The sequence below is a fragment of the Dreissena polymorpha genome, chromosome 4 (assembly GCF_020536995.1).
Source record: "Dreissena polymorpha isolate Duluth1 chromosome 4, UMN_Dpol_1.0, whole genome shotgun sequence".
In the NCBI taxonomy this organism is placed as follows: domain Eukaryota; kingdom Metazoa; phylum Mollusca; class Bivalvia; order Myida; family Dreissenidae; genus Dreissena; species Dreissena polymorpha.
In genome coordinates, this window is record NC_068358.1 from 125,142,681 (window position 1) to 125,203,628 (window position 60,948).

Sequence of the window (60,948 nt, forward strand, 5' to 3'; positions counted from 1 at the left end):
GCGCAGAGGCACAAGCCAAAATGAAACTTAACATCCATAGGAAGATAGCGGCAACAAAGTGGGTAGCTTATGATAACATCATCACGTGTGTGTACTAATGCCCAGTATAGTCACACCCGGAATACGGCTTAAAATCCTGTGTGGCGAATGCCCATTACTATCATCAGACTCTAGACGGAGTCCAATAGCTTTGCGCATCAGCACCGGTCCGTGAGGTCCACACCACTAAGATGGATGAAACACGTCTCGGGCATTCCTTAACTACAGAAAAGATGAAAGGGTGAACTGATTCCCAGTCTCAGAGTAGAAAGATTAAAAATATCTAGATTTTTCCTTGAAAACAAAGACATGCTGAGAAAGACATATGGAAACAACCAACAGGAATACAGGGTCCACTAATATGCGAGGAAAAAATATGGTCGAAACCTTTAAGCCTAAAGGAGAAGCGGTTACGACAAGTCGAGGCTCTACAAAAGACCACATATTTTCGTTCTTGCTCCACTACCCTAAGTGAAGCAGCGATCGAGAAGAAAAACAAAAAGTATAGACTTAATATTTTACGAAAACAGGACTTGCACCGATATTTCAAGCACACTGAGTCACGAATCCGCTTCATTGCATAAACAGGTCTGCTTAAATCGTTAAAAGTAGTTGGTGCTATGTTAATGCACATGGGTATATTGTAAAATAGCATAATTCCCCTTTGTTACGCTGAATATCAAAATGAGAGTACCTATATTTTTTATATAAACTGAATCAGGGGCTGATTTCAAGATTGTTTTGAAACAGTTTTAAATAGTTTTTGTCATTTTATAATATAAAACATAACACGGTTTTAAACAGTGTTACATTTATCCATTATATTTTAAAGCAATATTTTGTTAGTTCATTGTTCATATTGATGTGAAGTCACTATTTCGTTTTACCACTTTGTCAATACCGGACCGCACATGACATTGTTGGTAAAATGAACATACACCAAGATGCAATGGGCGATATAGTGAAATTATTTCCGAATTGTCGATGTATTGGTATATTATTATTTAAATATGCTGTATCAGTTTATACATGTACATCGACTAGCATGTACGTTTTGACGAGGTAAATAAAGAATTCGAAAACAAATATGTATATCGATTACTAACTGCATTTATGTACGGAACAAAGCTCCCGGCGCGTTTGCCCCTATGTTAAAAGTAGCGCGTCGCACAGCGAAATGTTGCACAGATCAGTTGAGAGGTTGTCGATAATAAGCACATTGTACCCGTTCGCTCATATTCAAATCAGTCGCATCACGTTTCCGCCTTTAATTTCTTCGTGTCCTCACATTATACTCGTTTTATCACTCGTTTCCCACGTGCCCACATGTCCGTCTTCGTATATTGGAAAAATAGAATTGGTTTAATTATTGAATAAACGTTTGATGTCAGCCTGTCACTGTGCTTTAAGCAATCAATTTTACACCAGCTACGTTCAACTCATCTCTGTTGTCGGCTCAGATAATGGTCCTAATAATAACTGCAAATGTATTATTGGACGCTAACAATTGGTTTAAAGAAATTGCTTTTCACATATAAAATTCGAAGACGTCTTTTAAAATGTCAATGATATTAATTTGTTTTACACCTCAAATTCTACATGCAAGTACATATGAATACGGATTCTAGTAATGCTGTAGAATATGAATGGTTCAACTCATCGCGGCGGTTACCTAACTAGCGCACAACGCTGCAATCACAGGTATAATTCTTCAACATCTTTTCATAGTTTTTCTATAGTTAAATGACAATCTGTGCAATTTTATTAAAACAAATTACATATGTTTTACAGGAAAAAATATGATAGAAAATAAAGAACATAAATCATATATTTAATAAGTTTAATAATTTGATCAAGCAATGTTCGTAACTGGTCAAATAAATGCGCCGATGTCTCCTCTTTATATCCCCTGTAAACGCAAGATGCTGATTTGTCGAAGGTTTGCATATCTTTTCATTTTTTATTAAATATAAGCACGAATATTTTTATTTTTTTGGCAATGAGAGATCTTCAGATAAATAAAATTTCATATGTGACCATACGAAAAGGAATAACAGTGCGCTACTCATGTATTGTGCACCAAAAGAGATGTCTGTTTACGGACATCAGGCCAGTGTACAATTGCTTAAATATTGTACGGTCTTTTGAGGTAACAGTCTGTTAACTTCAGACCCAAATAAAAAAATGATATTTAAAGCAATTATATAATAAAACTTATGCAAATATTCGAGCATACACATTTGTAAACAATTAGCACACATGTTAAAAGATTAACAATTAAGTGACGTACATAAGTTGATCCATACATTAAAGGATGCTAGCTGGTCCTAAAAGTTTTGAGCAACCAGGCCGTGCTATACAATAGCTATAAGCTTTTAAACAACAAGTAACATTTATTATGTATTTTAATGTTTGTATGAGGAAACGAAGTAAAATAGTATTATTATAAAGGTATTGTTCCTTGCGGACTAAGTTAACCCTTTGCAGGCTGGGAAATTTGTCGTCTGCAAAAATGTCGTCTGCAGAATTTCTAAAATTAGCATTTTCTTTGATTTTTTTCAAAGAATACTATCAGAATAGCAAACAGTTTGGATCCTGATGAGACGCCACGTTCTGTGGCGTCTCATCTGGATCCAAACTGTTTGCAAAGGCCTTTAAAATTCAGCTCCAGCGCTTTAAGGGTTAATCTATGTCGTAAAGATCCGTCGAACATACCGGGAGTGGATATGGCACTTTTTTATACACACAATTAAATGTTTGTTTTGGATGTTCTATATGTTGATGACCAATCACTGACTATAGGATATTTTAGTGTTTAACAAGTGAGAATGTTCGACCGCTTCAACTGCACGATTTCTGAAACACATACAAACATGAAAGTCGTGAAAAAATTGTGTTATATGGTCTATTATAAGAATTACAAACATAATTATTGTGTTTCATAATAAATTAATTTTACAAAAAGGAAGATACTATTCAGTTGATTAACATGCAATATGCGTTCCATTAAATAGCTTGTACGTTTTCTCGAGATGTTGCCGTCTATACATAAACTATCTTACTATTTTATTGACCGGAAAAGCTTACTATATATAAACTTGTTTATAGTCAATTACAAATGGGAATTTGGTAATTTGCTGATGAATACTGCAGTTATCTGTTGTTGTTTTTCATCAATATATTCAAAGTTTAGATGTCGGGAAAAATGCATCGTGGTGTATGATAAACGTGTATATGATCCCGACTAGAATTATTCAGCAAAATGTGCTCTGAGTATGAAACAGTTTTCATCTTAGTATAAAATATTGACAACAACAAAACTATGTGAAAAACCTACTTTACACATTTTTTTCCTCAGGTTCGAACTGCAGATAATTTGTAATAGTGACAAGATCATTGCTGTCACCAGCCCGCTAATAAGAATATGGAATACACCAGAGACGTTGCTCAGGTTTAGTGCATTTTTTCCCTTGTCCTGCAAAGTAAATAATAATAATAATAATAATAATAATTGTTTTCATGGTGGCGGCAGTGGCACTTGTATTTGTTAAAGTATTGTTGTTGGTGGAATTAGAGTATTATAATAAAAGAAGTAGTTCTATGAGAAGTGTGAATAGTGCTAGTATTTGAAGTTTTAGTAGTAGTAGTAGTAGTAGTAGTAGTAGTAGTAGTAGTAGTAGTAGTAGTAGTAGTAGTAGTAGTAGTAGTAGTAGTAGTAGTAGTAGTAGTAGTAGTAGAAGTAGCAGTAGTAGTAGTAGTTGTAGTATGAGTAGCAGCAGCAGCAGCAGTAGTAGAAGCAGCAGCAATATAAACAGAAGTTCGTGCAGCAGGAGTATTAGTAGAAATAGTTGTGATAGATGTAGTTGACGTAATAGATGGTGTTATATTGGTGAATCGTTTAAATCGTTGTAGTATTTCAAATGTTGTTGTCGTAATTATGTTATGGTCCACTTTTCTATTTCTTAATTTGAACGAACCATAAATTGAATAAAATAACATACCCCACCGTCAGCGTTTCCACATTCTCCTTTACTGTACCACCACTTTTGTTCTAGTTTCAACAAATCTCCCCTTTCCGCCATCTCTAGAACAGCTATATTTATGTCGTGACTAAAATATATTAAAGCTATTTGAAGTTTTGAATTTATAATTTTGCATCGAACTTCAAAAATTAACCAACTAATACCATCATGGTTGTTTTTAATTATATCACAAGTACAACAATAATGGAAAGGTTCATAGTTCAATGAATATGTCTTTGGAACTGTAACGAATATTTTTTCACTGACAATTCGTTCAATGTTTAAGTATTTAATAAAGCCATTTAAGACAAAACGCCCATCTTGGCATCTGACCTGATATTTGAAATCTTTGGCATCGCAATACCATAGCCTTTCTGGTCGAGGTTGCGACCAACCTTCATTGTTTTGCATGGTTTTCGCTGGTTATAGTAATTATTACTAGACGATTCAAGTAGAAACGCGTATTTTCCGCGTTCCTGTATAACACGTTTCCAACCTTTATCTGGGTCGTCCACGTACACCGATGAAACAGAATCTTCCATCATGCCATACATCGTCTGGTAAATTGGAACCTTGGAATCCTGAAAATATAGACAAGACTGAAAAAACGGTTGTTTTTTAAAGAGTAATGTTAGTAACTACTTGTGATTTAAATTTCTCCGTACGAATATTGTTATATCTGATGATATATTAAATCATAATTGTTATTTATATTTCAGATAGGATCCAAGCATACCTTAAAGAAATCTTTGGTGGCACCAGACGCTTGAATTCCGAACTTAATTGTCCTATGTTTGACAAGATCGTCGACGGAACTGATAGGTGTGATGAGTTTTTCAAAAGTCAAAAACGCTGCCAAATTTGCGGTGTATGATGATATTGTAATCAATGTGAAAAACCACCATGCGCTAGCTAAAATGCGACCAGATAGAGATCTGAAAATAACAAAAGATTTCATTCTAAATTTGAATGTTTGTTAAAAGACGAATCTGCCATCTGATTACATTTACTTAATACACGTAATGTATTACATACAGGTATGCCATGCACTCAAGGGCTGATACAAACCCAAAGTTAATACTTTTTTCAGCATGTAGCAACACACATTTAAATAAATGTGCAGTGCATCCATCAATACATTCACACCTTGGGAAAATATCAGGCCCCTGCTGCATCAAAGCACCCAGTGAAAACCACAAGGTATTAATGAACGAAAACGTATCCGATGACTTTCCGTCGTCCTGGTCTTGCTGTTCGAATGGACTGAAGTGGCCGATCACGTACAAAATAAAACTGACAACGAAGTATCCGGCTATGATGCAAGCCCAGATGTCGATTGACATAGGGTCCATAAACGAAAAAACACCAGGTTTGTCTCGTTCAGGCTTTTTTATCATTATACTTATTCCTGTGTTCATAAACGGTTTGGTAAAGTACACAGCCTGTTCTCGTTTATGTGTGATCGTGAGACTTGCGAGGGCAATATCGGCGTCCTGAAAATATATGAACACAATTTTCCTTTATTTGGGTTGTTTTGCTTAAAGCTTTTTTCATTTGTATCGTATTTTTTGGCAAAGCTTACTTAAAGTGAACATGCGAAGCTAAACAGCTCAACGAACAATTTATACACTGAAAGTCATCATCCTTATTTAGTATTTGCCTAAATAGTATATTATATTTTAACAAGATCCCCCACATGATGCTGTTGATTGCATCGTTTACCTGGTTCAATGTGAGAAAACACGATACACGAGTAGATCTTGGATATAAACATTTGTGTTAATCCCTTTAATTTGCATCGTATATGATTAAATTGGTATAAAAATAAAACAAGAGTTCCGCGGTCGGAGATGACCGCATTGAAGCCGGATTTTTGATTTAAATGACAGGAAAATACCTTTCGTGTTTTTGTCAATGCAATACTTAAATTACTGAAATATTGTTCAAAGGTCAAAATGAAATGTAAGTACTTTTCAAGGCATGAGCAAACCTTGTGTTATGTTTTGAATGCATATAACAATTTTAACATTTTAACATTGAAGGTCACAGTGACCTTGACCTTCAAATGAATGACATTGAAATGAGCAGTGGTGATCTTCTAGTACTGGCCAACCTTTATGTCAAGTTTGAAGACTCTAGGTACAAGCATACCAAAGTTATAACATGGAATAAGAACTTTAACATTTTTACCTACCAAAGTTATAAGAATTTTAACATTTTTACATTCAAGGTCACAGTGACCTTGACCTTAGAATGAATGACCTTGAAATGACCAGTGGTCATCTAAGTGTGCTTGCAAACCTTCATGTCAAGTTTGAAGACTCTATGTCCAAGCATACCAAAGTTATAACAATTTTAACATTTTAACATTTAAGGTCACAGTGACCTTGACCTTCAAATGAATGACATTGAAATGACCAGTGGTCATCTTCTAGTACTGGCCAATCTTTATTTCAAGTTTGAAGACTCTAGGTACAAGCATACCAAAGTTATAACATGAAATAAGAACTTTAACATTTTTACATTCAAGGTCACAGTGACCTTGACCTTCAAATGAATGACCTTGAAATGTCCAGTGGTTACTTACTAGTTCTGGCCAACCTTCATGTCAAGTTTCAAGACTCTAGGTCCAAGCATACCAAAGTTATAACAACTTTAACATTTTTACATTCAAGGTCACAGTGACCTTGACCTTCAAATGAATGACCTTGAAATGTCCAGTGGTTACTTACTAGTTCTGGCCAACCTTCATGTCAAGTTTCAAGACTCTAGGTCCAAGCATACCAAAGTTATAACAACTTTAACATTTTTATATTGAAGGTCACAGTGACCTTCACCTTCAAATGAATGACCTTGAAATGACCAGTGGTCATCTGTTAATCCTGGCCAACCTTCATGTCAAGTTTGAAGACTCTAGGTCCAAGCATACCAAAGTTATACCATGAAATAAGAACTTTAACATTTTTACATTCAAGGTCACAGTGACCTTGACCTTCAAATGAATGACCTTGAAATGACCAGTGGTTACTAACTAGTTATGGCCAACCTTCATGTCAAGTTTCAAGACTCTAGGTCCAAGCATACCAAAGTTATAACAACTTTAACATTTTTTATATTGAAGGTCACAGTGACCTTGACCTTCAAATGAATGACCTTGAAATGACCAGTGGTCATCTGTTAATCCTGGCCAACCTTCATGTCAAGTTTGAAGACTCTAGGTCCAAGCATACCAAAGTTATACCATGAAATAAGAACTTTAACATTTTCGAGCACGCCGCCACCCCGCCCGCCCCCCCGCCCGCCCGACAACATCAATCTATAAGCCGAGATTTTTTCGAAAAAAATCCGGCTAATTATCCTAAAGCAATTGGTGCGAGATGAATATATGCTAGAAAAGAGTTAATATGATCTGTTTTAATAAACGTTTATCTGTATGGGGAAAAAACCGTCGATTTTCCCTTTAATCTTGTTTAAGCTATTAATAACCAATTTTCCACCAATGATCAATTCGTTAAAGAATCAAGATGTAAGGAAAACCCCATCTGACAACAAGTTTTTAACTTTGAATTGATGATAGCAATGTTTCTTTGAGTGATAGAAATGCGTTAATTTACACCGTGTATTAGTTTTTTGAGACATAACCAATATTTCATTATAATTACAAGCTTTAATTTATAAGACTACGCAACGCAGATTTTCAACCAAATTTGATCTTTATTCAGTTTCAATCTAGAATAATATTCTGACGCAAATTTTAAAACTGGCCTGAAACGTTCGCTTCAATCCCATTTGACGACAGATCATGGCCTAAGCGAGCTATGTTTTGTTTCATATTCTTTGACATTTTGACCAATTTTCTTAATCAACCTTGCCTATACTTCACCTGCATGAATATTTTATTAAGGTTCTAAAGCCAGGTTTACTTTAAATAAATTGCGCGGATTAATTGATACATCTCAAGATGAAAGAACGGACGGATCAGGACAAAACAAAGTTCAATACTTCTTTGACTATACAATGTTATCAACACAGAAAATCGAACAGAATAACGGTATGCTTACCCCTCTTATAAGTTCTCCAATCATACCGTCCCAGGTTCCATCTGGAAGTTTTGTTCCATAATTTTTATCGTCCACTAGTTTGAGAATATATGTCATGTTTATTTTACTTGCAATGTTTTTCATCATGTCGATGCAGAATCCTTCAAACCGTTCATTACCAACGCTTGGTTGACCATTTTCGCCCCTAGCCAACTGTATAAATGGTGGGTTCTGAGAACAGGAAAGAAACGAATACTATAAACGTTTCCATGAATGTTACATGGTTGTTTGGTTGCATCAGAAGTCATGGATTTATAATTTTTATATCTTCAGATCACTTGTTAAAATCACTTCATTTGAAAGAACTTCGCCATAATGTTGACCCCCAGACAATCTTGACCCTACATCATTTAATTGTATAGTTACTTACATAACTAATGACAAAATCTAGAGATATACATGACGTTTTCTTACTATAATGGTAGTAACTATCTGAGAGCCGTTGTGAGTTTTGTTCGGATCAACGTTTAGTGGTGCCTGTATATTAATGTCGCGAAACCCTACCCCATCCTCCCACGTTCCAATCTGCAACACAATTAAACATATGTCTTGATATGATATCACATTGTTGAAATATTGTTCATTACCTGAACATTTACCATATCATAATCTGTATATTGATTAATTAATTTAGAATCCAATGGTAATAACGCCATGTGCATGGGTTGAATAATGAATATGTGGTGACCAAGTTTAACAAATATATATATATATATATATATGTACTTTTAATTGCTTCATAATCAATTAACAAACAAATGGTGTCACGTTAAAACCAAATGTCCACGAAGTATTGCTTTCCCCAAAATTATGGTCGTAACCTTTGAAGTCGGCAAACACAGATAAATTCTATACATTTATAGAAAACAGTAATTGTAATGCCCACCGTAGATATGTGAACTTACAATTAATGTCATACTTTGAGTTATACTTTGCACAAGAAAATGTAACAAAGGGTCATTACTTTGTAAACATCGAAGAAATAGTTGTAGTTCTTGTACTCCGAACTTCATCCAAAAGTCTTTTATAATTATATAGAGTTCAATATGAATTACCTTTAACACTATGTGGGTTATGAGCTTAAACATATAAGATACTTTTGGTTCGTGTTCGGTGCACGGTCTTTCAATGTCCTCTCTAAATTGTTTGTTAACCCATTTATGCCTAGCGTCTAGAAAAAAAGGCATTGGCAAACAGCGTAGGCCCAGATGAGACGCCACATCATGCGGCGTCTCATCAGGGTCTGCGCTGTTTGCTTATAGAAATTTCTGTAAAAAATATTCTAAATACAGAAATAAAAATAATAGACATCCCTAATTTAGGAAATAAATTGATCCAATTTAGAAGGATGGGAGAGTCCACTAGGCATAAATGGGTTAAATCGATGAAGCTCCAACAACTCTATCAAGGCAGAAATTATTGTTCTGATTCACTACTTTTATAACAGAACGACAACAATAAACATAAAATGATCATGCTATACGGATAGCAGTAATTCATGTGCATGCTCCCGATGGGAGGCATAAAGTAATAGCATCGTTCGTACATCTTATATCCATCATTCCGTCCGTAAGCATGTCCCGCTTCTTGTGCGAGGAATATCTTAAAAACGTTTTGAATGGATTCAAATGACACTTCATAAAATCATAGATGGCCTAATAGGACGCGCAGAAAATAAGAACCATAACTATATCTTTAACTCACTTTCCGCAATTTTTCCATATAACTCAAGTGATGTAAATCCAAGGTATAGTCTCGTCTATGACCAAATTTGTCGAACGCAATTTTTCCAGACAGACCATCTCGTGTTACCTACAAAATAAACGAAATGCATTTTACACATGTAATGATATAACCTTTCATTTTGTTCTATATAATTATATATACTTACAGTGCATATGTATCCAACATCTGATTGAATTAATTTTCCTTGTGGCGTTTATGTTTTGGTCCCCAGACATGCTAAATATTACCAAATTATTTTACTACTTTTACAATTACAGTATATTTTTTGGCATTTTCAGTAAATGCCCAGTTTTACTCAATAATTGTCTTGCTTATTTTCTTATCCACGACATACCGTTACAAACTTGCTTGGTATCCTCCCAACGCCCATGACAATGCACAAATATTAGCTTAGCCATTTATTTTGCTTTCTTTATAATACAACATTTCATTGTGTTCAATATGTCACTTTATTGTCTTTCCTAGTGTAAATATATACATCCACTAAAACTGTATTGTCCCCCACCTTTATTGAAATACTTTACACATCAGAAAGCACAAATGTCAGGATAACTGTAATGTAGTATACTTCAATCCGCTTATCTCAAACCAATCTCTTTCGTATTTTTGGTACGGACGAAAAATGAAACTGGTAACTCTTGCAAATTGGTGAAAGACATTTTGTCATAGCGTTACTTACCAGAAACCAATCAGCATTTGACAAAACGTTGCTTCAATTACAGTGGGATAAGAACAGGTATTTGTGTTAACAATATTCGTCAACAAGTTGACCCAGAGGATCATTATGCGCTCTACTGAGAAACTGTAGGGCAGTGGCATAATACTCGACACCCCTGGTTTAGGGCGTCTTTTTTTTAATTTTATTGTTTATTTCATGTAAACTATTATTAATTTTTGTGTGTAAACTACAACATTTTTAAGCTGTGTTCACTGAGGTTTTATAGTACGATTAAAAACAAATTTTGAATTTAATTCGATATAAGTTGTGTGAATCTCGTTGTGCCACCATTCAGTGGCATTCGAACAAACTTGGACGAGTACTACCATACGATGTTACATGCCAAACACAAAACCTCTAAACCTTGCAGTTTCAGAGAAACCTATCGTATATACTAGAAACAAGCAATATCTGTAAAAACATATTCGGCGTTCGTTGCAAACATGAGAGTTCAAAATAGACAAATATATAATTGCATGTAGTTAAATAAAAACTAGACGTGCATCACTTTAAAATGTTGTATCCATCGAAAATAACTTTATTTTTTTATTAAAAAAAATAAATTTTAACTTTAAAAGATTATTTCATAAACACCTTTTGAAGTTAATACGCTTTATTATGGTAAATCTCGCGATATTATCACGTATATATTTTATTGTATAATTTATGTAACCGTTCCTATGTCTATTTTTTAAATGAAGAAAATATTCGTCACTCACTCGTGCAACTAAAAATGATTGGCACATATGTGTGATTGAATAATTAAACGATTTTGCCCTTAACTATAGTATTTCGGTAGTTTTTTTATATAATCAAAATGCAAATAACTGGTAGTTAACCAGAGGTTTCGATTCAATTCTTTCCCTAGAATTCGTGTTATTTTACATATTGAAAACAATACTGTAAAATGATCGTAAGGCGCTTTTCGACAGTCCATTCTGTCTCCCCATGACGATTTACTGACACTGTACTGACCCTGAAATTCTGCGACAATGAATGTTAAGTGTAATGGTATCTGGCTAAAAAAAATATCTATGTGTCGTATGAAAATGCAGACAATAGTCAGGATTTCCCTACTCTGCGCTGCTTTTAATACTATACGCTGGACATATTCATATACAAATGGAAACAATGATTGGACAACTGTTCTGGGGGATTTCTTTTAAATCAGCCAATAAATATTCGGTTTTATTAATTTTGGTTAGTGGAGGGAAATTGTCCCAGCATCTCGAAAGCTGATGATAAGGTCATTAAAGATGAAAAGCTGGGTTAGACATCTACGCCGAAAAACAAAGTAACCATCAGGGCGTTGCCAAATAAAACTACAGGGTCATGATTTTATTAAATGTGGCAAAAGACAATCATTTACTGAATGTTATTCAAAAAATAATTAACCCCTGACACTACCGGTTGACGAGATGAACATGTTAACAGTTATTTACTATATAAGTCTACATAAATAATGTGACATTTGGATCGTTGACACATCGAGGGTGGTGGAATGATTTGAATCATATATGTTAATGACCGCTAAACGATGTTTCAAACAAAATATTGAACTGCTGACTCATGTGGCTTCAGAGAGAAATATTTCGAAAGTTATTTTATAAATAAGTTAATATGAATCATGTGATGCCCAGTTTTAACTCCAGGAGCATGATTTGAACATACCTCGTCGCTGACCTAAACATTTAATTTATTATATTCAAATATATATACAGTCCATGAGTATATATGATCAAAACATAGTTACATATATAAAGGCATGACATGTGATCAGTATCGAATTAAGTTGTTTAATAAAGTATCAATACATGAAAAGTTCTACGACATTGGATTACATCATTTAGAATCTATTTTATATGCTATAACGATAACATCAAAAACAACAAAGACGAATTTACAAGAGAGCGAGAAGTCAAGTTTGAGAAATGAATTTTATACAATTGATCATAATACTATTTATACAGGTTTTTTTGACTAAATGCTTTATATACATACATGTACATAGCTAAGTTTCTGTTGGTACTTGTATTATCAGATTGCATTAATTCAATAAATAATATCATGTGTGGTCTTTTACAGTAACATTTATTTATATACAATTTCTTAAAAATCATTTAAGATACATTCTAATATTATATTAACCCATTTATACCTAGTGGACTCTCCCATCCTTCAAATTGGATCAATTTATTTCCAAAATTAGGGATGTCTAGTATATCATTTTTTTACTTTTAGAATATTAACAGGGCAGACCCTGATGAGACGCCGCATTATGCGGCGTCTCATCTGGGTCTACGCTGTTTGCCAAGGCCTTTTTTCTAGACGCTAGGCATAAATGGGTTAATCCTCAAGAACATTGAAATGATGACCCTTTCTATCTTGAATAGGTATAGCTTCAGGTTTATGCCATCTGCCTGATTCGATTTCTAATCTATGAGATGAAACCCTTAATCTGCAAAGATTTGATCTAAACTTAGTTATACTAAGAATTGTTAAATTAAGGTTGCAATTAAAATTTACAAAACTGCCTAAAACTTATTTCTCTTGAAGAATCATTAAGTTCTGACATCCAATTTTGGATAAAATTATCATTTTATCTAGATTGTCAAAGGATAAAATACCCTTTTATCACCTACATATTGGTTTAGTTATCAAAGATGTTCTTCCAAGTTCCCCATATACAAAATTATTCTGTGTTTGAATTTTCACGCCTATTAATTTTTTGAAAATATTTACGTGAACTCTTTCAATTACCATTGACTCAGTTAAGCCCCAGATTTCTGACCCATATTTTAAAATTCGTAAAACAAGCTGACCATCCAATTCTAATTTGGTATGTATTGAAATTGTTGGATATTGGATAATTTACTAAATATGATAATATGCAATTTAATGCATTTATATACTCCATTTTCTTTTCATTATCCCATTTATAAATGTATGGTATTTTTGGCATCATTTTCTAAATATCGATTACTATTAGGATATGTCTCTATGTCACTTTTACATTCAATACGAAAATTTACCACACAGTGATCTGATGAAATGTTAGGATCTAAAACTTCAAACTTATGAATCAATGTAAAAATATTACTTTTACACAGAACGAGATCAATAGTGCTACAACCTTGTGATACTACATACAAAATAGCAAAACCGTAAGACATTTTGAAAATCTCTTTAAGCTCTCTCTCGAAAAAACAATGTGTAACAACTGAGGCTTGGCCAACTTAGACAAGAGGATCATCTGTTCAAACTGTGTACATGACCACTGTCTTATTTTACATACTAAATATTAAATCTCTGCGCCGGGTTTTTACAGGTAAGATTTTAAACGTTATGTTGCAATATGATCATGTTAAAACGTGGACCGTGGGCCATGGTCAGCATAGACCCCATTGACATGATTTTAGCAAACTTTGTATCTTACCTCTAGATAACACTACAAACCAAATATTAAAAACACTGGCTTTCAAGTTTAGACCGGGTAAAGGCCAATTTAGAGCCAAAGAGAATAATATGACGAAACTTTAAGCGGCCCTCTAGATGAGACTACATATCAAATAAAATAGACACGGTATGTCAAAAAAAAATATTTGAAGGTTTTCCTAATACTTATTAGTCAATGATTAAATGGTAAAACTCTGGGCGATGCCACTTCTGAAGGTTCATGATTTCAACAAACTTTGTAGAGGACGATCATGATTACAAGTATGTATAACGAGTATGAAACTAATTTGCTGTAATGTTTTAGACTCGAAGATTTTAAAGTTTTCCATATCATAGAATCATAAGTTCATGTTAAACTGGTGACCCCAGAAGTGTGGCTTGTTTTGATCCCAGAAGCATGATTTGAACAAACGTTGTAGCGTACTTCTACATGATGATGCATACCAAATACGAAATCTTTATGCCTTTCGGTTTTATGCAAGTAGTCTTGGCAAAACTGATGACACCTGAGACGTGGACAGTTTTGACTACAGAGGAATGATTTGAACAAACTTTTTGGAGTTCTAACCTCTACACGATGCTTCATACCAAATATGAAAGCCTTGGGCTTTGCGATTTAAGTTAAGAAGATTTTTTTTCAAATACGTATGAGAAGGTTTCATGGCTTCATTTAGTTAACTAAGTCATAAGGCAAATGATTGAAAACAAGTTACATTACATTTAGCACGTGTTACTTACATTTAGCACGTGTTCTAGTATCACATGCCCTTTCTGCAGCGGTCTAATTGGATCTGCGCTACAGTTCATGAACAAATACAGCTCGCCTCTCCGGAAGCCGAGTATGTCTTGCTTATCCGGCCGCTGCATTATTTGAACAAGGGCCGTTGTAAGAATAGCCACCGAGTCAACGGTCAAGGCCACTTCTACCTGCATGTAAAATAAAGTGCTTTTATGCGTATGAGCGTTATATTACACTTTTCATGAACCTATTCATTTAACCCATGTGTGCCTAGAGGACTTTCCCATCCTTCTAAATTGGATCAATTTATTTCCAAAATTAGGGATGTCTAGTTTTTTTTCTATATTTAGAATACTTCTTACATAAATTCCTTTATGCAAACAGCGCAGACCCTGATGAGAAGCCGCACCATGTGGCGTCTCGTCTGGGCCTACGCTGTTTGCCAAGGCATTTTTTCTAGATACTAGGCATAAATGGGTTAACAAAGGTCGTTATATACAGTAATTACACAGTCAAAGTCCGTTTAGTTAAATTACAAAATGGGGTTGTATTTTAATCAATTAATGTTTTTTGTAGAGACTTGTATCTGAAACATATTGATGCTCTGGAAAGTAATTCATGACAGCATTTCAAATCGACATTTGATATGATGCAACATTTAAGCTTTTTAGTTTGATCGTTTCACACGCGATAAATTGAAAAATAAACTGTTTCAGAAGCATATGATCGGTAACAAAAGTTAAGTGAACTTGCTGATGGTTGATTGTCTCCTTCCAGAAGCTCGCTAAGGGCATTGTGTCTGTGACTTGCTTTCACAAGTTGAAACCCAGTGATATTCACACCTCCAAATGTAAACGATCTCCACAGTTCCGCGTCCATACCTCCAATGTCCTGACGAAGAAAGCACCACCTTAGTTGCTTTTCTCAGAACCGGAATTATGGAATGTACATGTATCACCGTTGTATTTAAAATTAAAATTCGGTATAACTATTCTGTAACATATCTAATTTAAATGATACGTTTTACATTAGATCCGACATTACTGAGAAATAAAATGATGCCAGTTCTGACTTCCAAAATGGCGCCGTTTTTGTGATTTTCGTAAAGGAGTGGCTTATATTTTCACTCGGTAAGTCACTTAATATGAATATTTCTTTTAAAGAAATACGCCCTTTCGATTCTACTGTGTTTGTGCTTCCCTCGGTTTGTTGTTTCAATATCGAAAACGTCGGAGTAATAAAATTATTGAAGGAAAACCGTCCACAATTCAGTTGTTTACTTACATGTCATTCGAGAACTTGGTTAAACTTACATATATTGTTTCGTATAATACACAGTATTTGCGCATGTGTATAGTAAACTATAACATAAATCACGATAATTGTATTTTTCCGACGTTAGTTAATATCTAAAAAAAATTGAAAACTGACTTTCAAACGACAAACACAGCTCATACCCATGTTAGAAGGTTTTACACGAAATAGCTAATGCGATGATTTCCGCATTTATGCGAATGTATTTTAGAACTTTTTTCATAAGAGGTCAGGAGTTAACATTTTTTATTCTTTTGTTGTTGACCCAGTATGGAATATACGATGAATTGTTTAGTTTTGAGTCATTAGCTCAAATGTGACACACACACATTGATTTAGATGTTTTCTCACATACTTGACACGCAGTGTATGTTAAAATGCATATTTTACGCCACAACATATTATTTCAACCAGTATGACATCAGTAAATAATTTTAATATTCACAATGAGCTAGCATCGTTGACGTTACCAGAGTTATTTCTGTTTCAATAATTTTGCTTAGTTTTCTCTACCAAAAAATATGAGGCTGTTTAAAAATTAACCTCACCATGCGCAAAATGGGTCTTAAGACGAATACGGCCAACGTAGCTCCAAACCGGTAAGCGCATACGCGTTGTATATTCAGGAGCTACACTGCCCCTTTAATTTTAATTTCATGCCAGGTTTCCTTGTCTCAGTCATAAGCAGACAGGATAGCTCCTGGCTAGACTGCGGAACTGGCATGAAACTGGCTAAAATTGTGTTTGTAAAGCAACTTTACCCTGGGTTTTATTAAATGGCTTTGTTGCAATTGTTTGGGTATGAAGAATATGTATAAATAGTAGCTAGCCGAATCAAGGAATCGTCAGAATGATTGACTAGGTACGAAGACAATTTTTATTCTACACTAATTCTTGCAATATTTTTTATGGTTTATATACTTGCGTCAACTCGAAACTTGAGACACTATAGCAAAAACGAGTCACCTTTAGAAGTATAATTATTCCTTCTCCTTAACTACGTGTATTATGTTAATCATTGAATTATATTTACCACGGTTCCAAGTAAATAGTGGTAGCCATCCCTATTCATTCCGACGTCAATGATCTGTCAATGAAATAAACCATGTCACTAAAACACACATGTTTTCAGCTTTACAATAATTGACACACTTAAACTTAAAATGTGTTAATTCTGAACAAGTTTGGTGTTCAAATCAATTTTCACGAAGGCATATGTATCTTCATGAAACTTGGTCAGAACAAATGAACCCATTTATGCCTAGCGTCTAGAAAAAATGCCTTGACAAACAGCGAAGACCCAGATGAGACGCCACATGATGCGGCGTCTCATTAGGGTCTGCGCTGTTTTGCTTGAAGGAATTTCTGTAAGAAATAAATATACTAGACATCTAGTATAGAAATAAATATACTAGACATCCCTAATTTTGGAAATAAATTGATCCAATTTAGAAGGATGGGAGAGTCCACTAGGCATAAATGGGTTAAAAATAACAACTACATGCATCGCGATATCGACAACCAGCCGAAGATATGACGACCCGTATTACAGCCTTTTCAATAGCGTAAATTTTACTAGTAAACATTGATTGTAAGGTAAAGCTAGGTAAACATAACAATTGTTCGCTGGAAACCGAAAGCTGAAATTCAGCGAATGATACATGGGTTACAATTAACCCATGTATGCCTAGTGGACTCTCCCATCCTTCTAAATTGGATCAATTTATTTCCGAAATTAGGAATGTCTAGTATATTTATTTCTATATTTAGAATATTTCTTACAGAAATTTCTTTAAGCAAACAGCACAGGCCCAGATAATACGCCGCATCATGCGGCGTCTCAACTGGGTCTACGCTGTTTGCCAAGGCCTTTTTTGTAGACGCTAGGCATTAATGGGTTAAGGTTGCAAGTAAGTTTACAGCGGAGATAACACTTATTGTACAACTTCTCTATCCTAAAACATGAAGTCAACGTCATACTTAAAGAGATAAACTCTACAAAATACCCACTACCCAAATGTCGTAGTAAACCCATAACAATATTTGAAAAGTTAATATGACATAAGAATTCCAACGTACGAATTCCAAAATTAGACCCTTCGCATAAAACTGCGACTTAGACCTTTAAAGGCAAACATTGCTGATGAGCGCATTAGGTCGGGAGTTATAATTACAACTTGAAAAAATACACTATGTATCAAGATTTTGAAGACATTTAGGTGTGTCTTTGACTAAACACGCATTTAAAAATGGAACATTAAACGTGTAATTTAACAGAAAAACGTAAGGTTAAACAAATAGCGAACGGTCTTTTAGAGGCAAAAACATTTACCGAACTATGTTAACGCTGTCATTATTTTGGATCGGGCACATACTATATTTTTTTTAAATACTATACTCAGGACAATATCCTAAAAAACGGAAAAAAACATACCTGGCTCATAAAAACATTGTAGTCTTGAACAGTGTGTAAATCCACGACGATACGTTTGCTGCCGATGTTATTGTTCCGATCAAGTTTTCGCAATATTTCACGGCAATCTTTCACATTGGGAATCCGAATTGCATCGATGATGAAAGGGACTCTTTGGCCCCGGATTCTGTAATCGGCAAACGCTTCGTACAACGTTTGAAGGCGCCAAAGAGCTGGAATTAAGATCATTTGCCTTCTATATGTAAAGGTATTATCGCGGTATGTAAGTTCAAATGATAACGTTAAACATCATATACTAAGTAACTATACGCCTATGTGCATACGTCCTAACCAGAACTGTGCATGTTTATGATACTTAAACCGTTTTATCTAATGACTGTAGACGTCTTTTTTTTAAATAAAGTACCTTCTTCATTATTCTATTTAACAAAGGATGTGGAAACATAATAAATTTTAACCAAGTTAAGAACACATGCAGAAAATCATATAATTGTCGTTGAACGACATTTGGAAACTATAAAATAACAGTTCAGAACATCTTTGCTGTTGTTATCTTAGCATACCGTCATCTCCATCAAAGACGTAAAATATCTTCGTCCACTGATTGTATTTGATGAAGTCAATAGCAGCCGGGGCAAATGAAGGGCACATGCTTACAATAAAGTTTTCTTTGTCCAGTGTCGCATCTCTGGTCATCGTTGGTACGAAAAAGGGGATCCGCAACGCTTGGCTGTATGATGCGATTATATCAAATGTTTCACTTTGCGATGTTCCAATTAAAGCGATAGGCTGATGTTCAATAAGTGCACAGACTGAAATGAAATCCAACTCTAGTTTCAAATTGTATAGAAATCATATCTTGACAAGTGCAAGTCCATTAAAGTTGCATTTTTTGTGAACATCTTAAAAATACACGGAGGCGTAAAATGAACCCAGAACGAATATTTTAATACGAGTTAACACCACAAACATTCTCCTTCCGCCATTTAAAGTGTGAAACAAATATCCCAATGGTATCGAATTCACATTGTAGAATCTTGTAACAAAACAAATAGTTAACAATTGAAAGTGCTCGGTGTTATATCGGCATGGGTACAATATTAATAACCACGGACTCTAGATGAGGTCAATATACGCTCCGTGTAATTACTGAATAACTAAACTCTATTAAACATGGTCGAACAATAGATTTATTGCATTTCAGCATTTATTCAACTATTAATTCACTTTAATTTCAGAATTTTGGTGGACTTGATGCATACATTCATGAATAAAGTCGAGATTTCGAAAGTTTCGCAATACTGTGACAAATTAAAAACAACCACCATATAATCGTGTCTGGTATTAACTGTGTTTGCTTAAGTATTCTTTATACTTTACTTACACGATTTCCGTACACTGAAGCTGTCGGATAAATTGCATGGTACTTTTATGGGATTCATTTTTACGTATTTAGTGTTGTTTGAAGCCTTCATTGCAATCTCCACAGAACGGTTAATCAGAGCCGATTGCTCGTCAATTTGTCCAACTATGACGCCTGAAAACACAGTTAGTGGATATGATTTTACGGTTGTCCATTATAACAGCAAAATACTATATTTGATCGTTGACTTTTGCCAAACCAAGAAAGCGTTAAATATACAAATGTTCTTAATAACATTACCCGGTATCTCACATTATAACAACTACGAGCGCATTATTACGTGTTTGTTTAAAAACTAGAACATTCTATTACGCGGAGAATGTGTCCCAAGAATATTTCATTAAAATTATTCATTTGGGAATTGCTTTAAGACGGATAACTAAAATATATGATGTTTGACTATGGGATTTCAGAACTTCGTGCTGAGTGGGATAAAAGATTGGATATTCACTCGACCTACCAATACTGACAGTTCCGTTGCTACTGCATTTCACTTCAATATCAACCAAGAGACTCAAAAGCCACATAGAAATCAAATACCGCCGAGGCATTGTCGCATGTGCGATAACGCCTGGTATGAAAATACGGCTTTGTGAGCTCCTGGGGGACTCTTAAGTTGAAGGATGACGTCTGTTATTGAGAATCTGAAACAAAAGAAGGCGCTCAATAACACCAAATAACCGCCGGTCTAGATGTAGATGAATATGTGTGTGTAGAAACACCTGGTTCGTGGTCACGACAACACTTGTCACAGTGTTTCCTCATTGACAAGTATTTGGAATCTCTTTGTGTAGTGAAAGATATATTCTTTGCATGCTATTTTTTCTAAGACATGTCATGCTGATTTGTGTCTGTGAACCTCGACACGGTCCTTGTGAGCGACTTCTAAAGTTATTTAAAATTACACCCTTGACAAACACAAACAAACAAGAGGCTATTCCCTTTAGGTTTGATTGTCAAACCGGTTATATTGGTGATTCTCAACATAAACTATTCAATACACAAGTATGTTTCATTTAGACTAAGAACTTAACGCACTGAAGTCGGTAACTGTGTTTTCTTTATTCCGACTAACTGTAAACCTTGCAGAAAATACAGATATGAAAGAAACCCTTGAATGTAACAATGACAAGACATTTGACATTTTACGTCATCTAATGCCATTATGTTTAACAACTATATTAAGGTCTAGGGCAAAAATCCTGTTGAGCAAACATATATAAACATGAACAGCAAAAAAATGAATAAGCTGGGATCGCCGACATGGAGCGTTATCGGTTAATTTTACACGTTAAAAAGGTATTCATAACCTCAAACATAGCTCAGAATCCAACACACACGTATAAGCAACATGGTTCTTACAGAATTGCATTCGAATTAAAAGGCATTAAAGAGAAAATCATTAAAGTCGATTGCAATTTTATTACTTAATGTTTTTCTATTCGTAACATATTGAATCGTTTCTGATTGATGACGAAATGAAGTCCGTCAATACAAGTATTTCAAATAGCCTGATCGCATGATAAACATAGATCATAATGAAGGATAAATGAAACCTTGCATTTTAACCATGTTTACCGCCTTCCAAGATTCAGGGTAACCTTTTTGCTGATAGCGTTCAAACAAGGACAAACATATGTAAAAATAAAATTAAAATATTATGGATACAAATATTACATGAACATTGCCTAGTTATTACAAACGACCATGAGCTACGGTCGCAAAAGTGTTTACCTTTTTCCAAACAAGTTTATACCTTGTTATTGGTCTTTTTTCTACATAGCATTTCTCGTCGAACGACGACGAATAAAAACCATACTTAACACAATTTCACGATTCTAAAACGAACATACACAACATTTTGGAAAGAATACTGATTTGAACATAACTCGTAATTGATGCACTTAATCGTTTATGGACAATTGGTAAAGACTACCGTCAGACATCACTCAGACTGTCACTATAAGTTACCTTAATTGTCACAATTTGTCAAACATGAACCTCGATTTCGCACGAGTAAAAAGCTTGCTCATATATTATTTACAATAGATAATTCGTTTAGATTCCGATATAAGGATGTTAATATTGATTCCGACTGGGGTATTGCGTGCGTTTAAATGTTTTCGGCTGTATTGTTTGTTAGAAGTCAAAACTTTGTGGGCGACGAATGAGATTTAATGGCCCACACTCTTAACGCACCACAACAAAAGGTTTTTACATTCTACTCACCATAATTATATTCACCAGCGTTAAAAGAGTCTATATTAAACACTTGCATCTCATTGTTTATGTGTAAAATACGTTTATATATTTATCCTTATCTACCAATATGCCCTTTTGGTTGATTTATGTAAGTAGAATTATGGTACTCTGAAAAATAAACCAATTGAATAAAATAATCATTCTCGTCTTATTTATATATGCACATACATCCCCATAATCTATGTTTATCAATTAGTGGTTGTGCATTTATTTTAACAAAGAAAAAAAAATTACTGCTGGTATACACACAATAAGGGAAATACGTAATCGTAATTGAGAGCTTAAATGCAGTTGAAAATTAAGTTTTTTTACGAAAGTTTTAACGTCAGCATTTGCTAAAATATAGAAGAATCTTACATAAAATTATCCGTACCGTTTTGCTTGACTATTTCATTTATGATATCTGACTTAAAATTTAAAAAAAATACGCTTGACAAGGAATATGCATTCAATCAATCTCCATGGAGTTGTGCTCTGTCGATGCACATTGGTATTGCAAGTAGAGGAAACATACCATATTGATTGGTTGGGGATCGTTATCAATCATCATTTAAGAGAATCAGTTTGTGCTCAGAGGCCCTCAAAATCACCGCCGTATATTTTGGATTCCGTAGACAAAAACATTTTTTACAGAAAAAAGTTCAAGAATTACCGAAATTTAGAATGAATCATGCTGAGTGCAGTATGGCAAACAACGAAACTCAAGAAACTATATGACCAGCGTCATGCGAAAATGGGTCATAAGCCATGTGCGACCAGCGTAGCCCAAGACCAGTCTGCGAAAAGGCTTAAGACCAATTTTAGCATGACGCGTTTCATATCAGGAGAGAATCCGCTACTTTAATGACAGAACACTAACTTTAAACATATAATACCCGTATACAAAGAAAAATTGTATTTCTAATAAAGATTTAAAACTATCATGATAGCGATATATCTACAAAACATTGTCTGACATCTGGATGTTAGAAAGATCGTAAATATCTTTCATCAACGAAAAAATCCACTGTAGTTTAAAGAGCTCTGAAAAGGGTCCCAATATTCGGCTACTTCCCCTTACAAAATAAGACTAAAATAAAAAAAACACAGAACTTTAACTATTGACAATGTTCAAAAACTCATTATCGTTTTATTCCAAAAGAGGCATTACGACAAATGCGCTCGCCTTGGTATATGCAATGACACAATATTACAGTCCTGGAAACTAATAGTGTCGGTATAGTTCGATAAATGACCTGACAAACCAGAGCCGCTGTACAGATTACTATTTATACCTCGTGACCATGCAACAGACAAGACCATTACAGATGTCCGGTCTACTGCGATCGTTTTCCTTGCAATCGGCAGGGGCACTGCTTTGTATTGACCGTTCCCAGCTTTTATTATGTTTAGGTTTTGTATTTGTTTGTAATGCAATATACAGGCATTTTCCTTAAATACAATATAGCGGAGGTTAACTAGAATTTCTGTCCCGATGATGTTCCTGGAGTGTGTTTTTTTTCAAACAAAGATAATGAAAGACGATTTGGGATTTTAGATTAATATGCAATTTATCACCATAAGTTTTTGATCAATTTATACCTTTTATCAAAAGTAATTTTAGTGTATAACTTTCGATACGTATGCGTGTATTTAAAAAGGGCATTATTTAACAGGTTCAATATCTTTTATGTCACAAACCTCTTCAAACATCGTTTGTCATTCAATAGAAATGGGCTTAACGTGTTCAAAATACTTACAGATTTCTTTGTATTTCGGCAGAATAGTGGCCCGACAGCCATTCTCGCCACCTTAAAACTATTTGCGCGAAATGAACTGTACTGTAATACCGCGAAACGCCCAAGTACATCCAGTGGGTTTACTTTATCGGTGACATTGTGTTCCACAGGCATGTATACTAAACTCTCCCTTCTTTCTCGAGGCTCCCATGGCCTCCCCACCCCAGTTTGATCATACCCCGTGTCCCTTGATTAGTTTGAGTTGATATATGTTTGGATAAATGATGAACGATTATATTATCTGTACGGTACCATTGAAAACAAAATATTCCCAAATCGTATTTCTTTCCTCATATCATCATAGAACATTGGCCCATCGGTCTTTACATAGATCGACACGAACCAACTATCAAAGGGACAATGGGACATGCTGTTGTTGTCGAAAAGGGGAGGAGGGACTAAGGATACCGATAGAGGATTTTTTATGATATCGCTGCATGTGCTATGTAAAATTTAAATTTGGTGTTATACAATGTACAATCGTGAGTTACAATCGTGAGTATACTAAATAAGCATTCAGAACTTTATAGACGATGCTTGTTTTAAATATTGACTCGTTTAAAAATCGACGTTTTACATTGATTTTGCATATAAACGGTCGATATTCAGAAATATTCGTTCTGTTTGGGCCACTTTCAAATGTGTCCATGAATTCAAACGATGGCTGAAAACAAATTGCTAATTGTTTTACACTTCCCATAGTCGGTTCCGCTCAAAACATAATAACGAGGCAATTATAACGTTTATTACTCAAGATTTAAAAAAAGCTCATTGTCAAATAATACAGGAATACTCTTCAGATCATATGCATACAAAGTATACATTTTATACAGGCGACAAAAATTTCTTCTGGAAACAGCAAATCGTGATTAAACCTCCAGAAACTGATTAAAGAACTATCCCGTCAATTAAATCAACAAAATTTAATTAAACCCATCATACATTTTCTATAAAGACGTATATTGTCGTTCAATCCCCAGTTTAACTCAGTTACGATGTAAACAGATCATATAATAAAGATTCCTGCATATGGTTGTGGACAGACAAAGCACATAAAGATAATTATCTTCTTCAAACTTGTGACTGTAAATAGATGTACACACGCTACAGTATGACAATATTTTTGCTGTTCTGTGAAGATTTTTGCGTGACAAATCATATTATAAATTAAACGCAAAAATATTGACCCATTCTACAATCTTAAGATTGGATATTAGGTACATGTTCAAGTATATTATAACACGTTGATGGTTTTCAAACAGGATATTGTGGTTATTCTCTCATTGAATCAGAACTGAAACGCATGTGGTAGAAATATCGGTTCAATATCGCCCGTTAAACTGTTATCTATGAAAGCAAAGATTAACAAAAAAGCACAATGACATTTTTATAGCCAAAATATGACAAGCACGATTGCAATCGATGTAAACATTTCCAAAAATACTACACAGAAACTTACCGATTATCGGGAAATTATCCACTCTAATACGGAGGCTTGTGTCATATGGTTTTGCAACCGATGTCCACGAGCGAGTTTCAGTCCTTCTGGATCGCAAAATCCAATATCATCAGTGCTGTGATCAAACGGCTACAAGCTGGAAATTGCAACTGCTCGTTTGTCTCGCAAATACATTTGGCCGATGGGCAATGATAATAACTGCATCGCAGTGCAGAACAAAATGAGTTTCTAAATAATCAGACGCTGAGAATTCGTTTTCTGAACTCCCCCAAGCACCTGCGATGAAAATGACTGTATTGCATCACTCTCCAAAATGAGTTTTTAAATAATCAGACGTTAAGATTTCGTTATATGTACATCCCAAAGCAGCTGGCGAATGCCATTTTGCGTATTTTAGCTACGATATGTAAGCAGTTCACCATCACTACTAAGACATGTCCACATGCGAAATATGTATATACAAAATTAAATACAATTTCAAAATAATGTTCTATTTGCATTTACGTTAAAGCGAGATTATACGATTTTTTATATGCGTTAAATTGTAATATATTGATAAAAAATGTTACAATTACACAAATTAGGCAAGAAAAATTATACATTAAAGACGAATTTCATAAAATACAGCAAAGACAAATTAGCGCCCCGAGCCGATTGTGACGAAGATATTTCGAACATATTTTCCTACAAAAACTGAAGCATTCGTCTTTTTATTAGGATCAGAGTTAGTGTTGGTGTGTCGCATGAATATATATCGTTGCAGGAATTTAAAATAAACCGTTAATCTAAATTTAGATTCACATCGTACATGCATAATATATATGCTGGCGAATTCGACTGTACAGACATTTTCGATCGCAGAATTAAATATCTGGCTTATTTCGCATTTTTCGACACACGTTCTTCTTAACTTTTATTTTAATTTATATAGAAATATGTATATAAGTTTTTTTTTTACACATTATGTATAAATTCATAAATATTTCACAAAATCGTATAATCTCATTTTAATACTGTATGAAAATAATGTATTCAATTGTATAAAGCTGGTAAAAATAAGAACACGTTTGTATTATGTATAGATTATAATTATTCCTCATATAGTGATAAAAAGATACCTTCTCTACAGAACATGTGATAATCTAGTTGAAAAGACCTTTGCTTGTGGCACCCTAGCGCTCTTTTTTATAGTGTGAATATAAAAAGGGGGTATTGTTGCATATTTCTGCCAGCCATATATCTACATATCTATGTCGAATATTTTTTCCCTAATATTCACTCACTTAATCAGTGCTCTACAGTTTTTTTTTCAGACGCCCCGGGGCCGTTAGGGGTGGATTAGTAAGGGATGTCCACTCCCTAGCTTGAGTTTTTAGTACATTATTCGTGTCAAATGACGTTATTTGCTGCGTTATGACTCTTCAAGACAAACGCTTTTAAGTGATTGATAACGATAATTTTATCTTTATCTATTACCGCATACTTTTCCCGTCTCTATCCATTATCCGATAATCCCGTATAATCACGGCTTTCATTTTTTAAAGCAAATTCTGGTAAATATTGACGATATAAGTGCTAAAGAATTTCATAAACACAAACGTTTGCCATTTTTCTTAAGTACCAACTGAATTTTGGCATACGCTACTATTGTAAGATTTGAGAAAATTGACGTCCAATCGGGAAGGGGCTATACCCACTGACCATTCGTAAATCACCGGACGCGATGTGTGCGCATTCTCTTGCAATAACCATTAGCCAACTGATGTAAAGTTTGATTACTGGAACATGTACAAGTCATTTTCTAAAAATTGAGAGAAAAAGTGTTTTTTTAATTAACCAACATTTGTTTGCATTTAAATGGTCAAAACAATGTATATTTTGTGATGTCTGTGCATGTTCGTTTGGTTCTCATTTGTATTTTAGCAATTCTTATACAAATAAATTGTCAATGTTTAAGCAAGTCTCGTTTCCGAGATCATCTACGGAATTTAAAGGTGTAAGCTACTTCTATATGTTTATTGACCTACAAAATCATTGTGTTGATGACTCATGCGTATCTAAATTTTGGGTGTTTTAATACACAGGTCATTGGGTGTTTGGGGCTTGATTTGGGCAATAAAACTAAGACGCATATTTTAAAGCGCACATGGGTATATAAAATGCAAGCGCCAAGGGAACTGCCGATTGCATTAATCTGGTTAATTTTCCCAATAGCGATCCCGAGACTATGCAACCACATGTAGCAAAAGATTGATAGATGATACGACAGGCGAGTGCAAACTTTCATATTAACTGAAAATGCATTGATCGAAAATTTTCAAGCGCCCCGGGGATTCTGATTTCGACATTCAAGCGCCCCGACGAGGGACCGTTAAACGGTCTGTGGAGACCGAGTTTTGGGTGCAGGATCACGTGACTTTGTGGGGTTCCAAATTAAACGTCAATCGATGTTAACACGCCGGTGAGTGGTGCTTTTTAGCTCACCATGAGCACGTTTTGTGATCGCCTTTTTTCCGTCGTGCGTCGTCCGTCGTGCGGCGTCAACATTTTGTCTTGTGAACACTCTAGAGGCCACATTTATTGTCCGATCTTCATGAAACTTTGTCAGAACATGTGTCCAATTGATACCTCGACTGAGTTCAAAACTGGGTCATGCTGGGTCAAAAACTAGGTCACTAGGTCAACAAATAAAAACCTTGTGAACACTGTAGAAGTCACATTTGATGCCCAATCTTCATGTAACTTTGTCAAAATGTTTTTCTAAATGATATGTTGGTTGAGTTTAAATATGGTTCCGGTCCGTTGAAAAACATGGCCGCCGGGAGGCGGGGCAGTATTCCTTATATGGGTTTAGAGAAACCTTGTGAACACTATAGAAGTCACAATTTTTGTCCAATCATCATGAAACTTGGTCAAATCATTGGTTTTATTGATATCTCGAACGAGTTCGAAAATGGTCATGATGGGTGGGAAAACATGGCCGCCAGGGGGTGGGGCAGTTTTCTCTATATGTATACAGTGAAAACATTTGAACAGTCTAGAAGACCCATTTTTTTCCCAATCTTCATGAAATTTGGTCAGAACATTTGTTTCCTGGATACGACAGTTGAGTTCGAAAATGGTTTGGATCGGTAAAAAACATGGCCGAAAGGAGGGGGGGGGGGTCTTTTTCCTTATATTTATATAGTAAAAAAGCTTGACTGAACACTCTAGTTTCCGGATTTTCTGGAAGTTTTGTCTGAGCTTTCCTCTTCCTTCCTGCTGGTTTACCTCTTCCAGACATTTTGTAATGCTTTGGTTACATAACTAAGAAAACTCTGCAGATTAATGTAGATTTTTTAATACCGATTTTTTCTGTAGGTTTAAGCCTTGGAATCCAATGCCAGAAAGGAAGTGATCTCAGAACTTTATAGAATGGGCAGTTACTCTTACTCAGGAATTTGAGAGAACTCTTTATTCATCAAAATACTAGTATGCTCAAGATACTCTCCCTTGAAGGGTCCACATTTCTGCTAAAATAAACTGGGTTTTATTGTTTAAAACAATAACCCACATTATCAAAGATTTGTGTTTTAAAACGGATTTATTGATTGTTTAATTGGAAATATAATTGCAAGGTGAGTCTAAAAATATTTCATGTTTGTTTATAAACAAGGCCCTCAGGGGGTGGTAGTTTTTTGTATGTCTACAGTTGTTTATAGTGAAACATTGTGAATACCTTTAGTCACATTTTTAGTTCAATCTGAATGACACTTGCTGAGTGCAAATGTTGTTATCACATCTTGATTCAGTTTATTCAATTAGTTTTAATAATATCATCTTCAAACATGGTGACAATCTTTATAAGCATAATATTTTTTGCTCATGGTGAACTTTTTGGATCACCTTTTATCAATTGTCTGTCTTCCGTTGTGCGACATAATTATTTGCCTTTTTAACACTGTAGCGGCCACATTTATTGTCGGATCTTCATAAAACTTTGTCAAAAGATTTGTCCCAGTGGTATCTTGGACGAATTCAAAAATGGTTCAGGTCTGTTGAAAAACATGGCCGCCAGGGGGCCATTTGTTGTTCATTCTTCAAGAAAGTTGGTTAGAACATTTGTTCCATAGATGTCTTGGGCTGCAAAAAACAGGTTATTTCATTTTTATCTCAGGTGAGCGACTTTGGGCCTTTCAGGCCCTCTTGTTTTCAAATAACTTTAAAAAAAAATTCTAAAGAATTTCAACTTGTGCATTAAAGACAGATTATTATGCTGCTTATGGCAATGTGAAATACATCAGAATTACTTTATTTAATAATCCTGTGTTCTTGTTCATAAGTTCTGTATCTACTGCATTCATTGTACACGGTTATACTACACGCAACATGAAATTTTGTTACCGATTTCAGACGTATTCAAGGATTTCTTAGAATACCTTAAGATGCCGGCACAAGCTGCAAGAAAAACTGTCTTTTATGCACTCAAGTTTTTTTGGAAATGTATTTCAATAACTTTAGATATTTGCAAAAATAAATTTCTTAACGGTATTTTTACATTCTGCCCAGCCCGTGAGTAAAACCCGGGAAACCCTATTGATTCTGCACCCTAGTTACTGCCATGCAAACAGAAGCCCGTCAGGTCATCCATTCAGAGTCTTGAACAGTATCATTGACTGCCAACTATGTATTCACTCACGGTAAATGAATGCCATTATTTGCTTTCAAATGATTAGTTACATAAAAGAATTATTACACTATTAGATTACATAATAAAACAATTTTCTTCATTTTTGTATAAAAGTACAAACCAATAAAACACTAACTTATTCCTGATAATAGCTGACTCTTAAAAAACAATCGTATCCTTTAACCCACAGCGTGTGGCTATGATAATAATTTGTAAAAACATCATTTTGGGAATGTTTTTACTAATTAATATCATAACCACACGCTAACCACCTGTGCTTTAACCGGAAGTGAATATGTAGTTTGAAGTAGTGAACATCACACAGTTTTTCCTATTAAGGAAACTAAGTGGATAATACGAAATGGTTCAAACTGCAAAGTTAATAACTGAATACATGTGAACACGTTTCAGAAAATATTCTACATGGCTAATTGGGTATTTGCATGACGCTTAAACGATGGTTGTGACAAACTGAGATGGAGCTTGATACTGCAGTCTTGAACAGTTTGGTGGAACGCATCGATGCTATCTATCTATCTATATCCATCTATCTATATCCCTTCCTCCCTCCCTCCCTCCATCAATCCATCCATCCATCCATCCATCAGTATCAATCAATCAATCCATATCTATCTATATACATATAAAGTCACATAAGTCGTTTAAACTGTGCACGTGGTTTAATCAAACATGGCAATATATCATACATGATAAATGTAAACATGTTGAGGTTTTTTTCTACATGAATCCGCTTAATCTCTTGTTCTGTCCTCACTTTGAAAGAAGGGTGTACACTTTTGATTTGTCATTGAATATAGGACCGTAGTCTGCAGAAAATAGTCCCTGAAGAAACTTGCTTTGCCTCAACGCAGTCCACACTATGTTGGAATGTATTAATTTCCAATGAATTTTCTTTGAATTCTGCATATTGTTTTGGAGATCACCATGTGCTTGACATGTAAACTGACAGGCAGATATTTGTTTATGAAGGACTGATGTAAACATTAACAGATGTTTATTGCTATGTAAACGATAGCAGATGGTTCACAATAGCACAACATTAAATATTTCCTTCAAATCATGCACCAGGTTAAAAAGTGAAGTGACCTTTTTCATTTACTGGTTAGTTGGTGATGAAGAACAACTCACACAAAACACAAAATGACAACAGGTGTTTGAGTATTTATATAACATGATGCACTTGGTTGTGGACTATTAGGAATGGTTTGATTTCATTGGTATTGCTCCTGCTGTTGGCATTGGGCACACTTTCACATGGGAACGTGACTGAACAAGTAGGAGACGGACTCTCCGTTGTGTGTGCGGCGAATAGCTTCTGCAAGGATCATCGAAACATCCAAGCACTGAAAAGAAAAACATAGAATCTTGATCTGTTTTTTTCATGGTTGTGTATTCAATGTGACTTCAGGCAGAGCTTTTTTTACCCCTTATGACAAGGATTTTATGTGGGCGGAAAATGTTTTACTTCAGTTTGAAAATATTCTAAGCAAGATTGATGATGATAGGGTAAAAACACAATTTCTTGCTTATTCACAGTTTTCACAATCTACACAATAAAGTCGCACATTAAAAACTGCTCCCCCACCCCACTGGCAGTAATGTTTGATTTTTAACCAACTGGAACCATTTCGGAAACATAGATATCAATAAAACAAAATTACATCCTTAGCAAATGTTATGTCAATGCAACTAAGAAACTGACTTCCAATGTATTCTCAAGCTTCTAGTACCAGTATTTCAAATTGACGTAATGACCTCGTGGACCTCACATGATCTGATATAGGATACAGCCTATATACATAATATAGACAAAATGTAATGTAAATGGTTCTCACACAGTTTTAAACCAAACATTGGCAAATAATGTAGTATCTATTCACAATGTTAAAAAGATCACGACCAACATGCCACGGCAAACAAAAGACAATCTAACAAGGGCTGTTTGTAAAACATGCATGCCCCCCATATGGGCTCTCCTTTGTAGTGACAGCCATTGTGTGAATATGTTTTTTGTCACTGTGACCTTGACCTTTGACCTAGTGACCTGAAAATCAATAGGGGTCATCTGCCAGTCATGATCAATGTACCTATGAAGTTTCATGATCCTAGTCTTAAGCGTTCTTGAGTTATCATCCGGAAACCATTTTACTATTTCAGGTCACCTTGACCTTTGATATAGTGACCTGAAAATCAATAGGGGTCAACTGCGAGTCATGATCAATCTACCTATCAAGTTTCATGATCCTAGGCATAAGTGTTCTTGAGTTATCATCAGGACACCATTTTACTATTTCGGGTCACCGTGACTTTGACCTAGTGACCTGAAAATCAATAGGGGTCATCTGTCAGTCATGATCAATGTACCTATGAAGTTTCATGACCCTAGGCATAAGCATTCTTGAGTAATCATCCGGAAACCATTTTACTATTTCGGGTCACCGTGACCTTGACCTAGTGACCTGAAAATCAATAGGGGTCATCTGCCAGCCATTATCAATCTACCTACGAAGTTTCATGATCCTACTGGCATAAGCGTTCTTGAATTAACATCCGGAAACCATTTTACAATTTCGGGTCACTGTGACCTTGACCTTTGACGTAGTGACCTGAAAATCCATAGGGGTCATCTGCGAGTCATGATCAATCTACCTATCAAGTTTAATGATCCTAGGCCTAAGTGTTCTTGAGTTATCATCCGGAAACAATTTTAATATTTCGGGTCACTGTGACCTTGACCTTTGACCTAGTGACCTGAAAATCAATAGGGGTCATCTGCGAGTCATGATCAATCTACCTATCAAGTTTCATGATCCTAGGCCTAAGTGTTCTTGAGTTATCATCCGGAAACAATTTTAATATTTCGGGTCACTGTGACCTTGACCTTTGACCTAGTGACCTGAAAATCAATAGGGGTCATCTGCGAGTCATGATCAATCTACCTATCAAGTTTCACGATCCTAGGCCTAAGCGTTCTTGAGTTATCATCCGAAAACCATTTTACTATTTCGGGTCACCGTGACCTTGACCTTTGACCTTGTGACCTCAAAATCAATAGGGGTCATCTGCGAGTCATGATCAATGTACCTATGAAGTTTCATGATCCTAGGCCCAAGTGTTCTTGAGTTATCATCCGGAAACCACCTGGTGGACGGACAGACCGACAGACCGACCGACCGACATGTGCAAAGCAATATACCCCCTCTTCTTCGAAGGGGGGCATAATAAATTTGCTATGATGAGCTTCAACTTTCCATTTTACACATTGATTTATAACAGGACTTCAATACAATGAAGATTTAACATACACATTGAGGCAGATTTTTTTGTTCTGTCATCTTTTTGAACAAGTTGTGAGAATACATTTTCAGTATGAAACATACATGTTTCATTTCCAGGCACATCATTATGGAAACTTTTGATAATTGAAAATATTTCCAACACAGAACATGTACAAGTACAAGTTGTAATCTTAGATAATCATTAATAAATGGGGGTGAACTTTACTGAAACAACCCCATTGACCTGTAAGAAGCTGTCTAGGCAAAGTTCAATAGGTCATCTGTGAATTATTTACAGTTCAAATGATTACATACAGCTCCTGGTATGAAATGCATATTGGATGAAAGATCGAGTAAGATTCAAATAAAACAGCTCTTTTTGACTTTTGTTTATTACCATGTCATTTTCTGCAAAAAAAATTGTATAATCTGAAATTAAAGGAATATTTAATTACAAGTTAAATTTAAACCAAGATTACTAGCTAAACTGTCGAATCCCGTGGCAGTCTTATTTTTTAACAGACCATTTTCTGATTGGGCAAAAATGTAACTTCTAGAATGTTCAAACGTTTCACTAAAGCCATTTGAGGATAATGCCCTACCCCATTACAAATGTTTTTCAGGAGATCCAGACCTCTCTTGAATTATTCTGATAAACAAAAATCCATAATATTGGACTAAAAATGTTACTTCTGGATTGTTCATAAGGTTTCACTTAAGCTGTTTAAGAAAAACTGTATAGCCCTTTAGCGGCCATGTTTTTCAATGGACCAAAACCACTTTTCAAATCAGCAAATATATAAAGTTTCATAACGTATGGGCCAAAAAGTGATATCTCGAGTATTCAAAAGGATTTACTATAGCCATATAAGGAAAAGAGCCATTCCCCCTGCTAACAGGCTTGAGACAGTTTCAAACTCAAACTCATTTCAAACTCAGATATCATTAAAACAAATATAAGCAAGTTTCATGAAGATTTGACAAAAAAGTAGGCCCCCTTCTACCTTTGACCTTCAGTGTTGACCTTGACCTGTGGCCCAGCGACTTGGTTACATTATCGAACACTCAGTATGCTTGTAACTACTGCAAAATTGATGAAACATTGTTTATCCCACTTTTACAGCGAATTCGGTTGATTAAAGCCCCGTTGATTAAATATCATCTATAATCAACGGCAGGAAATGACGTCAATATTTCGACGAAATGACGTCATAAATCCAGCGAAATTATCCAGTCAAACTAATTTTGTTTAAACAAAAAGGTTTACAAAATAAAAAGTGGGATAAATAGAATAATAGATTAGTGTTGATTATAGATCAGGTTTATCATGCTCGGCACGAAAACGAAAAAGCACTCGCCAAGGCTCGTGCTTTTTGTTTTCTAAGCCTCGCATGATAAACCTGATCTATAATCAACACTAACCTTTTATTCTCTATATCTTTACCCTGTGCAAACAGCATAAAACCAGAACAGCCTGCGAGTTACTCGCAGTCTGTTCAGGTTTTAAGTTGTTTGCGGCTCATCAGTATCTAAGGTTTGGAGTTGAAGCCTTAAAAACTTGAATCTAGTAAGAAAGGTCTTAAATTTAATTTAACTTTCTAAGGGACTACAAAGGCGTGAAAATACGTATCTATGTGGCAAAGGGAAATTTATATTTGAGCAAGTTTAGGCGGAAAGTGTCGTCTCTGATTAGCCTGTGCGGACTGCACAGGCTAATCTGGGACAACACTTTATGCACATGCATAAAGCCCCTTTTTCACAGAGCACGGCTCGTTTACAAAAGTCTTACATTGAGTTTCGGAGCCGCCTTCATCTTGTCCTCTTGTGGTATGGTGTTGGTCACCACCACTGCCTCGAACATGGAGTTGTTGATTCTGGAGATGGCCGGTCCTGACAGGATGCCGTGAGTGCAGATGGAATACACCTTCACTGCGCCTGCCTCTAGCAGCCTTTGGGATAGAGAACAAGAAACATTAAAGCCTTAAGAAATGTCTATTCATTTTTTGTTGCTTATATGTCATTAAACAACCATGTTTGGAGTTTTCATGCACTAGAATGATTAAAGTGATATTATGGGCATTTTGCACTGTTGAATTGAGCAAGAATGAACAGGTTAAAAGAGTTAGTTAAAATGTGGTTACTGACCAATTATCTGCAACTCATCTTGCTACCAGTTGTTATTTTATATTCGATATTCTTACGTGACCCACCCAGTCCTGTTAGCCGAAACGATCCGTAAAACAAAATTATGTATTTGTGTCGTATGAACGACTCTGCACTAAAACTAAATTTAGTATCACATCGTACATGCATGATCAGTTGTCAAACGAAAGTACGGTTGATATTCAAATGCATTATTTTTCTCTTTCCGGGATATTGTTTTAGTATGTTGATGCTGCATTAACAAATATAAGTGTATATGAAGTGAAAACACCAAAAATAAACAACGGTTGCGATAGACACCTATAAACTGTTAGATGCCCATAATATCACGTTAAAGCACATCACAATGACAAAAAGCTGTTAATTGATCGATTAATAACAATAATTTGATTTTTTTAATTCTCACATGATTTGATAAAAATGTATATTAGAGCAATTTCAAATTAAAACAATGTTCTGTTTTAATATTTTGATTTACTCTGTTCAGATTCAGACATATTATTGCATAGGTTTTGAGAAGTTTAACTTATCAAATGCTTATTTTGTTATTTGTCCATATGTATGAAGTCTATTGTGTTTAAGATCTGAAGTTTCCATGTCAGTCTAAGTATACATAACTTGAAGGTTTGTTTGTGTGTGGGAGTGTGGGAGTGTGTATCTTTGTGAACATTACTATAATTTTGTTCTGCTGCTATGCTTCACTTTTATTATTTTGAGTTTTTGGCTTTTAAAAATACCAGTGCAGTATTATGTGTGTGTATCAGAGTTTATTTACAGGTCCTACCGGCCTCTTCACGAGGTCTTTGAGGTCGGACCTGGGTGCAGTATTATTAAAGGTTAAACCTTTAAATACAGAAAGTGTAGCTCAATGCATGTGCTTTATTTAGCCCTTAATTTATCGCACATATAACCATAAAGTGGGGCCTAAATGTCTTCAAGCAAAAATATAAAACAAGGGACAAAATTGTCACGAAACCAGGTTTTCAGTTGAAAAAAGTCTGATAAAGGGAGACAATTCAAAATGTGTATTGTCAACCAATTGTTGACCTTGATTTCAATTAGAAACAAGGGCTGTTTATAAAACATGCATGCCCCCCATATGGGCTGTCAGTTGTAGTGGAATCCATAAGATCAAAGTTCCTATGAAGTTTCATGATCCTAGACATAAGCATTCTTGAGTAATCATCCGGAAACCATTTTACTATTTAGAGTCACTGTGACCTTAACCTTTGACCTAGTGACCTCAAAATCAATAGGGGTCATCTGCCAGTCATGATCAATGTACCTATGAAGTTTCATGATCCTAGGCCTAAGCGTTCTTGAGTTATCATCCGGAAACCATCTGGTGGACGGACCGACACGTGCAAAACAATATACCCCCTCTTCTTTGAAGGGGGGCATAAAAAAAGTCTGATAAAAAAGAGAAACAACTCAAAATCAAAATGTGCATTGTTACTGATTGTTCATAGTTACATAGTTGTTTCAAAATCAATCTATTTTTAGTTGTGGCGACCTTGACCTTGGAGATATTGACGTAATTCTTTTGTGCGACACACCGTCCAATAATGATGAACAAATGTGCCAAATGATTTTAAAATGTCACAATGCATGACATAGTAATGGCCCAGACAAGCTCATTTATGGCCATTTTTGACCTTCAATGTCAAATTGTGACCTTGACCTTAAAGATATCGATGTGATTCTTTCGCGCGACACAACGTCTAATGATGGTGAACAAATGTGCCAAATGATTTTAAAATCTCACAATGAATCACAAAGTAATGGCCCGGACAAGCTCATTTATGGCCATTTTTGACCTTCAAACTCAAATTGTGACCTTGACCTTGTAGATATCGACGTAATTCTTTCGTGCGACACACCGTCTAATGATGGTGAACAAATGTGCCAAATGATTTTAAAATCTGACAATGAACGACAAAGTTATGGCCCGGACAAGCTCATTTATGGCCATTTTTGACCTTCAAACTCAAATTGTGACCCTTACCTTGGAGATATCGACGTAATTATTTGCGCGACACACGGTCTAATGATGGTGAACAAATGTGCCAAATGATTTTAAAATCTGACAATGAACGACAGAGTAATTGCCCGGACAAGCTTGTTCCGCCTGCCAGCCCGCCCGCCGACATTCGCCAATCTAAAAACCAGTTTTTTTCTTCGAAAAACCTGGTTAACAATTTTAACACTCATTACCCACCCATCAACCACACAAATTTCTGTTGTTGTTTTTTTTTCAAACAAAAAACAATTCAAGAACTCACTTTTCAGCGGCATGGCACACTGTGCCGCAGGTGTCCGCCATGTCGTCCACCAATATAGCAATCTTATCCTTCACATCACCAACCAGAACCATGGACGACACTTCGTTTGCCTTCTTCCTTTCTTTGTGAATGAGTGCAAAGTCTGCATTCAGTCTGTCAGCAATTGATGTCACCCTGCATAATTGTTTTAAACAACGAGTTTAGGGGAAACAAATTACAGGTTTGAGTGCTCATGGTAAAACACAAACATAGCATGTTCAAACTGTTGGGAAAGAAGTTTGTATGTGGATTGACTGCAAAGCATAGCACTGTTGTTGTACTTAACCAAGATAAAAATTGCAACGTATTGTTTAAATTTCAGACCTATCCAGAAAATTGGTTACGGTAAAGATAACATGTCTGTGGAATTATGTATGGATCAAACTTTTGAAAACTTGATAATTGATTTATTCATCCCTTTATTTATTAAGCATGGTTATTTATGAGGATTGATTCAAGTTATTTGTTCACAAATATATCAACCTACCAGTAATGGGACTTACCGTTTTGCACCGCCTGCATCAGGTGAAACAAAACAACAGTTTCGCCATTCGGGTATATTATCTTTTATCCACTTCAGGACAGCTGGTTCTGCATACAGGTTGTCAACAGGAATATCGAAGAATCCCTATCAATTTAAGTATGATAAATATCCTTAATGGATTTGGACAGTTGCAGGCATATGACTTTTAATTTCAATGAGCAGTTTCTAACAATATGACTTTCTCCTTAGCATTACATTGATGTTTAACAGAACTCTGATTGCCTATTTTATGAAAAGTCAGATATTTCCAAGCATTAAACAAGAAAGATTCAGTGCCTTGCAGTCAGTGATTTTCAACTAGTCCTTATGAATTTATGTGTTAATGTGATAAATAAGCATTTGATAAATTCATTACACATTATGACGTGTACATAATGTAAAAGCCGGTTTGGTTTTATTCACTTTATGGTGTTATAATTGGTTGCTTTATTATCAATTTAGGTTGTGAATAGTATTAATATAAATTAAAAAAGATATCTAAATCTGTTATACCTTTATTTACACAAAAAAGGGTTAATTGACTCTTAAGATATATATAAAGGATCTGGCACGAGTTGTCATAACATACCATATCAATGAGTTCAGGAATTTTGTTAGTAAGCGAGCCTTTGGCGAGCTTACTAACGAATTTCCTGCACAAGTTTAATAAAATATGGTATGATATGACGAGTGTCACATCTTTTTTATCACATGCTTTTAAATTAGCAAATTAAATAAATATTTACGCAAACATAATGATAAATCCCGAATGTTGTTTACATTTCGTGACATCATTTGACGTTGCAACGTCATTTCATCAGAATAACCAAATGCGATTGGTCAATAAACGAAAACGAAGCAAATGAAAACGCTTAAAAATATTGTATTACACATGTGTAATATAAAAAAATATGTAATGGTTTTATTACATGGGAAACAGGGTATAGCATTAAAAGTCTGATATGGCATAGGAAAAGGAGAGGCTAAAATTCTGATATTGGCCAGAGCCATGATAATTTTGTAAATGTTCTGAAATAGTAACTGTTATTGGTCAGAGGTATCAGAACACTTAAAAATATTCAGTCAGCGTCTAAAATGTAAATGTGAACTAGTAGCATTATAATGATTATGAACAAGCCCTTGTTTTGTTTTTCAGACAATCAGCTAAAATTTAGTTTGGTCGGGGTGGGTCCAACCCTATCAAGATGGGGTTAAGAACATACCTGTATTTGTGAGGCATGAAGGTCCATTGTGATAATGTGAACATACCTGTATTTGTGAGGCATGAAGGTCCATTGTGATGATGTGATTAGCTCCAGCTGTTGTTAACATATTTGCAACTAGCTTTGCAGATATTGGTGCTCGACTCTGAAATGAATGTCATAATGTTTTTAAACAATTATGACAAATTCATTTAACATTCACAATCATATAGCAATTGGGTCAATTATGTATTTTGTGTTGCACTTTTGTATCTTATAATATATAATTGTGGCCATAGAAGCAGTCAAGCATGCTTCTACATTTAATTATCGAATGACCACCTTTTTTGTTATCAGTTTGACTGTTTCTAATTTGATCCAATACAATCCAATATAGTAAGCCATTGAAGCAAGCAGTTATTTGTCATTTATTGAAGGAAAACGTGGTTTTACCTTTCACTTTGACAGATGACAAACGTGCAGCATGTTTTAGAGTGCAATTGTTTACATTTGACATTTCATCTCGATATACTTGTTGCATCATTAGCATTTAACTCTTTCAGTGCGGTAACCGAATTTTGAAGGACTTTGCAAACAGTTTGGATCCAGATGAAACGCCACAGAACATGGCGTCTCATCAGGATCCAAACTGTTTGCTATTCTGATAGTATTGTGAAAAAAATCGAAGAAAATGCTAATTTTTGAAATTCAGCAGACGACATTTTAGCAAACGACAAATTTCCCAGCATGCAATGGGTTAAGTCCCAGTATGTATCTACACATCAAATATCATTCAATGTACCAGTCTTTGAAATTAGCACTTCAACCAAACATGCTCAAGTTCTTATAATATAACTTGAGGCCTGGAAAATGTAACAAGACGATGTCAGCTTATATGAAATCTAGAAAGTGAGCAAGCCTGGTCCAAATTTAACTAGAGCTTGGCTTTTGGGCTTGTGCTAATTTCTATCAATGTGATATGCGAATAGAGTCCTTACATATACCTTATCTTTTTTATCTTGTCTTGCATATGGAAAGCATGGAATGACAGCGGTGACCCGTATAGCAGAAGCAATCTTACACGCATTGATCATGATGAGCAATTCCATCAACATATCGTTAACCTCACTGCAACCTGTCTGCACAATGTACACATCTTCACCACGCACTGATTCACCGATTTCTACACTGAATAAAATTAAGGTTTAGTGGTTTACTGTGATATATTGGACATTTCAGGAAGTATTTCTTTACAAAATTGTACGTCTTAATCTTAGTCCTGCTATGTCAGCTTGCATACAATACAGTCGGTTGACTGATGGACAGGTTTGCTAATATGTCTATAACTGTATCGTACATGAAACAATTTCTTCAACTTTCATGTCTATTTATTTTTGTTTGGTTGATTTTAGGGACCAGTAGCCAAAGAAGACAAAACAACTTGTATAATTCATTGACTTTGGTCAAACCAGCATATACATTTCTGTTAATGCTGTGAATTTTCAACCGTTTCTATTAATTATTAAAAAAAACAAACACAGCAGTTTTTTTACTTTTATCATGGACAATTTTATCCCAGGGCATAATTACAGTGCTCCAGCTAGGATTTAAAAAGGGCAGGGGGGCTTTTTTGTCAAAAGGGCACTTTCGAGCACACGGGCTTTTCTGGAATGCTTCCTGTTGTATGTTAATTTATATTTTATTAATAATTGTTAGAATATATTATTCCCATTATTATTAAACCATTTAAATAAAATGTCTACAATGAGAAATAAATTAATTACTTGTTATGTAATAAGAGATTTATAAATTATTATATTAAAAAAAATATATTTTTTTTGTTTTTTTAAGGGCGGTGGGGGCCCTAGGAAGGGCAGGGCGGAGGTTTGGCAGGGCAGGGCGGGGCGCCCTCAAATTTAGGCCTAGCTTGAGCACTGAATTAATTGAATTATGGCATACATTTTATAATGTTGTCTAATTTTGTTTTGTTAAAAATAAGTATTTGATAATTATGGTTTTGGGCTACTAACTCATCGGCCTGGCTAAAAAGTCAGTTTCTATCCTAAACAGTGGTAACAAGGTTTTATGAAGATTTGACCTAGTTACCTAGTTTTTGAAAGCACATTACCAAGTTGCCTACTATTGTCAAAGTAAACATTCTGACCAAATGTAATCAAGATTTATTTATAAATGTCGCCATTTGAATGGCAACAAGGTTTTTCTAAAATTTAAGCTGGTGAACTTGTTTTTGAAAGCACGAGACCCAGATTTGATATCAGCCTTAGCATTGTCAAGATAAACATTCTTACTAAGTTTCACCGAGATTGGATGAGAAATGTGGCCTCTATGATGGTAACGAGCTAAAAGTTGACGAGCCACACTAAGCACCACATGTCAACTGAAGCCGTACTTAGGATGATCACAATAGCTCACCTTTATTAGCACTATGAGATCAGGAGATCTAAAATTCTTGTTTTCGGTTACAGGGGTGGCGAAATCAAATGTCCGAGTTGCCCGAGTCGTACATTTGCTTGTCTGGGCAACTGACTTTTTTCAATTAAGTTGTCCGTGGACAACAAGTTTTTTAAAAGTCGCGTCCAGGTATACAAAAATACATTATATTAAAGCCGTAATTAAGTTTTACAAAACCGGATGTTGACACGCGATTAAGCTAAAATACGTGCACTTTCCTGCGCAGGGATCTCCCTTATTCTATAAGAGACCGGGAGCATGCCACATTTCCAACATTCAGCCCGACTGTTAGACATTGTACAGACTGGTTTCTTTATTTTTACAATCAGACGGAAATAAAAAGTATCAATCTAAGATAATCAAAACACGGTCTACCTTGTTATTTAAGACAACTTTAATGGTAAAGATGAAACTATTTTTTAAATCTTCAACAATGAAGCAGAAACCCGATGCTTTGAGCAGCCCACATCCCAAAAAACTAAGAAAGATTATGATAAAAAATATGATCTTAGTAAACGCACCAGAACTTTTCAAGAAACTTGGCTAACAGATTTTCAATGGTTACCAGTTTATATAATCAAATTGCTACCAGTAGCGGAGCCTCAGTCTGATGAGGTCCACATACTGGACTAGTTTAATTTGTTAAGATTACAATGTACTTATGTTCAGCACATGTTTTAATAACACTAGCTTCGCAAGATTTAAAGTTTGAGAGAGTCTTTATATTGTTTATTATATACTGCTATAATGAATGTACCATTGAAATACAATTATAAACAAAACAAGCAAATCATACTCATTTTGATATATTCCACATTATTTAACATTAATCAATAAATGCGTTTATAATGTATATAAACATTAACGGACAAGTGTAGTTCAGCAACGGGCAAGTTAAATTTCCTAAATGGTTGTCCGTGGACAAGTATAGTTTTTTGAGATTTCGCCACCCCTGGGTTATTGGCCCTCAATTTAGCCATTATTGCTTAATTTGGAGCCTCCATATTGGTCCTCATTAAAATCTTGATTCTAAGTACCATAATTACTCTAAGTTTTCTGACACTTAAAATAACACAAAAATTGTTCTTTTTTTTCGAAAAATTGAAGTGTCTGAAAATTTAGAGACATATATGTGATGTTGGTTTGTCAATTATTATATTTAAATAAAACCAATTAATAAATGTGCAATAATTTTATTGTGTTGTACTCTCCTTTCTCTACTTAAAAAAAATACAACTTCACTTATTTACAATCTCTTACCTAAAATGGTATATAAAATGTTATAAAAAAACAACCATAATGCTTCCTGAATACGATATCATTTCAAATGCTGTTGGGTGAAACCATTGTTTACCCAATAACGCAATTGTAATGTTCCATTGCCCTCAGGGAATTCATATGCAACGTTTTATGACCTTAATCCGGTTGTAAAACTCCATGATCGAAGGGTCACAGATAAGTGAAAACAGGGCAGAAATCAGGTAAAAGCTGTAAAATATTCTGTCAAAAATTGGAGTCATTATATATGTCCGAAAATATAGTCACAAAAATGTTTTATTTTGGCTAAAAAAGAGGGGTGTCCGAAAACTTAATGTCCGAAAACTTAGAGCTGATATACGGGAAGTTAATTAAATCAAAAAGAAGAAACTCTGTTGTAGTTTATTTTTCTCAACATGCATATTAGCATTAATAGATGCAATTGTGTGTTTTTTTCTTTCAGCTACACATTTTTTTCACTGACTATTAGGTAGTTTTAAAACCCAATTTACCTGCATTCGCCATTGCTAAACTTTTTGAGCGAAACTTTTCCTGGCTCTATCCCAAGTCGATCGCATATCTTCTGTGTAAGATCAGGGTGGGAACTTCCACTAAACACCTTTATATTAGGCATCTTCTTCTCCGTAATATTTGTCAAACAACTTTCTTTCGGTTTGCAACACAGATTTTCTGCGTGCTCGGTCATCAAGTGCTCGGTGTGGTGAAGAGTCAAAGTTCTGTCGGTGACCTCCCTTTTTATTTAGTTTTATCATGGGAGACCACTGTATAAAATTTGGCAGCGAGGAATCGCAAGAGTTACCGTTAATGCACCACAGGGTCCAATCGGAAAAGAAGTGATATTGTAATATGGGATAAGAATTTTAGAATTATGAATGAATTATTAAGATAGAATCTAGATCTACATTAAATTTAACTGTAAAAGGTTATCGTATTGTTATGTGTATACATGAGTAAATATGATAAATCCTATATGTATGTTTAAAATTTGTACAATTTATTCAATAATCCAACACTTCAATTAAAATAATGTTCATACACTAGTTAATAGCCTATGGTGTTTATGTTTAGAGATGCATACATATCTTTGCTTTTTATATGTAAAATCGCATCATCATTTTCTGCATCGCCGCAACACTTGAAGTCCGGAGGCAAGGAAGAAACGGTTGATTTTCTGTCAAATGGCCCACCTGTCCGTACAACTTCTCCAGCAGCACAGTTGTTTCGAGCCATTCGTTTTCCCTCAGTAGTTGATGGTCCATGCATTCCTGCAAGATTTGTTCGGCTGTTTGGTTGGGTTTTACACAGGGTCACTTTGACACGGCACATGTTGGCATCGTTTGTGCATGTTTGTGCATGTGGTGCTAGTCTACTGAGTTCTGATAGCATGTTCTAGTCTGAACAGGTCATGGTACCTGTCCTATGACTGTTAAGTTCTGAACAGGCACTTGACGAAGGTCTTCATTTCTTTAAGAATGTCTCTGTTCTCTGTTTGGCGTTAACTCGTGCAATGTCTGCACGCGGTATCGCTTTTAAACTGTTGGCGTCAATCCATCGTCATCATCATCATCAGCAGCAGCAGCAGCCGCAGCAGCAAAATCATCGTCAGCAGCAGCAGCAAAATCATCCAGTCAGGTATATTGTGTGCTGCACAGAGTAATTCATCTATGGGAAGGGATGTCAACTCTTTTTCATTGTCCAGCCAGCTTTTCTTCTGGCGGCCTCGACGTTGGCCTCCCTCTAGCGTGCTCTGGAGAACAAACTTGCACAGAGAGTCGTATCTGGTGACGTGTCCAAACCAAGCCAGTTTTCGTCGTTTGACGCTAGGTGTTCTCGTGGACCAACACGTGTAAGGCAAAAAAAATTAGGTCCGTTTCTTGCGCCCGACCGTGTCTCCCGAATCGGCGCCGACCCTCAACTTTTTATTGGGTCGCCCAAAAATAATTTGGTTCATTTTCGTTCATATAAGATGTAATTTCAAGCAAACAAAGCATATCTATACATGATTTTCTTATTATACGCTTTAGTAGCCTTCCATTCTAGTACCCGAAAAAAAATCACTACCTACCGACCCTGTTTTTTTTCCAAGGAGACCAGAAACGGACCTATTTTATATATTTGTTTGGCCTTGCAGTCATGTTCCGGACGTACTCGTTGGTTTTGTGCTTCGTGTAGTAGATGCGGAGTAGTCTTCAGAGACATTTATGTTCAAATGCTTGTATCCTTCGTTCTGTGTCCGCGTGAAGCGTCCAGGTCTCGCAGCCGTGGAGTAGAGTGGAGACTCAAAGGGACTTGTAGAGCCTGAACTTGGTAAGGACATGCTGAGTCTGGCCATCAATGCGGTCGCTTTTAGAATTCGATTTTAAGATTTCATTGTATAATTGCTTGATATCAAGATATCGTTTATATTAACCTGATATAAAGACATAGATTAATTAATGTCAAGAAATGATTTATGCAGATAATACCAAATGTTGAAACGGCGCCCCATAAATACCAACGTCAGTTTGTTTATAACGTCATAACGTTCATGTTTTGACGTTGTAACTGAGTAACGATACAACCTGGACGTCTAATAAGCACGAATGTCAAACTAAATAACATGCACAATTCATTTCATTTTAATAAATTGACAACACATGTATGCTGGAAAATGTGAAGCAACATCAAAATCTTAAACATGGTTCTAAGCAAAGGCAAGTATTTTTATGATATTTAGTGTTTATATGTGAGCATAATAAAAATCATAAGGGTTTTCTTGTTTCTGTTTATACTGTACTAGATCTAACCGAACATGTGAAAGGTATTTTTAATACAGTTGTAAAAAGAGTGCACAACAAACTGCAGCTTTTTATCGAATGTATTAATTGAATAATTTGCGATGCTCTTTAGTCCGGTATTCAATATGTCAACGCACTTTAAAGTTTATCCTTTCATCTAGCCCAAACTATTCCAAACCATGTCATACGGTTATACTTCTTATCCAGGTTCAATCACTTATCCTAATACCATACGATAATTCTTCTACGTCAGGTCAAATCCAAACAATATTATACGGCAATTCATAAAATACACGTTAAATCCCTACACCTACTCTCATACAATATCATTCTATATGTTTTCCATAACGAATCGAATTAATATAATTCTTCAATTGCAGTTCAAATAAATTCTTCCAATCTTGTGTAGTATTTTTTTCTTATTCAGATCTAACCACTCCACACAATTGTTTCCGTTAATTAGTTTAATATACTGTACTTGAATATCAAATCACTCCACTCAATGTCACATGGCAATTCTTCTAAACCAGGTCAAATCACTTTACGCAAATGTCGTATGGTAAGTCTCAATATTAGGTCAACTAACCCCACACAATGTCACATGGCAATTCTTCTAATCCAGGTCAAATCACTTTACGCAAATGTCGTATGGTAAGTCTCAGTTTTAGGTCAACTAACTCCACTCAATGTCACATGGCAATTCTTCTAATCCAGGTCAAATCACTTTACGCAAATGTCGTATGGTAAGTCTTAATATAAGGTCAACTAACTCCACACAATGTCATACTGCGGTTCTTAATCCAGTTCAAATCCAATACCAAATGTCATATGATAATTCTCATTATAAAGGTCATTTCCACACAATGTCATACGGCAATTCTTGTAATTCAGGTCAATCAATCCACCCAATGTCTTACGGTAATTCATAATTATCCATGTCAATGTAGTCAATACAACTTCAATTCACACAATGCCATAAGGTATTTATTACCCACGTCAAATCACGAATTTCATCGAATAAAAATTTGCGATTTAGATGTTCATATTAACGTTTTTATTGCCATCAGATTCCTCCCGGATGTTTCAACCCATGGAACAGAATCTCGATGAGTTATACAACTGTATGAAAGTGCAATATAAATATGTAGAAGCATGCCGGATGCAACTCTGTCGCCATATAGGATCAAGCGTGAACTCCTTGGTAACGGATAACGCCATTGCGAATCTCGATATGAAGATTTGTAAGAAATGTACGGGAATAGATTGCCTCAAACAGATGTCAACGATGGGAACATTAGCATCCTACAGTAAACAGGATCGTCCGTATCACCAAATGACTTCCGAAAATGTTCCGCAACAGCATGACGGTTACCTCGTTGCACACGACCATCCTTCCGCTAAGCAAGACAACCGTGTTGGGCGCCCTGAAGATGAAACAGAAGAAAGGACTTCAACGAAAGCGAAAGGCGTATATCAAAATCAGCCATGGGTCAAGTCAGTTTTGCCTTTGCAACTTGCGATACGAAAACAGACATGTATGGAAAATGTAAGAAAAATCCCGCAAACGCCGACGCCTATTTTATGTAAAGATTCAACGTCATTATATCCACATACACGCGAGTATGCTCGCAGAAATGAGGGACAAGCACCTCGGTACAAGGATGGTGTTGATACATCTGTTATTGAGCCTCCAGCTATGCTGACTGGAGACATTTCAACAGTCCCGACACGTCACATAAAGAGCGCTGAGCGCCCTTCCAGGCTGACAACAGTAACATCAGCTATGCCGATTAATTGCATCAAGACCACTGAGCCCCCGGCCAGGCTGACTTCAGTATCTGCAGAATTGCCGATTCATAGCATCAAAACCACTAAGCCCCCGGCCAGGCTGACTACAGTAACTGCAGCAATACCGATTAATTGCACTCAGACCACTGAGCCCAAGGTCAGGCTGACTACAGTAACTGCAGCAATACCGATTCATTGCGCCCAGACCACTGAGCCCCCGGCCAGGCTGACTACAGTAACTGCAGCAATACCGATTCATTGCACCCAGACCACTGAGCCCAAGGCCAGGCTGACTACAGTAACTGCAGCAATCCCGATACATTGCATCCATACTACTGAGCCCACGGTCAGGCTGACTACAGTTAATGCAGAAATACAGATTCATCGCACTCAGACCTCTGAGCCACCAGCCAGGCTGACTACAGTAACTGCAGCAATCCCGATACATTGCATCCATACTACTGAGCCCACGGTCAGGCTGACTACAGTTAATGCAGAAATACAGATTAATCGCACTCAAACCTCTAAGCCACCAGCCAGGCTTACTACAGTAACTGCAGAAGTGCCTATTCATAACATCCAGACCACTGAGCCCCCGGAAATGCTGATTACAGTAACTGCTGCAAGGCCGATACATAGCATCCAGACCTCTTGGTCCCCGACCAGGGTGAATGAAAACATTGTAGCTGTCCATGGAAACCACATCCAGACATCTGAGTACATATCGACGCTGACTGGAGACACTGAAGCAGTCTCTGTACACAAAATACAGACCACTGAGTGCATGGCTAGGCTCAATGATGATACTACAGCAGTTCCTGGCCTATACACACAGACCACTGAAAACACATGGAAGCTGACAACATCAATACCGATACCCAACATCCAGACCTTTGAGCCCCTGGCGAGGCAGACTGAGAACATTTCCGCACTCCCGGTAAACAACACCCAGACCTCTGATAACACAGCTAGGCTGAATGTAAAGCCTGAAGCAGTTCAGATAGATCTCATTAAGAACAATGAGCCCCACGCCAGTGTGACTGGAGACACTGAAACAGTCCCTGCACTCGGCATTCAGACCACGGTGTACAAACGTAGGCTGACTGAAGACACGTTGACAGTCCATGAACACCACACACAGAACAAAGAGTCCCTGGTTATGTCAGTCCCTGTACAAAACATCGTGACATCTGAGTACATATCGATGCTGATTGGAGGAGACACAAGAACAGTTGATGGACATCGCATCCAGATTGCAACGGGCTTGTGTTTGCTAATTACCGTCGCCCTTGCTCTTGTCTATTACAAAGCTGGACAGCGTCTTTCTGAGCATGTCTATGACATATTCATTGCCGTCTTGGCTTACGTAACGTGTAGCTTACGTTTGATGCACCTATATCCGCCATGTGTGTAATAAATATTCACAACACAGTGTTTAATATACTAAGCATTAATTAGGTTCCCACCCACATGGTTTTACAAATCCATTTTCAACCGACGGTAATGGGTAGAGCAATTTTTGTACTTACGTGCATCATGTAGATACACCATAGATTAGTAATACGGAGTATCAAGGGTAATTTTTGCGTATCCTTATCAATGCTCGGGTCCGTTGGTTATGGTATATGCGATGATAAACATCATTTTAAAACTTGGCATTGGTGAAAACTCTTTCGCCTAAATTCTTCTTACTCAATACGATAATTACTTATCACACAACACGTATTTAGTATCCAAGATCATTGGTCTAAGATCAAAGTCCAAACGACGAAAGATTCTCTTCAAGGATATTTTACACATTTATACTGGCAATACATTAATAAGAATTATGTGTATAGAACAGTTGTTCAAAACATTGAACTGTTTGTAAAAGTGTTGGTATACTCGTAATTTTTCATAGGTAGCAAGCCAATCATGATACAGATTTTAGCCTTCATTGCGGAATCTAACTAAAGAATAAGAATGTGTCTACATTATGCTTTTTTAATTATTAGTTTAACTAGCTGGTTGGGTCAAATTGTCAAAGGGCACTATAAAAATAACAAATAATTGAATAAAATTGTGTTTCATTTTACTTGTTTTTTTTTATTGTCATCGCATTTAATTTTAAAGATGATCGTGGACATAGAGGGGGAAATTCATGTTTTATAAACAGTTCCTGAAAGGCAGGACAATGTGAAACGGGAAATCTGAAGTCATGCTTACGGGGTCTGTAAGCTTTTAATCGTTATCTGATAATTTACTGCACACACGAGTGTCCCTGTCTAAACAGAAATGCTGGCTTGAAGTACCAATAAAGTAGAGTGATATATGAGTCTTCTACTAAGGGCTTTGATCCAGTCAACAGAACTCAAGCTGTCAGTTAGAACGGTCGGTAGATGGTACTGCGCCTAACCCGGGAACCGGATAAATCATATAAATTCGATGCATTATGACTGTTGGTTTAAGCTTACTTATTTCGCGCAAGGACTAGCGTTCATGTTCCCGTTGTGCGATTGGTTATCGGGGTTCCTTTCCTCAAAACATGTTTGTTTATGAAACGCAAGACAATGAACCTTTTAAATTGAAACGAGGACGAACTAAGACTATATGAACATCTTGTAAGTGTTCTACGATCAGACATGTAAACTTAAAATAAATATTCGATGCAAATAAAAAATACCAATGCCCGGAACATTAAAGTATTATTATTACTATCACATGTATGTATTATTATCATTTAAAATAAAATGTTCACATACGTATTAAAATTTGGTTCGTATATATTCTACATTGAATTGCCATGTTTCAATTGCCCAAATTGATTTGCTTTGAAGAATTTTCGGTGTGCGTATAGGAAATTTGGTAATATATGAAAATATATGGATCATTTTACCATTTCCTTCTGTATTTTGCAAAGCCAAAAACCGTAGTGTATGGCTGTTTTTCTTCATTTGAGGTTGTGTTGTTTTGATTTGTTTTCTTGGTGAAGAAAGACCTACAATTTTTAATATAACCACCCAGACAATTCTTAGCGATTTGTATGATACAGGATTTTTGCTTCGAAGCAGAGTTCTTCTAATTAGGCCATTGGCCATTTTAAACATGCCTTTTAATTTGTGTTTGTATGGAGATTTGTCTCTAAAGTGTTGTATCCAATAACACCAGGCTGGCTCGATGCATTCTGCTTGCCGCATGCTGCAGCCAATACCTCACATATTTTAACTGGTATTGAACGATGGGTCATATCATTGATTAACGTTTTGCATTTAGAACATCAACTGCTCCCGTTATTAAAATTGTAAATTATGATTCGCCAAGGCTAATTGTTAATTAAGTTCTTGTTGTGTATATTTAAGTTAAGTTGATAATGAATTTACTCGAGCGAGTAAATCAATTTTGCCAAGTTAAAAAACAAACATTTAAGAGGCATATTATATTGATGGTTCTAATCACGTTTAACAAAATGAATGCACGTTATTCATTATGCGCAATCTGGCTTTAGGATACATCACTGAAGTATTATATTACTGCACTAATTAACATGTTGCTAAAACAAAAAAATAAATCTTTTTTTTGTGCATGCAAAAGACTTTTGACTTCGCTGACCAAAACATTTCACTTTGAGAATTTAAATTATACAAAAATTTAAATATATTTTCCGCGATTCCTATACTTAGTAGTTGACAAACTCAGGCAGGCATTCTTAGCTAAAAAAATCCAATGTTGAACAGAGTTTAATATTTGGACTATGTTAATATTATTATTATTATTATTATTATTATTATTATTATAATTATTATTATTATTATTATTATAATATTTATTATTATTATATTGTTTTCGCATTGTTAATCGCCAATATAAATTACCAATTAAAGACTGATTATTACACTTACAACATAAAATGTGTGTAATAGTCTCCTTATTCACAATGAAATGCAAAAGACCGTCGATATAACATTTATCATTAAATGGTGTTCACTTAATATCATGTAATCAAATCCAGCAAACTAATATTTGTTTTGGTGATCAAGTCTTGCAAAAATATTAAAACAATCGGTATCTAATCCTATGATAATATAAAAGGCTATGACCAAAAAGAACATATAACAGATCTGTTTTTAAAAAATAACTTGAAAATACTGAGTAGGAAAGTTTAAATCTATATGCTTCAGTGATACAATGTTGACCTTAACACAATAAAAAAGCAACAAAAAAGGGTTTGACATATTGCTACGACTTTAAATAAAAGCCATACAGATACATGCCTTTACCGAACGCATAAGTCACATCTACTTGAATATATATGAACCAAATCGCCGTTTAAAGTCTTGTTTACCAGTGAAGCTGACAAACACGAAGAAATATTTTGTTTAATTTGATATAAACGAATGACAATCACGAGTGATAAAGGTAAGGTCTTTAATTATTTAAAAAATAAACTCTAATTGAAAAACGACTGTCTAAAATACCTTTAGTGTCCCGGGAATGTGATGGGGTTAATTTTCAAAATAGTGACTTATTTAAATACATGATGCTTGGCAGGCCCGTACCCAGACCATGGGCCCAGGGGCCCGGGCCCCCCCAGCTGGCTGTCAAACTATGATTTTTTTTTTATAATCGGCCCACTGCAATTTTTTCTCTCTGCAAGGGCCCACAGTACACTTTCCCTCAAAACAAAAGAGCAGCTATGTTTTATTGTCCCTGATAAACAAGGGGATTAACGCTCGCGTATCGAGATAAGCCTCTTTGCAATGTTTTCTTATCGCCTTGTACACACATCTCCGATCAGTTCCCCATTGTGATCATGAATGCTTGATCTATCGATGGTTGATGTAACATGTATTTTGATAAGTGCAGCGAATGGAAGCAACTGCTACAGGAGGTCGTAGACTATGGTCTGATCATTGCCGACTCAAGTTTTTTTCCTTCTTTGAGAATGCCCTAGACGTATTTTTCCCTTCTAAAAGTTTAATTGTTTTTTTTTTAAACCTTTTATTGGGAATTTTTCAAGTCCCAATATATACTTTTTGCATTGAGAATAGGGCCCTGAATTTGAACCGGAACAAAAACACTGACAAAGGTATTAAAACTGAGTATTTATAATTTTTGAAAGGAAATCACTGAAAAAGACTACAATGAGATAGTTGACATGTTTGTTTAAAAGAAAAACAGATTCATAAATTTGGCAAGCAACAGATAAGAATTTGGCAGAATTCAGTATTTAAAATAATTGAGTACCGAGAATTGAGTAATATCAACCTATTAATGGCTCATTGGTAAAAAAATGAAAATTGAAACAACAAATCGATCTCATTATATAAGTTAACCCTTTGCATGCTGGGAAATTTGTCGTCTGCTAAAATGGCGTCTGCAGAATTTCTAAAATTAGCATTTTCTTCGATTTTTTTCAAAGAATACTATCAGAATAGCAAACAGTTTGGATCCAGATGAGACGCCACATTCTGTGGCGTCTCATCTGGATCCAAACTGTTTGCAAAGGCCTTCAAAATTCGGTTCCTGCACTGAAAGAGTTAACCTGATCCAGTGTAGAAAAATATTGTATAATTAAATTATCTCTTTCCTTGAATTTGTTTGAAAACAGTAAAATATGTTAAATTGATTATTTAAGACTTTCATTATTTCCCCCCAAAATTAGGCATTTCGCGCAATTTTTTCCTAAAAAATGGCAAGGTCTTTCCCAAAAAATCAGATTAAAAAAACCTGTGACGTTATTGATTTGTGAAAAAAATGGTGGAAGCAATACGAGAGTTGATGTGGATAATCGTCAGTTTAAACCTGTAAGTTTCGGAAATCTAAAGCTTTTAATATTGTTGTGAATTCACACCAATGTTTAAAGCTTAAGACTTCCGAAATGTGCTGATTTACTTGTTATATTTCATTAATTCATATCACAAAATACGTTTTTTATAAGCATTAAAATTCACCTTGCACAAATTAAAAAAGTATATATATAGGGAGGGGGGACCCCTCCCAAACCCTCCCCGGTTGGGCCCCCCCAGTAAAAAAATCCTGGGTACGGCCCTGCTTGGGATCAATTAATACCGTAATACTAGGAACCATAATCCGATTTGATTGAGCATCCGAACGCTGACTATTAATAAATATTATTGTCGTTCCAGATCATAAAAGTAATCGCGCAAACAGGAGCTTCACAATCGATTACAGTTCGTAACTATTTTTTTAAATTTTAAGTTGCTTGTTGTCGTGATTAAACAGACGGGCCATTTTTCTATTATTATTAATGTGTATTCAATAATAATCATAATAATAATAATAAAAAATGAAATAAAGAAAAAATGATTAAATTATTTTCATAATATTGGGGCTGAACTTATATTTATTGCCGATCAATTTTATTGCAGCACAACTTGACCCCTGATGGTTATGACCTTTGCTGTTTGGCATTGACACAAAATTAACAGACCGAGCGTCATTGCACAGTAGGGGCCAGCCAATATTGTACCATCGATAAAAGGTGGCCACCACAGGTACCCTGATCTAGTAAACGGCCCCACACGACTGACTTTATTTTCCTTTTCGTTGCGAGCTATCTTTATAACAACTTTAATTTATAAATATTGTCAAAGGAAAATAATGAACTGTTCTCATCCTTACTTAAGATATACTAGTTTGTTACATCCTTATTTGCGATCATATTTATGTATCAATTCTATTGAAAGAGATAATATAAATCTTAATATTTGTTATCGAGACATTTACGAACTAAAATGGCGATAGTAATATGCTCACAGTCGCAAGAATCCCCATTATCAACGTTTGCAGTTAGTTTATGATGTACAGTTACCATTTTAATAAAATGGTTTAATAATGGATATAATAGTCAAAGTTTGAGTGTTTATTAAGACATTGCAGACATTGAAATGCATTCACCAATATGTGCCCTTCACAAAGACATGCATAATTACACAATGCCCTGTCTTGTCACAATGTGTTCGTGCGTTTTCACGTGCATCACCAGCCCATGCAGCTTTATTTGTACAATATCACCCTTGTCAGTCAGACTCTGTTGTTTAAGCTAAAATAGTATCGGTGTTCTGTTAAAACACATGGTTTCATTCACATAACCTGTTCATTTATTTACTTTGAAATTATTTTCATAATGTTAAATTATGACATTGACCTTTGAATATTTAATTATTCTATAAAAAAATACACTCTACAGTTAATTTCGTCACTCAACGAATGCGCTTAAACCTATGCCGTGTATATTTCTTTTAAATTGACGTACTTGTGTGCATTACCTGAATAAAAACATTTTATGGTGAGCAATACAAGACCGCAAACAAACAACAAAGGACCCGTGTAAATAATCACCTTTTATAAGCATTTGATGTTAATTTACACAGGCTCATATACGCATAAATTGTTTTAGAGGCCTGAAACACACAGAAATAATGGCACTGAAAATTTACAATAACGTTACCGTGAAGTAATAAACAACCCCAGTTTCATTGCTTTATTGCCTTTTTATAGAATAATACTGCATAAAACAGAATTGTCAAATGTCCTTACAATTCAAATTCGAAGTCCTGCTAGACAGAAAATGAATGTTTTTTCGTGAGAACTACTAATAGTGGACGTGTTGTATTTTGCGTGCGTGTGCTGTGCGTGTTATATTTATTTCATCTGGATATTGTTGGTATGGCTATAGTGGATAATTTTCCTTGCGATGGTAGGTTGGCATATGGCCGTTTATAGAAATATTACAAATGTTTGTTTCATTTTTTAGTTTGCAGAATAGAACTTTCTTACAATGTCACATTCCGTATATATCTCACGTCAAATGTGAATTCTTTAAAGGTGTCTTTGTTGTCTTGTTTTCTTCTTGCTTTGTATTCGCGGAATGTTTTACATTTAATAACAGCCCAGTCAGAGAGACATATCTAGAGGTTTTAAGAATTACCCATGCGAAAGAATTTTCAGCGGAACAGGAAGGAGCGGAGCTTAGACACCGCTGCCTTTCCAGTATGGCGACGTATACCGGGAACCAATTAATGATACTCCAAGGCCTGGAATCAATCATGTGTCTCCTCAAACTCCTCGCGGCAGTTACATCGTCTATAAGTCAACGTCAACCATTATCATCACAATATGTAATCATCTTAAAAATGTTGTTTTTTGTGTTTAATTTTGCTGTTTTTGCTGTCTGTGTATTCTTTCCAAAAAAATAAATATTTTTTAATAATACATTAAAACCATAACTTATGAAAGGAAAATGTGAGTCGATCAATATAACGTGGTTTGTTGTGACGGCATTGAAGTGTGAGAACTATGCCCAGAACCAGTTAAATATCTGTGCGGTGGTTGGTGTCCCCTGAATATGCGAGCGATGACCGGACAGTCGCTCTCCCGGACATAAACGCTCCCGATTATTTAGCATAGGCGGACATGGTCTCCCAGACGCTGGCCTACTCGACGTTTAGCAAGTCTTCGCCTCATTCTTTTAATAGTTATATTGCTAATACAAATTATAATTAAATAAGCCAATAATATGCCGACAAAAGTTAAATAATTTATTTATTGAAATATTTAGATATTTTTAACAAACTTACACACTTTGAGCGCCCCGAGAAACGCCTATGGGATCGTATTTTTGCCAAATTTTGCCTTTGCTCTGTTTATACCAGACATGGAACTGTCTATTACTGTTAGTGTGAACCGCATTATATATGTAAACTGCGGCACATTAAGGTGATGATTGTAAACATTTGAAAAATGGAATTTTATCTAAATAAAATACGTCGGCAAATTATATCGCAAGACACAGACATAAAAACGATTCCACCGAACAATCTGAATTAATGAATGTACGGTAAATATGTACGGTTAAGTTTGTCCTAACTCGCCTTTCATGACATGCCGTGCCTGTTCGAGTGACAGCTGTGTACCAAGTCCGTGTTGACACACCCCGACATAGATCTCAACACCGGCGTATCGGCTGGAGATTTATGGCTTTTTATGATGTCTGTACCTCTCCAGATATGGTTTATGGCATCGAATAGGCAGACGGACGTTGTAAAACCGAATTTCGAGAGGTTGGCAAATAGAAGCGATAAACATAAAACCAGGCCGAACCTGGCCGCTATCTTTAACAAGAGATGCTTGAAATTCTTAATAAAATGTTGTTGCACGCAGTCGTGGTAATGTATCAAAATGTTGCTGGCTCCGACCGAAACATGTCAACAACAACACACTCCACGACCTATCAATAACCAGGCAAGTAAAGAAAACTCTAGATCGATCCTTCGAACAATAGGGTATAATCAAGGTGCCTGTACCACGTAACTTTTTCGGCTATGTGTGGGACAATCGGATGACAACAAACCATCGCTTCAGTTAACGTTTTTGATAATTTCTTCATTAATTCAAAACCATTTTCAAAAAAACAAAGACGAGAGCCCGGTCATTGTCAAAATACACAACTGTGTTAAGTTTGCGCAAAATTAATTTAATATTTTTTCCAAAAAGTGCAACCGCGCGTTTGAAAAGACACGAATTGAAATGCTATGTGTGGTATATTTTTTATTCAATCAACAACAACGTTCATTATAATATTGTCGAAGTTTTAAAAAATAGGGCGGACATAGTAATTCTTCATAGAGAAGCTACATACATTGTATGTTTGCACAAATACTTATGATTCGGAGTGTGTGCTTAAAAATGCAATAATGCTATGTGTGGGACACGTTTTTGAAATGCTATGTGTGGTATACAAACTAAACTAGAGAATCGAAAGATTGACATAAACATCAATAATATTTTAAGTCTGTCTAAATAACAAAAGTTGGCTAATAAAACATTGTTGGTACTGTTTTGCGTGCTTTAAATATGATAATCACGACGTTCATGTTACTCAAAATCATCATGATTGTCGATAATTTATATTCATACTTTTTACTTGTAGAATGCCATTTGTTTGGGAACAGTGTGGTAGAGAGGTCAAAACACAGTCGGGAATCTCCAAACACAAAGCCACCCACGCACGGGAAGGAAAATATTTCTGTTGCGGCAAACCTTTTCTTGTGAGTTTCTATAAAATTGATTGTTACAAAATGTTAAATTTTCAGTGAATTGTTACTTCCAACTAAGGCACTTGTTTAATACAAAAAAAATCGTAAGGATTGTTTGTGCAAGGTGTCATGTGAATATAATTGTAACAAAATTACAAAAGGTGTTATTGAACATATGGTTGTGTGCTTTTTATCAGGAATGTGTAAACATATTAGACCGTAACGAGAGTTATTAAATAAGCATAAAGAGATAATACAGCATTATTTAAACAAATAGACAAAAGGATCAATAGCTTATTTTTCTGTAAAATCATGTATTCGTATCTAAATCCTATTGAGCTATCTTATATATCACGCATGACAATTATTTATTTATTTTTGTAAGTTTTACAGTTTATTTCATGTGCATTTTGTTGTTTTCAGGGAGATTAAAGTATTTTTGGAAGCACCTTCAAGAGACGTACTGATATCTTGATCAATGAAAATTTGTCATATATAGTTAATGTTCAAAATTTTAAAAGACTGTTTGTTTTGTTACCAGATGGTGCAAGTATTGCAGTGAAAGAAAACAATCAAAGTAAATATTAAATACACATTTGACAATTCAACCAATTGAACAACATGTATTGTTTATTACTTGGTGCGGTGTTAACAAGATCTTGCAGCCCCTTTCATGACCGGGTCGAATGAGTATTTTCATTATACATCTTACACTATTTTCAGTTATTCAGATTTCATTTGAAATTGAGTTCATGAAGTATTAATACAATTAAATATGTCTGTTGGTATAATAAACCCCCAAAGCCAAGACTATTTTGCGATGATCATTTGTTACGTGTTAATTAGATCATTTATATGTTTGTATAGCAAGATTTGTTACTTTGCGAATACTGATGTACTTCTTTATGTACTTGGTGCTTTAATTTCTATTGTAACATGTGCATGCTAGTTATAAGGCAATGTTATTATTAATATAGTGTTTATTTTGATATACTTAAGATGTTCATATGGAGATGATATTGGAAACTAAATGAACTTTATAGACCACAAACAATCATCATTGGATTTATATTGTTATTTGTTATGAAACAATTGTTTTATTAACATACATGCTCAGATTTTATATTCATCTAATCAATTTCATTAATAACATAGATACAAACACATAAATATACACAAATATCAATACATACACTTTGTTTGAATTATGAACAGAACAGAACAGAACAGAACATAAGTTTATTACGACTTGTACATAGTACATCGTCAGTCTTAACCTTGTAATTATACATACATCAACAGGTCATGTGAATAGGAAGTGATCATACAGTTATAAGTAATATACATTCAATCTAACGTAATGCATGCAAGTAGTTTGAGAAAAAAGAAAATAGCATTTTTACAAACTATTTATGTGGCAGGGTGGCTATCTAGTTATCAACATTTACGGAAATATACTAAATTAGAATTTGGTTATCTTGCGCATAAAATGTGTATTATTATGTTAATAATAATAGTAAGACATAACACACATATTTTGCATATATTACATAGTTTCCATAAGGCATCAAATTAAACAATCAGACACGTCTGTTTTACATCTGTATGTAAAAAAAAGAAAGAAAAAAGTAATACTTTTTTGTATTGAACAAAAGTTGGGCATGTAACATATAACATATGATTCAGTATGCTCACAGTAATACTATTAAGTAACGAATAGCTATCTGATTGATAGGATTACATACATACACAAAATAACAAACAATCACATAAACAATCAAAGAAGCGAACCCGCGGAACAGAAGAAAAAATCAGCTGGTCGTATTATGTACAACATTCAATAAGGACTTTCTAGCAAAAAGAGCTTCTTTCACAAAAACGGATAAATTAATAACGTCTTTTTTAGAACATGTTCTCATAAGGCTTAGGAATTTATATACTGATGGTCGCTGGTAATAATATGATTTTATATATTTTTTCCTGATATCGTTATAACAAGGGCAGATTAACATAAAGTGGTATTCATCTTCTATATCACGTGAGTTACAACAACTGCAATACCTTTCTTCCCTTGCTATGCGATTATTAATGTACCTACCCGTTTGAATTCTTAATGGATGGCATGACATTCTTAATCTACAGAAATAAAATCTGAGGCTTTTAGGTAAGACATCTAAATATTTTTCATACTCGAACGATAATTTAAATTCTTTGTACAATATTAAAACTGGACTTTCAAGTGTTTGAAGCCAGTGTTGTTTAAAGCAATCTAAGACTCTACATTTAAATTCAGTTAGAAATGTGTTTGTGTTAACATAGTGACCATTTTCAAACACGTAAGCGAACCCGTAATCGTTGAGCAGCTTTTTCACATTTGATACCCAATTTTTCTTGCCATTAATGCAATCTTTAAGAGCCTCATTATAAACAACACTTAGTATAATATTATCACTGTCTTTAATTTTAAACCAATATTTAATTATTCTAATGTATCTGTGTATATATAGAGGATATCTGCCCAGTTCACCATATACTGCAGCAGAACACGAATTGCTTTTTACTCTTAGTAATCTTTTACAAAATTTAAGGTGAATCCTTTCTAGTTCCTTAGATTTGGTGTAACCCCAAACTTCGCACGAATAGTTAAGTATTGGTGTTACAAATGCATCAAATAGTTGACAAAGGGTTTTTGGCGAAAGATCAAAGTCGTCGCATTTGCAAAATAAAACATTTAAAGCTTTCAAGGCCTTTCCATTGAGATGTTCAATGTTTTTACAGAAGTTTCCTGTGTAATTCAAAACAGTACCAAGGTAGTTGAAATCATCGACTACTTCTATTGGTTGGCTATTATAGGTCCATTTTTCGTTTGCTAATAACGCCCCACGTTTTCGGAAAACCATTATTTTAGTTTTTGATGTATTTACAGTAA

General features: G+C 35.2%; 3 protein-coding genes and 1 long non-coding RNA gene across 7 annotated transcripts; 2 read left to right on the forward strand and 2 right to left on the reverse strand.

Annotated features, from left to right (window-relative positions):
* Nucleotides 1-1,901: 1,901 nt before the first annotated feature.
* Nucleotides 1,902-25,626, reverse strand: LOC127879955 (glutamate receptor 1-like). Its single transcript, XM_052427092.1, has 17 exons — nucleotides 25,491-25,626; nucleotides 20,452-20,635; nucleotides 19,953-20,105; nucleotides 19,132-19,380; nucleotides 18,569-18,780; nucleotides 17,168-17,221; nucleotides 15,574-15,711; nucleotides 14,820-15,008; nucleotides 9,866-9,973; nucleotides 8,576-8,686; nucleotides 8,123-8,332; nucleotides 5,208-5,554; nucleotides 4,798-4,996; nucleotides 4,395-4,642; nucleotides 4,041-4,149; nucleotides 3,377-3,514; nucleotides 1,902-2,895 (listed from the first exon to the last, which is right to left on the reverse strand). Exons 2-17 carry the CDS (start codon nucleotides 20,540-20,542, stop codon nucleotides 2,881-2,883), a joined length of 2,571 nt encoding a protein of 856 aa, XP_052283052.1. The 5' UTR covers nucleotides 20,543-20,635; nucleotides 25,491-25,626; the 3' UTR covers nucleotides 1,902-2,880.
* A 5,194-nt stretch (nucleotides 25,627-30,820) lies between these two features.
* LOC127878892 (ribose-phosphate pyrophosphokinase 1) lies at nucleotides 30,821-44,141 on the reverse strand. 3 transcript variants are annotated; one of them, XM_052425420.1, is made up of 7 exons: nucleotides 43,909-44,141; nucleotides 40,666-40,855; nucleotides 39,735-39,833; nucleotides 38,446-38,570; nucleotides 37,904-38,077; nucleotides 35,248-35,407; nucleotides 30,821-31,523 (listed from the first exon to the last, which is right to left on the reverse strand). In XM_052425420.1, the coding sequence occupies exons 1-7, from the start codon at nucleotides 44,100-44,102 to the stop codon at nucleotides 31,431-31,433; spliced, it is 1,035 nt and encodes a 344-aa protein (XP_052281380.1). In that variant the 5' UTR covers nucleotides 44,103-44,141; the 3' UTR covers nucleotides 30,821-31,430. The 3 variants fall into 3 exon arrangements, with proteins under 3 accessions (XP_052281380.1, XP_052281381.1, XP_052281382.1); XM_052425421.1 differs by having other exon boundaries at nucleotides 40,672-40,855; nucleotides 43,909-44,140; XM_052425422.1 differs by lacking the exons at nucleotides 39,735-39,833; nucleotides 40,666-40,855; nucleotides 43,909-44,141 and adding an exon at nucleotides 39,689-39,723.
* Nucleotides 44,142-45,952: 1,811 nt separating this feature from the next.
* On the forward strand, nucleotides 45,953-49,413 carry LOC127879688 (uncharacterized). 2 transcript variants are annotated; one of them, XM_052426680.1, is made up of 4 exons: nucleotides 45,953-46,110; nucleotides 47,262-48,139; nucleotides 48,266-48,378; nucleotides 48,505-49,413. In XM_052426680.1, exons 1-4 carry the CDS (start codon nucleotides 46,095-46,097, stop codon nucleotides 49,394-49,396), a joined length of 1,899 nt encoding a protein of 632 aa, XP_052282640.1. In that variant the 5' UTR covers nucleotides 45,953-46,094; the 3' UTR covers nucleotides 49,397-49,413. The 2 variants fall into 2 exon arrangements, with proteins under 2 accessions (XP_052282640.1, XP_052282639.1); XM_052426679.1 differs by having other exon boundaries at nucleotides 47,262-48,378.
* Nucleotides 49,414-55,547: 6,134 nt separating this feature from the next.
* On the forward strand, nucleotides 55,548-59,219 carry LOC127879602 (uncharacterized). The gene is made up of 3 exons (XR_008049167.1): nucleotides 55,548-55,681; nucleotides 57,914-58,031; nucleotides 58,443-59,219. It is a non-coding gene; the product is annotated as an uncharacterized LOC127879602 (long non-coding RNA).
* Nucleotides 59,220-60,948: the final 1,729 nt, after the last annotated feature.

Bases quoted from the DNA above. Each gene is read 5' to 3' on its own strand.
- LOC127878892 (XM_052425420.1), bottom strand. From the start codon at position 44,102: ATGACCGAGCACGCAGAAAATCTGTGTTGCAAACCGAAAGAAAGTTGT. The intron at 38,078-38,445 runs GTAAGTCCCATT...ACAATTATGCAG, and splicing joins GATGCAGGCGGTGCAAAACG to GGTGACATCAATTGCTGACA. The intron at 35,408-37,903 runs GTGAGTTCTTGA...TCTATCCCAAAG, and splicing joins GTGTGCCATGCCGCTGAAAA to GCTGCTAGAGGCAGGCGCAG.
- LOC127879688 (XM_052426679.1), top strand. The intron at 48,379-48,504 runs CTCTGAGCCACC...TCGCACTCAAAC, and splicing joins CAGATTCATCGCACTCAGAC to CTCTAAGCCACCAGCCAGGC.
- LOC127879955 (XM_052427092.1), bottom strand. From the start codon at position 20,542: ATGCCTCGGCGGTATTTGATTTCTATGTGGCTTTTGAGTCTCTTGGTT. The intron at 20,106-20,451 runs GTAGGTCGAGTG...CTGTGTTTTCAG, and splicing joins CAACGGAACTGTCAGTATTG to GCGTCATAGTTGGACAAATT. The intron at 3,515-4,040 runs GTATGTTATTTT...TTTACTTTGCAG, and splicing joins GTGGAAACGCTGACGGTGGG to GACAAGGGAAAAAATGCACT.